Below are 55,792 nucleotides of genomic sequence, written 5' to 3'. Positions count from 1 at the left end.
ATTCATGCTTCTTACCCGTATCTCATGGAAAACTTTGTCCAACCTTTTTAGAGTGTCTAATGGATAAATATTTAGGCTCGAACCTCCATCAACCAAGACCCTGGAAATGAACTTGTCTTAAAATTGCACCATAATATGCAATCCTCGATTGTGATTCAGCCCCTCAGGTAGTAGCTCACCCTCATGGAAGATGATCTTATGACTTTCTAGTACTTGCCCAACCATGTTGGCCATTTCACCGCTAGTGATGTTATTGGGTGCATAAGCCTCGCCTAACACTTTCATTAAAGCGTTTTTGTGTGCCTCTAAATTCTGCAATAGTGACAGGGTAGATATCTGAGTAGGGACTTTGTTCAGATGGTCAACAACAGAGTACTCCTTCACCTGCACTTTCCTCCACAGGTCATCTGATCCGGTCTCAATGATAGGCTGCCTAGTAGTGGCCTCCTTACTTGAACCTCCCAGGTGTTCAGGTGTATAGACTCTTCCGGTTCTAGTCATTCCTTGTGCAATGTCAGATTCCACTACCTTGGTTTTCCCTTTCCACTGAGCCTCGGCAACATAATCTCATGGTATTGCTTTTGAGTTGAATGGGGGTATGGTTGATACTGTCATAGTGAAAGGTGTGACCACTTCTACTTCAAATATAGCAGGGGTGGCTGAGGGCAGAGCGTTCCACCTCAAATGGAACTGATGCAGTTACCTCAACCTCGATTGGTGCCTGAGTCTGAACCACAATAGGAGTAAGTGTGACTGCAACCTTAATGTCATTGCCTTCTCGAATAAGCCTGATCGAATCCTCGGGGTCCCATTCTTCATTTGTCTATATCACATGTACACCATCACCTCTATGATCAGGGAATGGATTGTTGCGGACATTAGGTGCGGGTTCCTTTGCTTGTATGACCTTGTTGTCAATTAGCATCTGGATCCTATCCTTTAGTGTTCGGCACTCAGCAGTGGTGTGCCCTTTCATACCGAAATGGTACGCACAAGTTTTGTTTGGATTGACCCATTGGGATGGATTTTCTAATGCCACAGCGGGAACATAAGTGACGTAACCTGCAAATTTCAACCTTTCATACAGTTGGTCGACGGGTTCAGCAATGGCGGTGTATTTTCTGGGTGTCTTGCGGTCGAAGTTGGGTCTTGGTCTTGGATAATTTTGGCGAGCTGGTGGTGATTGGAAGTGGGATGGTTGGGTGTTATAGGTGTGATGGACAGTGGCTGATTGGGAATATCTGGGAGATGAAGGTTGATATGTAGGCGGTGATTCTTGGTATGTGGGTGGAAGTGTTTGATATGTGGGTGGAGGTGTTTGATACGTAAGTGGAGATTTTGGGCCCTGGGCCACCATTACTGCCCTAACATCTCCGTTTTTCGATATGCCACCTGAATGTAGTGCCTTATTCATGGCTTGCAGTGCCTCGAAGTTTCTTACCATCCCGCTCTTGATTCCTTATTCGATTCTTTCTCTAAGTTTGATGATGTTAGAGAATTTGTGATTTTTGATAACCATCAACCTCTCATAATATTGTGGATCCTGTGCCCTGACGAAGAATTTATTTATCAGTTCTTCGTCCAAAGAGGGCCTGACCTTGGTCGCTTCCGACCTCCAACAAGTATCGTATTCACAGAAAGTCTTAGTAGGTTTCTTTTTAAAATTCTGAATGTAGAAGATATCCGGTGTATTCTCTGTGTTAAACCTGAACCGGTCCATGAAATCTGACGCCATGCTTACCCAATTAGACCATTTCTTAGGATTCTGGTTGATATACCAAGACAAAGCGTCCCCAGTAAGGCTCCTCATAAAGAGCTTCATCTGGATCATTTCATCTTTCCCGACCCTGACAAGCTTGTCACAATAGGTCATTAGATGAGCCCTGGGATCACTTGTACCATTGAATATTTCAAACTTGGGAGGTTTATACCCCTCTTGCAGTTCGACATCCGGCTCTATGCACAGATCTTCATAGTTCAAAGCTTCTATTCCTCTGTCGCCCTCAATACCTTGAACTCGGCTTGTTAACTTCTTAAGTTCTTCAACCATGTTTTTAATGAGCAAGTCCTTCTCGGAAGATTCTGATGTACAAGATATTAGTTGGGTAGAATGAGGTATAGTTTCCACATATATAGGGTTGCTTTGATGGGTGCCAGGAACTTGGGTGTAATGATGGTCATTGGTGGAGTTTTGGGGATTGGGAATGGGTTGTGGTGTGTTTTGGGGAGTGTGGTAAGTAGTGGTTGGTGGGTACTAAATTGGTTGATGATGATGTTGCGGTGGAGTTGGTATCGGCAGTGGATTGATATTTTGGGGTGGAGTTATGTATTGATTTGGTGCGGTAGGATTTTGTGGTTGTTGGCTTTGTGTGTTCTGAGGAGGTGCTGGGTTCTTTGTGTTTTGTTGGTGGATGTCGGGGACATTGAGGGTGAGTGACATGTTTGCCAAGTTGCGAACCTACTCAAGTTCTCCTTGCAATTCCAGTATCATTTGTTCCAGTCTCAGGACTAGATCATTTGGGGAAAGAGTACTACAACCATCTGAGGTTTCTACGTTCTCGATATTCTCCTTTCGAATCCCACTTAAGTCGTCCATTTGTGCTTTTCCTCTTCCTTTTGTGTTGTTTGGATGAGGAGGAGGTGGATGGCCTCTAGATCTGGTGTGGTATGCTGACGAGGCCAGTATGAGTGAACCAACCTAAAGGGATGGGAATAACAATAAAAAATAAGCAAAAACAAAAAGGTAACAAGTTAGTGAGGATCCTGAAATGTTTGTAGTATTTAAACATATATTGCGGAAATGTAAATTCACGTCCTACTTTGGGAACCTCGGTGTGACCGAGGTGGACCTAGCGACAAATAAACTTGGAGAAATTTTAATGCCAATAAATGCTTCATTTCATAATATAAAAATAGACGAATCTCAAAATGACACTAAGATAATAAAATAAGTCACTACTGGCACTTGGCCTTATTACATTTTAGGAAAAGCAAGTAAATCTAGCCTATTCAGTCCCAGAAGGACCTTCTCCAGATTCGATCTTCCGAACTCCATCATATAGATCCCCCAACTCATGCAGCCCCAGGAGCAAGTAGGCTCTGGCCAAATGTCCTCCTTCAGTTCCTTTAGCATTCTGGCAATTTTCAGTCCTCTTTATGACTTTACCTTCCAGATCCACTATTCCTCGCTCCAGATATTCCAGTTTCCTGTTGGAAGTGACTGCCATCTCTTTCCACTCCTCGATCAACCTCACATTACTCTCATGTATTTCCCAGTGCTCATTCTCAGAGTCATGGACCCTCTTACGGAACCTGTTGTACTTGACTTGAGCTTCAGTTTCCTCATCTATGATTCTGTTCCCTCTACCGGCCCCTGGTGCCACCATTCCTTTTAGATTGTCCTCCAACCATGCCGAGTAGAGAGGCTCACACCGTGCATGATACCTGTCTAGCTCAACAGTGTTCTTCTCCATAATGATTTTGTAGTGCCACATATGCTGAGCTTGGCAGTTGTTAGGGACATCGTCATCTTGAAAGTCTGCCCTAAAATGACTTATCTTAACATCCCTTTGTACAACCTATTTCCTGCCTGCTTGCCTCATAACTCGCATAGGGACATATGGGTATATCCTCTCAATCCGATTAGCACCAAGTGAGGAGCATCCCTGGACCTGATAATACATTTGTCTGTTGGGAACCATTCAAACATCCACTGCACTTGTTCCTCGGTCAGATTGTCGAAAAACTCTACCCATTCTTTAGTGGTTTTCGGCTGAGCAAATCTGTCTGGAATGTAAGTCATCTACTTAGGGTGATGGAAGGCAATATAGTCATTCTAAGCCCTTCGTGGAAATTCTTGGTGATAGAGACTCTTTTGGAAATGTTCTAACAACCATAATTGTAGCAACAAATTACAACCCTCGAAATGCTTGGCCCCTCTTTGACAACGCTCCAGAGCCCTGTAGATGTCGGCTATGATCATAGGGACTATGGTATATGTCTGTCCATTAATCCCTTCCATCAAAGTTTTGGCGACCATGGCCAACCTAGTGTGGATTCTTCCCTTTTTCATTGGGAACACTATCAGGCCTACGAAGCACACAGTGAATACAAACACTCTGCGGTGGATGTGACCCAGAGAAGTGAGAGAGATCTCATCATGGTAAATACGGAAAGACTTGCTATGGCTATACTTCTCGTACAGGTATTTGAAAGGTATGTAAGATTCTTTTAAGCACACTAGGTCGACATTCTTCTTCAGCCCCATCATCTTCAAAAATCCCCTGCCCGTACGGTTTTCTGGTACCAATAGCCCGGGACTGTACCAAGTCAACCCCGCAAGCCCTCTAATTTCCTCGAGAAGCGGTGTCATTTTTATGTCGCCGAAACAAAACACAGCCCTTTCACTATCCCAGAATAAAGTGGCAGCTTCAATCAATTTGCTGTTTGGCTCAATATCTAGCAAGGAAGATAGGTTACCCAGGTACTTTCTCACATGTTTCTTGTCACTTGAGGAAAGGTCCTCCCACCAATCTAGTAGCAATGGTGGGATGTTTCTAACCATATCGAATCTGAGGACCTCGTGCCTCACTTTCTGCAAAACAAAAGGGTTAGACCTTACCCCCACCGGACTCGACTATTTATACATTTATGATCAATATATCAGCATTTAGTTTTCTAAATCAATGCAAAGAACGTGGTTGTGTCCGTTGGGATTATGGAAAACCTGATGGACTTTGGATAAGGCTTATCTTAAAGGATCATTATGTGGACAACATAACTGATCCAACTAGGTTTGACCATGATGCATGCACAATTTTAACCAGAGTAAGGTTTCTATGGGGTTTTAGATTGGTACCCTCAAGAGGACAACTCGAGGGGGAAGGCACGGAACCGTCGACTGCACCACTGATAGACTGGTTTTACCGCAAATAAGCCTTTCCGAATTTAAGGGTAGTAAATAGAAATAACGTAACCACTCATTAAAGCGTTGCTATAGGATTTGATATGCACGAGTGGAATATGATACGGAGCATTATTTATGCAGTAATTAATAACATGTAGTCAAGTATTTGCACGTAGGAAAAATAAATACAACATTTAAATAATTGAAAGATAGTTACAGGAAAAAAGAAAACAAAGAGACAAGTCAGTTTCAGGGATAAGGAACCATAAACGCTTAAAAAAATAGACAGTTAAATTCAAATAAGGGAGATGGGTACGGGATAAAACATGCTTGGACTAATTTGTAAAAGATAAGTTAGTTATGGTAAGAGCCTAAAAATCTCCCCAACAGTGTCGCCATGCTGTCATGCCCCCTTTTTACCTCCGCGGAGAGAGTCCGAGTTTCGACATTCATGGGGGTAATAACTCATTTCCTTTTGGGAATTAGGTATTTGAAGAGTAGCCACCTAACGGGTTATGGTGCGCTAGGGCACCTAGATCGATTAACTCTTGGATTGGTTTGCATTACCAGATATTAGGGTAAGGGCTCGAAACAACCTTGAGGGGAGGTGTTAGGCACCCCTCTCGGTCCACAATGGTGGGTCCCGATCAAACTTATACTTATGAATTAGTCCATTAACAAATAAATAGTTGAATCAAATAGTTTGCAAGTAAAGCACGTTGGACGTTGTATAACTCAATTAACAAGGCAAAGATCTTGAAAAAGTTGTATACATATAAAACAAAGTTTAAACAAAAGGAATTTTGAAAAGGGGGAGTCCTAGATTGGTTAGCCTATATGATCACCCCACACAATATCCGGTAAACACTCCTCAATGAGGGGATACACATGACATTAGCGCGTAGTCATCATATCCCATATCTACCCTTCCCACCCCCTTAGTGGTTATTAAAGCGAGTGTTGGTCAGCGATCTCTATTGCGTGCTATTACCCGTCCCTTCTTAATGGTCTTGGAGGAAATTTAGGACCTCTACCCATAGGTAGTTCTAGACAAACCCCTAAGGTTTAAAGGAAAAATACTAAGGCGACAAGCAATAACACGTATGACTCTTAGCAAATAAGAACATGAAGGAGAAAATAAAATGCTTAGTTTACCTCCACAGATAAGGCATGTAAACAGCACGACTCGAACACAGATAAGGGCAACAGTATCCTAAGACATGATGTCTAGGTGAGTATCAGAACACAGTAGATATGCATGTTCATTTTATAACTCAGAAGCAGGGGCCCTAATCAGTTTGTCTACTAATATTAAGTCTGTTAATCATTATGCAGTGCACACAAAGGGGCAGTTTCCAATTTTATAAGAAATTAGATTACCTAAGGCTTGCCTAGGCGTAGGATAATGCACAATTGTTACCAGAACCATTGGAACAACGGAGGAGTTATTTTACCTAAATCATACTGTTCTAAGTGTTATAAAATGTAGGGATTATTACCAGTTTATTTTAAACAGGATAACCGAATGTGAAACTATTTTTACATCTTTCATAATCAGTGGTTTACACTAGGTATGACTGAGTAAGTACGAATGATATCCGAAAGCATGGTATCTAAGATGTATGTATAAAGTTCATAGTGGATTATATGCAGAATTCCTAAAGCAGGATTTCTAAATGCACAACAGGTTACAATATGATTTCAAAATGCATAGGTGACAGTTTATTTTTAATGTTGTTTATCCTAGAAACAGGATTTCTAAGTGATAATAGAGATGTCAAAATGAAATGCTAAAGGCAGTAGACATGAAACCTAAGAGCATGGTTTATAATACATGATATGCTTTGCATGTATTGGTCCTAAACATGTGTTCTAATGCATATACAAGAGGATATAAACCTAAAGCATGTTTTCTACCCATTGATATTGATAACATGTATAGCTAACCACCCATTTTCACTATCTAACCCCCATATTCGTTTACAAATTATTACAGGCCAATATCGAATGAATTACATAAGTATATAAGAAAAATAAGAAGTTACTCTATAGGGAGCCTACCAATAGGCTCAAATTTCCAAAAGTTCCAATGCCAGATTGCCTCATAGCCTTTCATATAATCCGGGTGTGTCAGTGTTCCTTAAGGACCTCAAGGGATCTTGGGCAGTGCTCACACCCAGATTTCATAGTCATAGTTGAGTAAGTGCAGTGTGGAAGGGCCAACTCTAATGTATCAGAGTTCAGAGGGATATCATAGGGATCCCTAAGTAGTCACACATTAGAGGGGCAGAACTTAAAACCTAAGAGTAAATGTGAGAGTGCTTGAAAAGATTTAAGCAGAGAAACAGTTTGAAAAAAAGACTTGTTTGAAATAGTTTTGTAAAAGACAACAAAGACAGTTTTGAAAAGAGAGTGGAGTAGTAAACAATAGTCCAAACACATCACCCCCAAAACAGGTTCATACACGGCCAGAGATCATAAAACCAAGGCTGGTTTAGCAACCACAAACAGGGGTCAAGGGATTAGGGGACACATTGGTCATGTAGGTAAACACATAGTTACAGGAGCATAGCAATCCTTGTGAGGGTTTATGGGATTAGAGAATAGCTAGTGATATCAACACAGTATGGATTTCAGAAACAATCATAGAATCAGATATCTAAAGTGATAGTCAGTTTGCAAAGTAAGTGCATGTCAAAACTGGACAACAAGTAGACAAGTATTCAAAGCAGGATAGGGTCATATTGAAACAAACTACCAGAGGAGTAGAACTAGCATGCTAGATGAAGCCATAATGCAAGCATGTCAATTACACATTGAACAATAAAACCATAGATAGAAACAAATCAAAAATATGATAACCTGAAGCAGTAAATGAAATATATTGGTTTTGGAACTTGAATTGAAATCAGGACATACCAGTAAAGTGACAACAAACAAAAAGTGAAGAATAGGAGAGCACAAAAGTTAGCCTTGGCTTGCAGCCGGCTAACTTAGAATAGTAGCAAGTGATCACAAAAGAGGACATGGAGCTTTTAGTATGAGAGAGAGAGAGTTTTGAACCAAATGTGTTCGTGTGTGTAATGAAAAGAGAAGAGAGTATATATAATAGTTTAAAAGCTAGGTAAAATAAGGCAAGAATCAATTGTTCAGCAATTATAGAACTACAAAATCAATTAAGAACGAAAATCAGCCAAGTATCCCTTAATTAAGGGAGTAATTTACCAACAGTAGAAAGTAGGTAATAGATAAGGAAAGAATTCAAACAACATAAGTACATAATATGTAAATTAGGGATAGATACATAAGGGTCTAATTAAGGAAATAATAGTATAAATCAATTAATAATATAGTCAACCACATAATAAGGTAAAAAATAAATTTAAGGGATAGGAAAAATAGCCGAAAATATGTATAAGAGTATCAACACAGTAAATCAGGGATTCAAGAATCGAAAAATAGTACTAATATTAAGGAAAATAGTATAGACTTCAATGAATAAACCAATAAATGGAGTACAAATAGGAAGAACCAAATCAGAAACCTTAACAAGATACTACTAGGATAAAAACCATAAAAACTCTAATTAATCGCAGCATATTCATGAGAATCAAACATAAAGGCAAATCGAATGAACAAACAGTAAAGACGAACTCAAAATCCGAGACTAAAGCCAAAAAATTAGGGGTTTTCAACATGATGAATCAGATAAAAAAAAACTTAAATAAACCGTTTAAACATAGTAAATATTATAGAATAATACTGAAAATTAGAGGAAAAATCATAAAAAAGGGTTAAGAAACCCTAGTTTTGAAGACGAAGAGGCATTTTGAAAAATCGGAGAGTTTTTCATGGAAAATAGCAGAAATAACTCAAAATATACTCAGATCTATGGTAGATCGGAAGAGTCAAGAGATGAGTTAGGGTTTCAAAGAGAGATAACCCAGAGATGGAGAGATTCCGGCTTAGAAGCCATAGATATAGCCGGAAAATAGAAATATCTTACTCGGACGGGCCAAGGTGGCCTGAGAACGGTGAGCATAGACCATAGGTGTGAGTTGAATAGCCACCGGTCCCTTGAGGACCTTCGTGATGACAAGAATCCGGTGTGTGTGTGTGGGGGGGGGGGACCATGGAGGCTAGGGGCGGTAGTGGAACCACCATTGATACCGGCGAGCCAACGACCGGCGAGTAGAAGCTTAGGTTTAGCAGAACGCTTGAGAGAGAATGAGAGGGTGAGACGACGGAGAGTGATGAGAGAATGAGAGAAATGAGGGTTTGGGGGGGATAGTCTTTTAGGTTAATTAAGGAAGGGATTAATCTGGACCGTTGATCAGAAATGATCAACGACCATGATTTGGACGAAATTGGGTCGGGTAGGATTAGGTTTGGGCTTGGGTCTTGGGCTGATTTGATTGGGGCTGCTTTAATTGGGTCAAAATTGAAATAAAATGAGGCTATTTGTTAAATACCCAATTAAATTGAATAAAATAATTTATAAAATAACTGATAATTGTAGAAAATGAATTTTATGCATAGAAAATAGTTAAAAATGATTACTAGTATTTAAAAATACAAATGATTAATTTCAGGTCAAAAAATAGTATGAAATCATAGGATTGGGCTATAATTGCAAAGTTATTGCAATTATAGCCAAAAGATGCCAATTGGCCAATTATGAAATAATTTGATTCAAATAAGACCATAAATAATAAGTTAAATCAAGAGATGCTTCTGAAATCATTTGTAATGCCATTTTGTAATTATTTATTGGGAATAAAATGCTGGATAAATTAATGAAAATATAGGAAAATTATAGAAAAATACCAATTACTATTAATGCCTGATTTTGAAGGTATATATGCAATTTTAAAATATTTTGGGAAAAAATTGGGTATCAACAATGCCCAATTGACAGACATGTCCATTCTTGCGAGAACAACCCTTCGACAATTTTGAAGATGTTCTAAGGCTATTCCGACAAAAACGGTTGGGGACTAACCAAAGCTGGGTCTGCTTATTTGTTTTTGATTTAAAAAAAATAGAAAAGACACATTTCTTTTTCTTTTTTTTTAAAGTTATTTTTGTAAAAATGGGCTGAACCCTATGGAGGTTGCCTACGTATCTCACGTCCGGTGAAAATCAGATCCGCGTAGTTCATAAATGTTTCAGGAATAGGATGATACCTTTTTTAAAAAAAAAATTAGGCTTATTTTGTAATAATCTTTTTGTGGTAAATATCGATATTTTCCGAAAACTGGGTAAATTTTCTCTCTCCTATATCAATGAGAAAATATTTGAACGGTCATAGAGTAAGAAGCTAGAATTGATGATGGTTGATTATGTTTTGAAATAATTGCAGGATGTGGACATTATGAACGAAAATCGGAGTGAGGATTGCTCCTGTTTGAAGAATGGTTACTTCCTGGCTTGCAAAACTTAAAACACGATGCATGCAAATATATATGGGTTATTGCAAGAATTTAAACATGATACAAATTCCCTTTGGACTATGAAGGTTGTCTTTGGACGGTGAGAATGACGTCCTTAGACCATGATGTCCTGGGCCATGTATCATGTGATAGGGGATTCACAGGCTATGAAACGATGTCCTCGAGCCATGAGGATGGTGCCTCTAGACTATGACACCTTTGAATAATGATGTACGATATTGAGAGATCCTCAAGCCATGACATGGTGTCTTCAGGCTATGAGGATGATGCCTTCGGACTATGATTCCTTTGAACAAAATGACGATATTTTAGCCTATGAGATGCAAAGACATGATACTTGGTCATATAAGAAACGAAACAAGATAGATCTTAGTCTTGCATAAGAAGGGGGCAGAGCTTAGCCCCGGGGAAGCAAAAAAAAATAGTGCTAGATTTCGAGTAGCATAGCATTCGGTATTATGCAAGGAAAGGCAGAGCTTAGCCTTATGTAGTTGAGGAGTCAAGGCTTAACCTTATGCAATTAGGGAGGCAATGCTTAGCCTTATGCAGTTTGAGGAGGCAGAGCTTAGCCTCATGCAATTAGGGAGGAAATGCTTAGCCTTATGCAGTTTGAGGAGGCAAGGCTTAGCCTTATGCAATTGGGGAGGCAATGCTTAGCCTCATGCAAGAAAGAGAGATAATGCTTAGTCTCATGCAATTAGGAGACAAGGCTTAGTCTTATGCAAGAAAAGGCAATGCTTAGACTTATGCAGTTTGAGTAGGCATGACTTAGCCTCATGCAAAGTGGTAGACAGTGCTTAGTCTCATACAATTAGGAGACATGACTTAGTCTCATGCAATGGAAAAGAAATACTTAGCCTTATGCAGTTTGAGGAGGCGGGGCTTACCTCATGCAAAGTGGGAGGCAATGCTTAGCCTCATGCAAAATAGGAGACAAGGCTTAGTCTCATGCAATGGAAAGGCAGTGCTTATCCTTATGCGATTAGGGAGACAATGCTTAGCCTCATATAAGAGACAAATGGAAAAGTAAATTATTTCTCAGCTGAAGATGTTCGTGCTGGATAATTTGTTGTCTCGAAGGCGGTGTCTTGATGTACCTGCGAATATAGTTGTCTTATTATTCCTGCATTTGAAGAAAAATTGTGAGCTCTGTGGGGGAAGGTTGGTTCATGCTTTTGTCTTCTGCCTTGCCTGTGCTTCCTGTCTTGCGATTCTGTTGAAGTTACCCTGGGTAACGTCTGGCTATCATAGAAATAAAGTTTTCGAAAAATATGCATGCATTTGATAAATATAGTTGTTTGAAAAATATAGTAGTGTGTGATATCAAGTAAGTTAGATGAACTAATGACTGTGACATATTTTAGAGACATTGAAACCTTCTTGTTTTAGAATTTTGAGGGTCTTCCTCAAAATTCTGCCCCAGTTTGAAAACAATTCTTTGACTGTTCTTCGTATGACAAAATCGGCTGGACTTGCTTCAGAATTTTAAGGGTCCTCCACAAAATTCTGCCCCAGTTTCTGACCATAGCAAAATGAAGATTTTATTAAGATATGACGGAACCCATAGGGCTGCCTACGCATCCCCTCTTAAACGGGAATCAGGTCAAGCGTAGTTCAGTTACATCAGATGAAAAAATGCAAACAATCCTAAATATAGTATCTCTTAGCTGCGTCTGAATTGATAGGTTTTGGCCAAATATCTCCGTCCATTTCTACAAGTATGAGTGCTGTTAGTACTCTGTGAACTATGTAGGTCCCTTGCCAATTGGGTGAAAATTTTCCTTTCGCTTCATCTTGATGTGGGAAGATCCGCTTCAATACCAGATGCCCCGGTGTGAACTGTCTAGGTCTGACCCTTTTGTTGAAAGCTCTGGACATTCTGTTCTGATAAAGTTGACCATGGCATACCGCATTCATTCTTTTCCCGTCAATAAGATCCAATTGTTCATAGCGACTCCATATCCATCTCCATCACTGAGTTCTGCTTCTTGTATAATTCTCAAAGAAGGAATTTTGACTTCGGCGGGAATGACAACTTCAATACCATATACCAGCAAGTAGGGGGTTGCACCAGTTGATGTGCGGACTGTGGTACGGTACCCCAATAAGGCAAATGGTAATTTCTCGTGCCATTGCTTGTGGTTGTCTACCATCTTTCTCAATATTTTCTTGATATTCTTGTTTGTGGATTCTACGGCTCCATTCATTTGAGGCTTGTATGCTATGGAATTCTTATGCTTGATTTTGAAGGTCTCACACATGGCTTTCATTAAGTCAGTATTGAGGTTGGCGGCATTATCGGTGATGATGGATTCTGGTACCCCGAATCGGCAAACAATATAATCCCTGACAAAATCTGTGATGACTTTCTTGGTTACAACATTATAATATGCATCCTCAACCTATTTTGTGAACCTGTGCCCGTAAGAAGTGGCAGGCTCGATCGGACCGATGACATCCATTCCCTAAGCGGCAAAAGGCCAAGGTGCAACTTGTTGTATTGAGTTCATTTGGTGGTACCCGTATTATATTTGCATGTATTTGACACTGGTGACACCTTTGGACATACCTGATGCAGTCTGTTTCCATAGTCATCCAAAAATATTTTGTTCTCAATATTTTCTTGGCTAAAACGAAACCGTTCATGTCGGGTCCGCAAGTTCCGGCATGTATCTCTTCGACTAGTGATGGTCTTAAGGTCTTTTAATCTATGTTTTGATAATCTAACAAACTTTCTATATAGAACCAGATAAAGGACATGAAGCATGCCTGGTACAATCATTCAAGTTAATCAACTCAAGATAATCTAAGCAATATGCCTTCAGATTCACAAGAACCAGATTAGGGACCTGATCCCTTGGTGTTCCCCTGACAGAAGTATAAATAAACTATACAAGTGGAAAGCAACTACAGAAAGTGACTTCCTGCCACTGTACACGCAAAAGTGCAGCAGACAGTACAACAGTCACTTTCCATTGGGAAAAGGCATGTACTAACCAAGATTTGACATCACCATTGTGATGTATTTTGTAGTATAACAACCTGGTGCAAGGCACAAAAAAGACTTGAGCATTTTCAGTGATATTCTTTCAAGTGCTAGAAATACCTCTCTCAAGAACAAAGTTGTTGCAACCTTAAGGACCAGATCCAAAGATTGAAGATATCTTAAGTCCTTAGGTTTGTTGAGTCTTTGTTATTTGTTCTTCATTGTAACTCCTATCTTGCTTTATTAGAAGCTTTGTTTTAGGAAACTCAAAATCATAAACCATTTGAGTTTGTGTCTTAGCTAGAGTTAGTCGAGTTGTGAAGTCTTTGTAATAGAGTTATTACAAAGTGGCTTGTAATAGAGTTATTACAAGTTAGAATGATTAAAGTCATTGCAACTAGAGAGTGGCAAAGAGGCTTGTGGTTAGAGCATCACAAGTTAGTTAAAGTCTTTGTAACTAGAAGAGTGACAAAGTGGCTTGTGGTGAGAGTACCACAAATTAGTTGAGTTGAATTCTTTGTAATGGAGTCATTACAAAGTGGCTTGTAATAGGTGTTTATAAGTTAGTTAAGTTGAAATCCTACCAGTGTAGGTCGTGGTTTTTTGTCCCCTTGAGTTGGGATTTTTTCACGTAAAAATCATGTGTCTCATTTACATACCGGTTCAGTAGTTAGCACTGTGGGAACTGATATAGGACCAGATCTTTATACAGTTTGGTTCATTAGTATTTTCAATAGAAACTCATAGAGGGCCAGGTACTCTATACTATTTGGTGGACTCATACAAACTAACAATTAGTATCAGAGCGTGTTCTTTCTAAAAGGTTAACACCTAGAAAGGATCTCAATGGTTGCTCGACCTAACTTTGAGGTAGGACAATCAACCTATAGACCTCTTGGATTCAATGGTCAGTATTACGACTGGTCGAAGACTTGTATGCATGATTTCATAATGGTAGAAGATTCAGAACTGTGGGACATCATTTGTGATGGTCCACATGTTCTTATGAAGAAGCTTGGAGAAACTAGAAAAATGGTGCCGAAAAATAGAAAAGAATACAGTGATATTGACAAAAAAGCTGTAGAAAAGAACTTTCGTGCCAAGAAAATCTTGGTATGTGGTATAGGACCTGATGAGTACAATAGAATCTAAGCATGTGATTCTGCCAAGGAAATATGGGAAGCATTGCAAACGGCACATGAAGGAACTACTCAGATTAAACAGTCCAAGATTGACATGCTCACCACCGAGTATGAACTCGTCAGGTTAAAGGATGATGAGTCTATACAAGATATGCACACTAGATTCACGTCTATCATAAATGAGCTTCATTCACTTAGAGAAGTTATTCCCAGAAACAAGCTTGTAAGGAAAGTTCTCAGTGTTCTACGTGGCTCTTGGGAGAGTAAGGTGAATGTTATCACCGAAGCTAAAGATTTACAAACTCTAACCATGGATGAGCTGATTGGAAATCTAAAGACATACGAGATGAAAAGACAGAGAGACAATGAAAGAAGAGAGCCAAAGAAAGAGAAGAACCTGATGCTCAAGGCTAAAAACAATTACTCAAGTGAAGAAGATAGTGATATGGCCTATCTCATCAAAAGATTTCAAAAGATGGTTCGAAGAAATGGTGGTATACCTAAGAGAGGTAGTACAAGCAAACCAAGAATCTATGATCTCTGTCACAACTGCGGAAAGCCAGGGCATTTCATCAAAGACTACCCACTTCTGAGATAGGAGCATTACAAACACAACTCTGATACAACAGCAAAACGGAACCTGGTTCCTGACAAATGTTTCAGCCGAAAAAGTGCAGCTGATAATATTGTGAAGCAAGCTCTTACTACATGGGGAGACTCGTCCAGTGAATCAGAAGGGGAACTATATGCAGAAAACAGTTCCATGATGGCAGTGGAAAATGAAGCAAAGGAATATGATTCACTGTTTGCATTGATAGCTTAGTCTGATGACGATAAAGAGGATGAAAGTGATGAGGTAAATTTTAGGGATGTTCAGAGAAATCTGAAATCCTACTCTTCTAAGAAATTGATATCTCTATCAAATGTTTTAATTGATGTATATTATAGTCTTGATAATGATAAGGAAGCCCTGACCATAGAGCTGGAGATGCTAAACAATCGAGAGATGATCAGGTGGTCTGTATGGTGGATTTAAATGAGACCATAGCTAATCTTGAAAAAGAAAAGGAAGCTCTAAGTGAAAAAATAAATAGTGTAGAAAATTAGAGAGATGACTTGATGGTAGTGGTTGTTGACTTGAGGAAACCATAGAAAGCCTAAGCAAAGAAAAAAATGCCCTAGAAGAGAAAATTGCTGATGTTGAGCAAGCAAGAGATGACTTTTTGGTGGTTATCACAGATCTAGAGGAAACCATTAAGGGACTCAAATCTGAACATAGGCATGTAAGTATTGAAAAAGGGAAGGGAGTAGCTAGTGAGACACATATCAAACTTGAAAAAGAATTAAATGATATGAGAACTAGTATATGTGGTGAACTCGAGAAAAATAGGCAGCTTCAAGCTGAATTGAAGAAAGTAAAAATTGATCTTGAGAAATCTTTCAAGTGTACCTGGTCCTCAGATGCTGTCACTGCCGTGTACTTCAACACTAGTGGAAACAGGTAGGGAACTGGGTTCCAAAAGGAGAAAATTCCTTACAACCCTCACAGCAAGTACGTCACAGTTCTTGATAACTGGCTTTGTTCCCACTGTGGAAACACTGGGCACTTCTAAGAAAATTTCTAGGCCAGGGTTCTATCTATACAGAAAAATAAAGTGTTTGCTGAAAAAGTGACTACTGAAGAGGGACCAGGTACCACTCGCAAAAAATGAATGCTGCCTGCATGTACTAGAAAAGCTCTTATTCATCCCTTTTCTCATTACAAGGGACCCAAACTAGTTTGGGTTCCTAAATCTAACCCATAATTTATATGTGCAGGGAACAGTGAGAAGAAGCAAACTGCAATGGATTAAGGACAGTGGATGCTCAAAGCACATGACTGGAAATACCATGGATTTTCTCTCACTGAAGGCCCTACAGGGAGGGAATGTATCCTTTGGAAATTAAGAAAAAGGGTACATTCTCGGTGTCGTAAAGGTTAAAAAGTCTCTTTCACACTCAATTGAGAACGTGTACTATGTGGATGGCCTGAAGTACAGTCTCTTGAGTGTCTCTCAAATTTGTGATAAAGGGAACAAAGTAGAGTTCTTGTCTAAAGTGTGCACAGTTGCTAATCTGGTAACTGGCGAAGTGGTCCTAGTAGCTAAAAGATACAAGAACATCTATGTTGCTAACTTTGAATATCTACAAGCTGGTGATATGAGATGCTTGAAGTCAGTTGATGATGACGCGGAACTTTGGCATAGAAGATCGGGGCATGCAAGCTTCTCACTTCTGAATAAATTGATTCAGAGGGACCTGGTTCGTGGTCTGTCAAATTCAAGATTCACCTGGACACTGTTTCTTAGAACAAAGGATGAGACTTTCGAGGTATTTGTGGCCTTTGTCAAGAAGATCCAAGTGAAGATAGAATTGAAGGTAGCATGCATTATATATGACCACGGGATAGAATTTGACAACGCCAAATTTGATAAAGTTTTGTAAAAAAAATGGGATCACTCACAACTTCTCAGACCAAGGACTCTACAGCAAAATGGTATTGTTGAAAGAAAGAACAAAACTCTAGAAGACGTGGCACGGACAATGCTCATTGATAGTGGAATCGCCAAAAATTTCTAGGCAGAAGCAATAAACACTGCATGCTACTTGGTGAATAGGTGTATGATCAGGTCCCTCCTAAACAAAACCCCCTATGAGCTGCTCAATGGAAGAAAACCAAACATAACTCATATGAGAATCTTTAGATGCAAATGCTATGTTCTCAACAATAGGAAGGACCAGCTTGGGAAGTTTGATGCAAAAAGCGATGTAGGAATCCTTCTGGGATACTCTCCTTAAAGCAAAGCCCACAAAGTCTACAACAAAAGGGCACACTGTGTGGAAAGAAGTGTTCATGTGCTATTCAACGAGACACCCTCCTCTAACAAAGGAGGAAACAGTGATGATCAACATAATGAACCACTTTTGGTCCCTGGGAAATATCTGATGTTTCAAATGGGAAGGCTGATATGATGAGTCAGATGAAGGAGACAGGTGAATACAATGCAACATCCTCTTCCACTTCTCAAGAGGAACTTGGTACTTCAATTACTACCACTAAAGCTGAAGAAAGAGTTGGAGATGCAGTGCAAGGCACTTCACAAGTAGCAGAACAAGGAATGCAGGGAAATCCATTGCAATGCAAGAGGAACTACATCAATTTGAAAGAAACAAGGTATGTCACCTGGTACCTAGACCCTCAGACAGAATCATTATAGGGACCGGGTGGGTATTCAGGAATAAACTGGATGAACATGGAAATACTATAAGGAACAAAGCAAGACTTGCTGTCCAAGGATACAATCAGGAGGAAGGGATATTATGATAAGACTTTTACCCCAATAGCTTGCATGGAAGCTACTAGGATCCTCATTGCCTTTGCTTCACATATGTAATTCACACTATTCCAAATGGATGTGAAAAGTGCCTTCTTGAATGGTTTTCTCAAGGAAGAAGTCTATATCAAGCTACCTCCAGGTTTTGAACTTCATGTACATCCTGAACAGATATTCAAATTGGATAAGGCATTGTACGGATTGACACAGGCCCCTAGAGCCTGGTACGAGAGACTATTCAAGTTTTTCTTTGGAAATGGCTTCATAAGAGGAAAAATTGACAATACATTGTCTTTGAAGAAACGGGGAAGGAACCTGCTCATTGATCAGATTTATGTGGATGACATAATATTTGGAGCTACAGTTGACTCACTATGTGAAGAATTTGCTAAACTCATGGGAAGTGAGTTTGAAATGAGTATGATGGGGGAACTGAATGTCTTCCTAGGTCTTCAAATGAAGCAGTCCATAGAGGGAACGTGTATCAGTCAGCAGAAATATATCAAAGAACTCTTGAAAAGGTTTGATATGGAAGCATCAAAGGCCAGACATTGTACTTAGTATGGGATTATATGCAAGGTTCCAATCAAATTCTAAGGAATCTCATATGAAAGCTTTTAAGAGAATTCTGAGATATTTTAAGGGCACACAGAACCTGGTTCTGTTCTATTCTTCAGGGGACAATTTCAACTTTATTGGCTATGCTGACGGTGATTATGCAGGTTATCTGGTGGACAGGAAAAGCATATCTAGAATGGCTCATTTCCTTGGATCATGTTTTATCTCATGGGGTACAAGGAAACAAAACTCAGTAACTCTCTCAACAATTGAAGCAGAATATGTTGCAGCTGCCTCGTGTTGTGCTTATTCATTGTGGATCAAACAACAATTGGAAGATTTTGGTGTATACATTGATTGTGTAACACTTCTATGTGACAATACCAATGCTCTCAACATGGCAAAGAACCCGGTTCAACACAAAAGAACCAAGCACATTGATGTCAGACACCATTTCTTAGGGACAATATGGAAAAGAGTCTTATTTGTATAAGATTTTGTTGCACATAAGATGAAATTGCAGATATCTTCACCAAAGCTCTGAGCAGGGAATACTTTGAGAAACAGGATGGCACTGGGGTTACTTAAACCTAATTGAGAACCTGGTTCTACTGACATGACTATGATAGTCACACTAAGGTAAAATAGGCTAAAGTATTTTCTAATTCGGTCTAACTCACTTTTGTACCATTGCAGGTAAACAAGCATGATGATCATAGAAGCTAAAGGTATAGTGTTGAACTTCGGAGGAGGGCTGCAATATCCTTTTACAAAAAAATAGGTCAGGAACCTGGTTCCTGTACCACAGGTTAGTAGTAATGTGTTTTCGCATGCTTATTCAAAAGGATAGCAAAATTAATTCAGCCGCCACATCATCTGACTTTTCAGAGTTTGCATAACACGTCTTGTCTCTCAAATCCTTTCACTTCCTCTGCACGTTACATATTCCCACAAACCAACCGTCATTTCAAAACTCTTCAGAACCTGTTCCTCTTCCTTCTCTCTTTCTTCCATACAACCCTCACACTCCCAGCAGTTCTGAACAATTATCTCCCTTTGCATCTCTTTAATTTTTCCTTCAAAACTCTCTACCACTTCTCTCACCATGGCCAACGAACAATCGTCTCCTTCTCCTGCCATCAACACCACTCCCACATCTCCACCTCCTTAACACCACCACAAGAAACCCACTGCTATTGTACCCATACATGGTTCCTCTTCATCTCAAGTCACCTCTACTCCTCCGTCAAACCCTGTCTCACTTCCATGTGTTGCAAACCCTACTTCTCTTCCTTCTTCTAAACAAACCAAAAGTGCTACTCCTCAGGCGTCAGTGGTATTTGAGGAAGATCCCGATCAGTACTTGAACTCCTCTATTCTAGGCTCAGTGGCTCCTACGGAGTCACCAAAAAAGGAAGTGGCACTAAATATCATGGCTATCACTACTAAGAGTTTTATGAATGAAGAAGCCTCCCCTTTACCTGAATCTTAGGGGAAGAAACTCCATTCTTAGGGGTTGAAAGGACTTTGATGAAAAACCTGTTGAAGAACCTGATTCTCTGTCAGCTGAAACAAACTAAGAGGTTGCAGAAGAAAGAGGCTTCTGAGTCTGCCTTGCAGAAAAGTAAGCAGAGTATTAAGAAAAAGAAGTAGAGGTTGATGAAATAAGGGGAAGTTGTGGCTGACAAACACATTCTAGTGGTTGAGGTTGATAAAGATGTTGTGGCAGAACCTAGTTCCCTAGTGAAAAGATCTACAAAAGTCCAAAAGTTTGTGGTTGAGAAAGATTTGTTTGAAGGTGACATAGTGTGGCTGTTGCACGCAGGAATGGGAAGTTTGTTGAAATGTCTAGAAAACAAAAGTGGAAAACTGTGGGAAGACCTAGTTTAATGAAGACCATTCCAAGTGATAGTGGCCTTGGGCAGGAGAGTTTGAGAACTCAGAAAAGTCTTGCGAGGTCGAACGTTTGACCCAGCAATCTTGGAGATGGCAGGTATGAGGCAAGTTCTGGACTTAGGTAACAAGTGGAGAACCTGCGGGAGAAACTGCTTGACTAACAGTTGTCTGCAAATGGCCGCATGGACCTGGTTCTCAAAACCATTGTTGCTTCCTCTTCCAAGCCTCCCTCTTTTAGTTCCCCCTAGGATCTTCTCAGTGGCTAGTTATCTTTTGCTATGATGTTTTATGGCTATTGTTTTCTTTTTGTTTATCTTTTTATGATGGCATGTTGGATTTCACTGTTGCTGCTCTTGTTGAAATAGTCTACTTTCTTATCAATGAAACAACTCTTCTTTTGCTTGTACAATGCTTGTTTTCCTTTTTGCTTCTCCTTTATATCATGTTGTGTGCACATATGTGGCATGAGTTAGCTTTGTTAGACTTCTTTATGCCGTTTTGTCTGACTGTGTCTTTTTGTTAATGCCAAAAGGGGGGAAGAATCGATTAAAGGGTAATTGTAGCAAGTAATTAAGGGGGAAGCATAGAGTTAGGGGGAACATATGCGGTTCCTAGTACCTTATCTGGTTAAGTCAAATAGTCATCAATGTTAAAAGTTTGTCATCATCAAAAAAGGGGAAATTGATGGGCTTAAGGTCTTTTAATCTATGTTTTGATGATCTAACAAACTTTCTATATAGAACTAGATAAAGGACCTGAAGCATGCATGGTACAATCATTCAAGTTAATCAACTCAAGATAATCTGAGCAGTGTGCCTTCAGATTCACAAGAACCAGATTAGGGACTTGATCCCTTGGTGTACCCCTGACAGAAGTATAAGTCAACTATACAGGTGGAAAGCAACTGCAGAAAGTGACTTCCTGCCACTGTACACGCGAAAGTGCAGCAGACAGTGCAGCAGTCACTTTCCATTAGGCAAAGGCATGTACTAACCAAGATTTGACATCACCATTGTGATGTATTTTGTAGTATAACAACCTGGTGCAAGGCACAAAAAAGACTTGAGCATTTTCAGTGATATTCTTTCCAGTGCTAGAAACACCTCTCTCAAGAACAAAGCTGTTGCAACCTCAAGGACCAGATCCAAAGATTGAAGATATCTTAAGTCCTTAGGTTTGTTGAGTCTTTGTTATTTGTTCTTCATTGTAACTCCTATATTGATTTATTAGAAGCTTTATTTTAGGAAACTCAAAATCATAAACCATATGAGTTTGTGTCTTGGCTAGAGTTAGTCAAGTTGTGAATTCTTTGTAATACAATTATTACAAAGTGGCTTGTAATAGAGTTGTTACAAGTTAGAGTGATTAAAGTCTTTGCAACTAGAGAGTGGCAAAGTGGCTTGTGGTAACAGCATCACAAGTTAGTTAAAGTCTTTGTAACTAGAAGAGTGACAAAGTGGCTTGTGGTGAGAGTACCACAAGTTAGTTGAGTTAAATTCTTTGTAATGGAGTCATTACAAAGTGGCTTGTAATAGGTGCTTGCAAGTTAGTGAAGTTGAAATCCTACCAGTGTAGGTCATGATTTTTTGTCCCCTTGAGTTGGGATTTTTCCAAGTAAAAATCTTGTGTCTCATTTACATACTGGTTCAGTAATTAGTATTGTGGGAACTGATATAGGACCATATCTCTATATAGTTTGCTTCATTAGTATTTTCAATGGAAACTCATAGAGGACTAGGTACTCTATACTATTTGGTGGACTCATACAAACTAACAAGCAGTTTGGAAGCTTCCTTGGCATCAACGCACCATAATAATCCTAATTCTGGAGTCCTTCTATTCAAAATTCCTCCACTTTGGAAGAAATGGTTGGATAATCTTCGGAGTGTGCATTTTTGAGTATGATTTGCATGCTCGGGGTATTCTCCTTTTTCCAAGTATTCCTTGATATCATGCAACCTCGGATTCCCATCCATTTCTTCTTCAACATGAGCACAATAAGCTGGATGATTATGGATTCTTATTGGAACAGGGTCGATGAAATTCTTGTCCGAGTGGTGTATCATGGAGGACAAAGTGGCTAATACATATGCGAACTCATTCTGGATTCTCGGATCATGTTTGAACTCTATCTTTGTGAACCTCTTCATCAACTCTTACACATGATATAGATATGGTAATATTTTGGTATTCTTTATAGCCCACTCTCCTAGAACCTGATGTGCAAGAAGGTCTGAATCACCAATTACCAGCAATTCTTGGATATTCATGTCAATGGCCAAATTGATCCCCAAGATGCAAGCCTCATATTCTGCCATATTGTTGGTGCACGAAAACTTGAGTTTTGTAGATATCAGGTAATGTTGACCTGTCTCTGACACCAAAACGGCTCCAATACCCACTCCTTTGAAGTTCGCGGCCCCATCAAAGAACATTCTCCAATTGTCGTAAGTTTCAGTGATATCTTCTCCTACAAATGATACTTCTTCATCGGGAAAATATGTTTTTAGTGGTTCGTATTCTCCTCCTATAGGATTTTCTGTAAGATGATCTGCTAATGCTTGTCCCTTGACTGCCTTCTGAGTTACATAGACAATATCAAATTCACTCAATAGTATCTGCCATTTTGTTAGTTTCCCTGTAGGCATGGGTTTCTGGAAATTATATTTCAGAGGATCAATCCTTTATATGAGATATGTAGTGTAGGCACAGAAGTAGTGCCTCAATTTCTGAGGTATCCACGTCAGGGTGCAACAGGTGCATTCCAGTAAAGAATATCATGCTCCATAGGGTGTGAACTTCTTACTCAGATAGTATATGGCATGCTATTTTCTCCCCGTCTCATCGTGTTATCCCAAGACACAACCGAAAGCCCTATCTAGTACGAACAAATAGAGTAGCAGAGGTCTCCTAGGTTCTGGCGGGACCAGGACTGGTGATGTGGATAAATATTACTTGATTTTGTCAAAAGCTTTCTGGCAGTCTTTAGTCCAACTTGTTGCGGCATCCTTCTTTAACATTTAGAAAATTGGCTCACAGATCACGGTCGATTGTGCTATGAAGCAGCTGATATAATTGAGACGCCCCAAGAAACTCGTCATATCATTCTTGATCTTTGGAGGTGGCAAATCCTGGATTGCTTTGACCTTTGACGGGTCTAGATATATTACTCGGCGGCTGACGATGAATCCTAACAACTTCCCGGTAGGGACCCCAAAAACACATTTTGCGGGGTTCAGTTTTAGATTGTACCTTCGAAGCCGATCAAAGAACTTTCTCAAATTCGCTATATGATTTGTACCCTTCTTGGATTTGATTATGACATCATCCACGTACACTTTTATCTCCTTGTGTATCATGTCGTGGAAAATGGTTGCCATGGCTCTTATATAAGTGGCCCTAATATTCTTTAGACCAAATGGCATCATTTTATAGCAATACAATCCCTATGGCGTAATAAAGGTTGTCTTCTCGGCATCTTCTTCATCCATCCAGATTTGATAATATCCCGCAAAGCAATCCACAAAGGATTGGAGTTCATGCTTGGCACAATTGTCGATTAGTATGTGTATATTGGGTAACGGGAAATCATCTTTGGGATTTGCTCTGTTTAAATCCTAATAGTCGACACATACTCTGACCTTCCCATCCTTCTTTGAAACTAACATGATGTTAGCCAACCAGGTAGGATATTCGACCACTCTGAGAACCTTAACTTCGATATGCTTGGTGACTTCCTCTTTTATTTTCAGACCCATATCTGGCTTGAACTTTCTGAGCTTCTGCTTTACATGCAGACACATTGGGTTGGTAGGTAGTTTATGAGCCACTATAGACGTGCTCAAACCGGTCATATCATCATAAAACCATGCAAAAATATCTTCATACTCTTTCAGGATACATGTGTACTTTTCTTTCTCTGATAGGGACGGGTGAATGCTTATGTGAGTTTCTTTCACTGTTTCAGAATCTCCCAAATTGACTCTCTCGGTTTTGTCCAGATTAGACTTAGGCTTGTTCTCAAAACTTTCCACTTCTCTGACAATTTCTTCGGGTATTATATCATCTTCTTCTATTTCCTCTGAATCACTATCCTTATGTTGCGTTGTCTCATTACATGCCACAGTTTTTGGTTCATCAGGATAAGTAATAATAATGTTGTAGAGAAATGTAAAGGATAATAGTGAATATTAAAATAACAATGCATTAAATAAATCTTGAAAACATCAAACAAGTGCGGCTCGATGACTCGAGACAAAACAAAATATGTTCAAAACAAAATACTGAAAATTTCTTAAATACTTAAAATTGCTTTTAAAAATAGATCAAGCTAATTGACAGGCTACCTAGGAACTCGACAGGCCCAAGACGATGCAGTAGTCTAGTTTTTTAGAACAACTCATTTTCCCACGGTCTAAATTGTAAGGTCTTCCTCCTCCTCCTCCTCCTCCTCAACTATTGCACTGCAATCCATGTCTTCATCATCCAGAAATAGGTTCCTTAGGCTAGCTAAAGCTTCATCTTCTTCAGATCCCCATATCATGTCAGTTTGTTTTGGAATGTCTGGTGAAAATGAGGTATTGGCTGTTCAAAAGGGTAATAAGGACCATGCCATGGTGGCGATCAATCATTGTACTCCTGCCAGGTGTACTGATATCCAAGTCCAAAAGTCATACCATGGTACTTTAACTGTACCGGCTTGGTAATCCCTTAGAGATTCTTGCCGAGACTCTTGCCGGGTTCATATCTTGTCCATAGCAATATGCTTTCAATCTTGTCGCTCCACCATTTGTCTTTCCCAATTTTATTGATGCGCTCGATGCGATGGTACATTTCTCCACCCAACTTCCTTCTATTCTCGACAACTGGAATAGTTTGATTGGTGTAAATAGGATTACTTCCATCCCCGTGGATGATTACTTCCTGATGATTCCATTCAAACTTCATGGCCTGGTGTAGAGTAGAGGCTAAGACCCTAGCATCATGTATCCACAGTCGTCCCAATAGCAGATTGTATGTGGCGGATATGTCCAATACTTGAAATTCAACATCAAACCAAGTCAGTCTCATCTGCAAACAGAGGTTGGTCTCCCCGATTATGGCCCTTTGGGACCCATAAAATGCTTTCATGTTCATAGTTAATGCTCGTATTTCATGCAAACCTTTACCCAACCTCTTCAAAGTAGTCAATAGACAAATGTTGAGACTCGAACCCCCATCTATCAGGACCCTGGTGATGAATTTGTCCTCAAATTGCACTGTGATATGTAGTGCCCTATTGTGACTCAGTCCTTCCGGTGGCAGCTCGTCTTCGTGAAAAGTGATATTTTAGCTTCCCAACACTTGTCCTACCATGTTGGCCATTTCTCCATTGGTGATGTTATTGGGTACATAAGCTTCGTTCAACACTTTTATCGATGCATTCCTATGCACCTCAAAATTCTGTAAGATATCTGAGCAGGGGTTTTGTTCAGATGATGAACCACAGAATACTCTCTTGCTTGCACCTTTCTCCAAAGATCATCCGAGTCAGTTTCAATGATAGGCTGCTTGGGAGTGGCTTCTTTACTTGTTCCTCCCAAATGCTCGAGTGTGTAAACCCTACCAGTCCTGGTTATACCTTGTGCTGCACCGATTTCTTCCATTTCCCCTTTCCTTTCCTTCTTACTCCTACAGTGTAGTTCCAAGGTATGGCATTGGACTTAAAGGACGGTGTAGGTGCTACTGTCACGGTGAAGGGTGTGGTCACTTCCATCTTAAATGAAGTTAACGTAACTGAGGGCGTTGTTACTGCAACCTCAAATGGGGTTGGTGTAGTTACTTAAGCCTCAATTGGTGACTAAATCTGCACCATAATAGGTGTGAGAATGACTGGAGGTATTTTAGGTTCATCCCCTTCACGAATGAGCCCGATTGATCCTTCCGGATCCCATTCTTCATCAGTTTCGATCATATTTACCCCCTCGCCCTTGTGATCCGGGAGGGGATTGTTGTGGACATTAGGTGCAACCTCTTTTGCTTGTATAACCTTGGTGTCAATCAATGTCTAGATCTTATCCTTCAAAGTGAGACATTCATGGATAGTATGACACTTCATGCCCGAGTGGTAGGCACATGTCTTGTTTGTCATTGTCTGCATTGATGACATATTGATCTGCTCACGTAGTATAGATGAGAACGAGCGGCATTTGAGGTTAGTGCTTCAGACCATGTGAGAATAGAAGCTATATGCTAAGTTCTCTAAGTGCGAGTCCTATTTAGACTCCGTGGCTTTCTTGGGGAATGTTGTATCAGGTGAGAGTATTAAGGTAGATCCAGGAAGGTCAAGGCAGTCCATAGTTGGCCTCGTCTTACCACAACAACTGAGATCAGGAGTTTTATGGCATTAGTAGGTTATTATCATCGGTTCGTAGAGGGATTCTCATCTATTGCAGAACCTTTGACTAGATTGACCCAGATGGGTGCATTGTTCCGATGGTCCGATGATTGTGAGGCGAGCTTTCAGAAACTCAAGACCGCATTTACTATAGTGAAGGTGTTAGCTTTTCGATTCAGGGATGTATACTGTATATTACGACTCTTTATGAATTGGCATGAGTGGTGTGTTGATGCACGAGGGGCAAGTTATTGAATATGGTTCACGTCAACTGAAGCCCCACGAGAAGAATTACGCCATGCATGATTTGGACGCGATAGTTCATGCTTTCAAGATGTGGAGGCATTATCTTTATGGGGTGTCCCCCACGATTTACACCAATCATCGCAGCTTGCAGCATTTTTTTAAGCAGAGGGATCTTAATTTGAGGTAGCGCATGTGGCTTGAGTTACTGAAGGACTATGATATTACAATCCTTTATCATCCGAGCACGACAAATGTGGTTGCGGATGCTTTGAGCAGAAAGTCCAAGAGTATGGGTAGTTTGAAATTCATTTAAGCAAAGAGAGGCCCTTGTCTTTGTACATTCAATCCTTAGCTAACAAAATTGTGAGGCTGGATATTTTAGAACCCAATTGAGTTCTTGCATGTGTTGTGGCTCAGTCTTCATTATTTAAGTGGATCAAGGCTAGTCAGCACGATGATTCGCACTTTCTTGTTTTTATAGAGACGGTGCTACAGGGTGGTGCCAAGGAGATTACTATTAGTGAGGATGGTGTTCTGCGACTCTAGGGTTGCCTATGTGTCTCCAATATTGATGGCTTAAGGGAGAAGATTCTAGAGGAGGTACACAGTTCTCGGTATTCTATTCATCCAGCTGCTACCAAGATATTTCGCGACTTGAGGCAACATTATTGGTGGCGGTGGATGAATAAAGACATAGTTGAGTATGTACCGAGATGCCTAAACTGCCAGCAGGTTACGAATCAGCACCAGAGGCTAGGAGGCCTAATTCAGCAGATGATTATACTGGAGTGGAAAGGGAGAGCATCACTATGGACTTCGTAGTTAGGTTGCCGCGAACGTTGAGGAAGTTTGATGACATTTGGGTCATTGTCGACAGGCTGACCAAGTTGGCACACTTTATTCTAGTGATGCCTATGTACTCATTAGAGAGATTGGCCCAGGTTTACATTTAGAAGATTGTCTGGTTGCATGGTGTGCCTGTTTTCATCATTTCAGATAGAGGCCCTCAGTTCACTTCGCTTTTTTGGAGACCAGTACAGAGTGAGTTGGGTACCCGGGTAGAGCTTAGCATAACCTTTCATCTACAGACCGACAGGCAGTCAGAGCGGAGAGTTCAGATCTTGGAGGATATGCTCAGAGCATGAAGGGAGGATATGCTCAAAACCCAAGGCATGAATCTCCTCAAGGGTTTCCCTCTAAGACAACCACTTTACGTAGTCGGTCGTCGTTCTTAAACGGGCCTCGACTATCTCCACATTGATTTTATACTGGGCCAGAATTCCTTCAACCTCGGAGGAATAAATCAAGGTTGCCTCTAATTTGGACTTCAACCCAGTGTATTCCCGACCAAGATCATCTCGTTCCGCGACGGATAAACCCAGTTGTGCCCCGAGTTTGCCTTTTAGCCGAAACCACTTGTCGGCCTTGTCCTTTGCCACCCGAAGCTGGTCCTTGATCGATGCTAGATCCTCTTTTGTAACCTCCTTTCCGAGGCCAACATGTCCATCCTACTCCTCAATGCCTCGGCCGTAGTCTTGACCTCGTTCATCTCGTCCCAGAGCTGGCCAATCAAGTCTATTTTCTTTTGGACCTGCAAGGTTGCGTCGTTAGTCACTATGTGTAACGTCTCATTTTTAGCCTCAAATATCTTTATCTTCTCGATCAGTTTGGCATACTCCTTTTTGACGGACAATGCCTCCTTCTGTGCTTTTTCCAGCACGGCTCGAAGAATTGGGAGGTCTTTGAGGGCTTCGTCTTTTTGTTCATTGAGAACCCTATAGATGTCCTTCTACCGAACATGCTCTTTGAACTCGAACTCGAGCTGGCTAACTTCCATTCGAGATCGAAGGAAGCTTTCATGGTGGAGCACCGAAGCCTGAAAAACAAAACGATAAGATCATTAAAGCATGCTGAAACTAAGCAAGACTCGCAAAGTGAACAAGGGATAAGAAACTTACTCGGTACAATGCCTATTGTGCCTCGTTGAAGAGGCTTGACGTGCCTACTTTGTTCATCTTCGTCGGGTCCTCCTCGGTCACCGAGCAACAAAGATAGCCGACCACACCCACCGAAGCAAATAGCAACCGGGTGTCTGCCAGGAGAGTCAACACAACCGTTGTTATACGAACGAGGTCCACACTCAGAGCAGGGAGCTACCTCACCAGCTTCAGAATTGAGTTTGGCTCGCCTGCTCCCGATGGCGCATCCTTTTTTGGGAACTCTAGGTGACCAAGCCTGAAATAATCCTCTAACACGCCCATGTCCATGCCATCGAAAACATGTTGAGGGCCTCATCTGCGCCCCGTGCCATCTAATTTGATTTCTCCTTGTCGGCCTAAGCCTAGTCGAACATAGACTCTGTGTGAGACGGTGACTCCACGATGTCTATGACACCGGCTATTTCCTTCGAGGCAAAAATAGCTTCTCGGGAGGCCGTAGATTCTGATTTCCCTTCTGGCTCCCGAGCTAAAGAAGGGTTGGCCTCTCGGCCACTTTCCCCGGTAGCCACCTACTCTCATTCTTCAATGTTCGACCTATGAGGGATGAACTCTAGATCATCGTCTTCAGGGTAATCCATAAGCTGGAAGAGGGAGTCAAGGTCCGGTACCCTGGGTACTCTTCTTGTTGCTTTTCCGGACACGGACAGTTACCCTCTTCTTTTTCACCTCGGCGTCCGGGGAGAGGATTTCATCTTTTTCTTTTTTTTCTTCTTCTTCTTCTCCTACCATGCAACAACTCTTGGCTATCCCGAAGCGGAAGGTTCAGCAAGTGAGGATGGAGCCTCGTCCTCAACCAGTGGCCGAAGCTCAGTGGTCTTGGGAAAATGTGAAAAAAGGAAAAAGACTTAGTAAAAACAAAGGTTAAGTATGAAAGTAGAATTGGTCTGGAGGAGGAATCACCATGGGAACAAGCCTCCCGATTGCCCTTTGAAAGCTTGCGCCACTCGCGCTCAAAAGTACTACATTTATTTGCAGATCCCCTTGATCCACTCCTTGAAGTAGGGGACTGCATTAGAAACTTGGGCAAGCGCTGAACAACGATAGGCACAAGCAATTAGAAAAAGAACAAAAAAAGAACTAAGATACTCAGAAAGCAAAGAAAACTTACAAGCTGAGTTCCATTTTTCAAGGAACAGTAAAAATTCGGGGGGAATGAGATCTTCAGTCTTCACCCGAATGAACCTCCCCTGCCAACCCCGATCTTGATCTTCATCAATGCTCGAGAATGAAGCTTTGCTTGCTCGATGGACGAGCTTGATCAACCCCCCTCGGAAAACTCGGGGACTATAGAGATGAAGCATGTGGTAACGGGCAAGCTGAGGTGCTTCGGTGTTGTTGACGAAGTGGCGGAGGAGGATTACGATCCTCCTAAAGGACAAGTGAATCTTCCCAAGGTAGACCTTGTACATTTTACAGAAGTTAAGGATTATAGGGTCCATCGGGGTAAGCGTGAAAGGGTAAGTATAAACACTTAGATACCCTTCCACGTGGGTAGTAATGTCCTCATTGGGCATGGGGACGACCACTTCCTTTCCCTCCCAGTTGTAGTCCACCCGAACTGTAGGGAGTGTGTTTTCAGTAACAGAGCATTTGTACCTCCCCCTCGCCTCGGTCTTGTTGACTAGAGGATTTTTCGACTTTAAAATCGTTCTCAATGGAGAACCCCCCGAGAATGAAGCTCTTCAAAGGAGGTTCCGGGGCCACCTCAAAAATGGTCACCTCAACATCCGTGGATGGGTTGGAAGTTGAAGGGACGGTCTGCTGAGGTACGGATTTGGAGGTTCTTGCCATCGGATTCGGGAAAAATATGAAAATTTGAAGGTGGGGATGAAGGTTTGAAGATAAGGATAAATGTATGACGGTCAGACTTGAAGATTTGAAGATGAAAGTATGAAGATCTGAAAACCAATGTGTGAAGGCTTGAAGGGGTTGGAATTAAGTAAGGATATCGAGGGTACATCAAGGAGCTATGGAAACGGAAAGTAAAAAAGTGAAAAGGGGTCGGCGATTTTATAGAGAAAGGGTAATCAATACATGACGTTTTGCATTCGGGGACGGTCAATCGGCGGTTGACACGTGTTCGAAGTCAGACGACGTGACTGATGGGACGTTTCGCTAACCCGTCAACTCGGTTGTAGCGTACGAAAGAAGGAACCGAGGTTAACTTATCGCTTTCTGACGCTTCGATAAATCTACTCTCCAAAAAATGATGGGACTATCTCTGTACGGGTAAAATCAGGAGGAGGAGGGTACAAAGTTTTCCTCGATTAGGAAACAAAGGGGAAGCATGACTCGACGTGATCAAAATCGAGGCCCTGGAACTTCTCATATCGAAACCTGGGAGGAGTGAACAACGTATCTGAGATCAGGCACGACAGGATAATGAACCCAGACCAAGTTTAGCTTCTGGACCTCGGGAAACACGGAGAACGGTTATGCATGACGAGTAGGGGGGTGTAATGTTCGGCCTCAACCGGATATTAAGGGCCGAATCCCATCCAATATCAACTATGGATCGAGATTTACCAAAAAAAGAAGATTTTTACCTTATTTAGACTTATATTAGGATTGAAATTCCCCTACTATATAAAGTGGAATGTTTTCTTTATTTTGACACATTGTGACACGCAAATCAAAGCAATAAAAGTTTATTTTTGTCTTCTAACTATTGTTCAAAGTGTTCTTTATTTTGTTCTCTGATTTATTCACGACTGAGCTTGTATCGAGGGTCTGATCGAGGAAAAAGTCCATTGTTCAATCTAAGATCAAGATGGACCATCACGTTGCGATTGATTTGATCATTTATGTTATCTCTAACTCATTTATCTAATATTCTTAATCATTCGTATTGAATTAAATCACATATCGGCTTTTAAATCGCATACAAATTTAATTGTTACTTATTTTATGGGTAAACACTTGTATCTATCACTTTAGAATGGACTGATAGATCTTAAATTTAGTTTGATGCTAAAAGAAATTTTACGCTATTGTCATTTAGAATATGAATTAAATTTCAGAGAAGTTCTCATCATGGTACATTAGTTGTAAAACGAGTTACATGGGATAAGACGTATTGCAAACACATCTGTCGGGACCAACGATTATTGTGATGGAGTGATAGATACTCTTTTATTCTTAATCAAAGGTTTAGGTTCGAGCTTTTGGTTTAAAGTCTCCTTTATTTGAATTTAACCGGACGTCAATACAAATACAGGATGCATAGCAAACTAAACAAAGAAAAAGAACATCTGCTGTGCAGTTCCTTCTGTTTTTAGCAAGGAGTAATTGGTGGATAAAATCTGATAGGAGACTCTGTCTACCATATATAGTATATATTTGTGTCATGACTTTGTGTCGTAAGTCTAGCAATTTCCATTTAATTAACGGCAGCCACTTATTTTCAGCTCTATTTCCCAACCCCCTCTTCCCTACCTGTAAAGTCGTAATATAATGGAGTCAACGTACCTTTTCTTCCCACTTCATACATAATTAAGCAGGGTGAACTCTATAAAATAAAGAAACAAGGAGCGGAAGATAAAGATGGTAAAAACCATTGTCATCTCGTATATTACTGATGAAAACTTCAGTAATGTATAAAAAGAAAAATAAAAGAATAGTATTGACCTTCCTTTTTTATTAAAAAAAATTGCTAATAAACACATTCCTTTTAATCTCTTGCTATGTTGGATTTTGGTCCAGATATGGAGCCAGAGTATTCTGATTCTGTTGCAATTTTGTTGTACCAACGTAACCTCGGACCCAAGGAATAACATCCTCGTTGATCTTGATCATGATGAAGAAGATGACTCGGTAGATGATTATCATGGAGAAGATGACACTTAGATCCACCCATTTTGATCTGTTCACATCAATTTGGAATATTTGTTTTAGTGCGTATTCACCTCTGATCTTGGAAAGATCAAGACTCTGGTTATCAAATGTCAGCCCCTTCAAGTCGTTTTTGTATTGCCCCTACAAAATTGAGTTTTCATTCTAACAGACAAAAATGTTACCCCTATTTTGTCGGGTCATGGAACCTATCTACAACAATACTTTTGTTTGATGTGCATGTGGAACTTATATACTGTAAAACTAAAATCTTAGTATTTTGGATTATTAAATATAACTTATTTTTAGCTGCATTAATGATGTAAAAATTTAACATGCGTCAATTTTTACCTGTATAGCCCAATAGTCAAAAGTGATGTAAGACACTGGATAACGCCAAACAGGTTTTGGGATGTCATGAGGGAGTCTGAAGAACCCACAGACCATCATAAATATTCCCTGAGACACGCAATTGTTACGTGTAGAAAGCAAAATTTATTTATAATAAAAGCAAAACAGTTATATATTACCTGAATGCCAGCTCCTATGATGATACCCATGAGGAAATTAGGGACAACACTGGCTATGACCATCATCAGGCTCTCAACCACTGTAATACAGGCATATAGGGCGAGTACGAAGAACAAATAGTGGGAGAAACCTGGATGCAAATGGACCATGAAGTAGCAGATAGTACCAGAAAGAAATGCAATCAATATAAGGAATGGCATTGCGGATAATGTGTTGCTTATGACAAATGCAGTGACACCATAATGTCCATTCATCCTCTCCCTTTGAAAAACCTGTTTTGATTGCAAAAAGAGTTGAGATTATTAGAATCGTTTCGCAATGTATCATCATCTATAGTTAGATAACTTGTTCCATACAAAAATACGAACTTTCATATCCTCCACAAATGAAGGGAAACCTCCAATCGACATGAATGTCATAAATCCAAAGATGAAAGCTGCACATGCACCTCTTGCCTGCATTAAGAATCTCTTAACTGTGATCAGTGTATTTGTTTTTAATTTCCAATTAAGGAGAAATAATTACCTGGATGGAAGTATAGATGGTTCCCACATTAAAATAGATGGTTCCGACGCAGATGGAGTCCACTAAGTAGATAACAAGTCTCAGCCAGTAATATCCAAAATCTCTTGACATATTAACAAATGAACGTTTGGTTAAGATGTAGGATTGCATAAAGAAACTAGCCTGGCTACCATTAGAATCAGGCACTGCTCTTTCCTGTTACTCCAAAAGAATAAACAACAATCACATGATTTCGTGAGAAAACAAACGGCAGGTGATGAAATCAATCATGATCAATATATATACTTGGACATTAACACTTACTGTTGAAGTTTGGCAAAATGCCAAAGTCCCACATTGGTTGGGAGTTAAGTTTGGGGGGATTTTTCCCCTATAAAAGAAGGCCTAATGTTTAGGATTGAAACACACCTCTCATTTGCCTTCTCATCTGTTTAAGGCATTTGTATCTTCTCTCTTTAGTATTATTTCACTTGTATTTTTGGAGTGGAATAAAATATTTGGTTGTGTCCGAGGAGTAGGCAAAATTAGCCGAACCTCGTAAATTCTGGTGTTCCCTTTATTATTGCTTTATTGTCTTATTTATTATTTGGTGGTTGTCATAATTTTTGGTATAGTAGTTGTGACTTATTCACACTCTATACATTTGGCTTCCGCAACAATTGGTATCAGAGCCAAGGTACTGTCTAAGTATGCTCTGTGGTTGCAGCATAGTCTGATCTTCCACATCAGAAAAGATTTATCTTGGTAACTGAGTCAAGGTTCTGTCTGAGTATGCTCTGTGGTTGCAGCTTAGTCTGATCTTCCACACCAGAAAGGAAATAATCTTGATTTGTGTCGTCAGCTATTAAATAATATTTGTGTCAAAGATGGGAGACAATAAACAAGAAGAATCTACATCAAGTGTCAACAATACGTCATCATTGGCATCTTCGCTTATGACAAGAATTGTGTCAAATGCGAAATTTGCGGTCGAAATATTTGACGGGTCCGGACATTTTGGGATGTGGCAAGGCGAGGTTCTAGATGTCCTTTTTCAACAAGGGCTAGATCTGGCCATTGAAGAAAAGAAACCAGATGTTATTGGAGAAGAAGATTGGAGAATTATCAACCGTGTTGCTTGCGGTACCATTCGATCCTACCTTGCTAGAGAGCAGAAATATCCATACACAAAGGAAACTTCTGCAAGTAAATTATGGAAAGCACTGGAGGATAAATTTTTGAAGAAAAACAGTCAAAATAAATTGTACATGAAGAAGAGACTGTTTCACTTCACCTATGTTCCTGGTACCACGATGAATGAACATATCACCAGTTTCAATAAGTTGGTTACAGATTTGCAAAATATGGATACAACTTATGATGATGGTGACTTGGCCTTGATGTTGTTGGCGTCACTTCCTGATGAGTACGAGCACCTTGAAACTACTCTACTCCATGGAAATGACGAAGTTTCTCTCAGAGAAGTTTGTTCGGCTTTGTACAGCTATGAACAAAGAAAGCGAGAAAAACAGAAGGGCGGAGAAGGAGAAGCACTATTTGTGAGGGGTCGTCCTCAAAATCAAACGAGGACAAAGAAGGGAAGATCCAAGTCAAGATCCAGACCCAGCAAAGATGAATGTGCCTTTTGTCGAGAAAAAGGGCACTGGAAGAAAGACTGTCCGAAGTTGAAGAATAAGGCCAAACATAACAATGGAAAGGCCATTATGGATTCAAATGTAGCTGATTGTGATGATTCAGACTTCTCATTAGTTACAACAGAGTCATCAACATCATCAGACATATGGTTGATGGACTCGGCTTGTAGCTATCATATGTGTCCCAACAGGGACTGGTTCATGGAATTTCAAGAAGGAGAATATGGAGTCATCCACACAGCGGATAACAGCCCTCTTACCTCATATGGCATTGGTTCAATACGATTAAGGAACCATGATGGAATGATCAGAACATTGATAGATGTTCGATATGTACCGGATTTGAAGAAGAATCTCATCTCTGTGGGAGCCCTAGAATCAAAAGGGTTCAAAATCATTGCAGAAAATGGAGTGATGAGAGTATGCTCCGGTGCACTAGTGGTAATGAAGGCTAATCGGAAGAATAATAATATGTACCGCTATCGTGGCAGTACAGTTATTGGGACAGCGACAGTAACATCCAGTGACGACAAAGAGGCAGAAGCAACCAAGCTATGGCACATGCGCTTGGGACATGCTGGAGGAAAATCCTTGAAAACTCTATCAGATCAAGGATTGTTAAAAGGAGTAAAGGCTTGCAACTTGGAGTTTTGTGAGCATTGTGTCAAAGGGAAACAGACAAGGGTTAAATTTGGTACAGCGATCCATAATACTAAAGGCATTTTGGATTATGTACACTCTGATGTTTGGGGTCCTTCCAAAACACCTTCATTGGGTGGGAAGCACTATTTTGTAACCTTTGTTGATGATTTTTCTCGAAGAGTGTGGGTGTATACAATGAAAAACAAAGATGAAGTGCTGGGAATTTTTCTCAAATGGAAGACGATGGTGGAGAATCAAACAGGCAGGAGGATCAAGTGTATTCGCACAGACAATGGAGGTGAATACAAAAATGATCATTTCAATAAGGTCTGTGAAAATGATGGCATCGTCCGACACTTCACTGTTAGACATACACCACAACAGAATGGAGTGGCAGAACGTATGAACCGGACCTTGCTGGAGAAGGTACGGTGTATGTTGTCCAATGCTGGCTTGGGCAAAGAATTTTGGGCTGAGGCAATTACATATGCATGTCACCTCATTAATCGTCTACCATCTGCTGCTATTGATGGCAAAACACCATTTGAAAAATGGTATGGAAAACCTGCTGTAGATTATAACTCTTTGCACGTGTTTGGCTCAACTGCATATTATCATGTGACGGAGTCAAAATTGGATCCAAGGGCAAAGAAGGCTATTTTTATGGGAATTACTTCTGGAGTCAAAGGATATCGCTTATGGTGCCCTATGACAAAGAAAGTAATATTCAGCAGAGATGTTACCTTTGATGAATTTGCTATGGTAAATAAGGTAACAGAAGATACCAAACAAAATGAAGGTGCTTCTAAGCAGGTGGAGTTTGAGGGAAAATTTATTTTTCCTACACAAGAAGCAGAGGAGGAAACAAATGAAGATTACCCTCTGGAAGGAGAGCCAGTAGAGGAGATTCCAACTCAGGAATCTCAACAACAACTTGAATCAATAGCAACCAGCAGGCCAAAAAGAACAATAACGAAACCTGTTCGTCTCATAGAGACGGTTGCTTGTGCAACCTCAATTGTAGCTGATGATGTTCCTACTACTTATAAAGACGCTGTCCAAAGTTCAGAAGAAGATAAGTGGAGGATTGCCATGAATGATGAAATACAGTCCCTTCATCAGAATCATACATGGAGATTGGCCAATCTCCCGAAGGGAAAGAAAGCAATTGGGTGCAAATGGGTATTTGCAAAGAAGGAAGGATTTCCTAACCAAGTAGATGTTCGCTACAAAGCAAGATTGGTGGCCAAAGGATATGCTCAAAAGGAGGGAATTGATTACAATGAAGTGTTTTCTCCAGTTGTAAAGCATTCCTCCATTAGAATTATGTTGGCTTTGGTAGCACAATTGGATTTGGAACTAGTTCAGATGGATGTAAAAACTGCGTTTTTACATGGAAACTTGGAGGAGGAAATCTACATGACTCAGCCAGAAGGATTCAAAGTTGCTGGAAAAGAAAATATGGTGTGCAAACTTGAAAAATCGTTGTACGGATTGAAACAATCTTCTAGACAATGGTACAAGCGATTTGACGAGTTTATGTTGCGGCAAGGGTACAAGAGAAGCAAATACGATCATTGTGTGTATTTGCACAAGCTTAAAGATGGTTCCTTTGTATATCTTCTCCTATATGTTGATGATATGTTGATAGCTTCCAAGAATTCGGAAGAAATTGATAAGTTGAAGATTCAACTGAAGAAGGAGTTCGAGATGAAGGATTTGGGTGAGGCAAAGAAAATTCTTGGCATGGAGATAATTAGAGATAGACGTTCAAAGAAACTCTGTTTATCTCAAAAGGAATATTTGAAGAGAGTACTTCAACGTTTTGGCATAGATGACAAGACTAAGCCAGTTAGTACTCCACTTGCTTCCCATTTTAAGCTAAGTACTACTATGTCGCCAATGGATGAAGCTGAACGAGAGTATATGTCAAAGGTACCATACGCAAATGTTGTTGGTAGCTTGATGTATGCAATGGTTTGCACAAGGCCTGACATTTCACAAGCTGTTGGAGTTATTAGCAGATATATGCACAATCCAGGGAAGGAGCATTGGCAAGCTGTGAAGTGGATTCTACGGTATATTCATAATACTGTAGATGTCGGGTTAGTTTTTGAGCAGGAAGACAATCAGTTTGTAGTTGGATATTGTGACTCAGATTTTGCGGGTGATATGGACAAACGAAGATCAACTACTGGTTATGTGTTTACTTTTGCAAAGGCACCAGTTAGTTGGAAGTCTACTTTGCAGTCAACAGTTGCTTTGTCTACAACAGAGGCAGAGTACATGGCTATTACAGATGCTGTGAAAGAGGCAATTTGGCTTCAAGGATTGCTAAAGGAGCTTGGTGTTGAACAAAAAGGTATCACAATTTTTTGTGATAGTCAAAGTGCTATTCAATTAGCGAAGAACCAAGTTTATCATGCAAGGACGAAGCACATTGATGTTCGGTATCATTTCGTACGAGAAATCATAGAAGAAGGTGGAGTCACGGTGAAGAAAATTCATACTACAGAGAATCCTGCTGATATGCTGACAAAGGTGGTGACTGCGGTCAAGTTTCAACATTGTTTGGATTTGATCAACATTGTTGAACACTGAAGATTGAAGATGAAGACACAACCAAAATTTGTTATTGAGAGAGAATTGAAAATGTGGAATTTTGCCAAGGTGGAGATTTGTTGAAGTTTGGCAAAATGCCAAAGTCCCACATTGGTTGGGAGTTAAGTTTGGGGGGATTTTTCCCCTATAAAAGAAGGCCTAATGTTTAGGATTGAAACACACCTCTCATTTGCCTTCTCATCTGTTTAAGGCATTTGTATCTTCTCTCTTTAGTATTATTTCACTTGTATTTTTGGAGTGGAATAAAATATTTGGTTGTGTCCGAGGAGTAGGCAAAATTAGCCGAACCTCGTAAATTCTGGTGTTCCCTTTATTATTGCTTTATTGTCTTATTTATTATTTGGTGGTTGTCATAATTTTTGGTATAGTAGTTGTGACTTATTCACACTCTATACATTTGGCTTCCGCAACACTTACAACTTTGGACATTTCGTCTACTCGTTCATTTGTTGAGTAACAGTACTGAGAACGACCATACAAGTCAGTTAGTCTTTCAATTGCTTCTGCTGTTGTCATCTTGTTTAGAGGATCGTCATTGCACTGCTCAAAGAATATATTAAATATTTGGAGTTTGATTAGTAACAGGATGATCTCAAAAGATATACCTGGATTGACTCTCTTAGAGTTGCCTTAACTTTGTCGAAATCAGAGTTAACACACCGGAGGAAATGATCTAATGGGTTTCTGAGAGAAGGACAAGGAAACCCAGCTTCTGCAAACAACTGCAAGAAAAAAGAGAAAGGCAGGGATCAGTGGTGAATTTAAAATTTAAAGTAAGCTTGTTCTTTTTTATGTGTGTCGAATTCGTTAACATATATATTGTTCAAACTAAACGCAGTGGGTTCTCTGAAAAGGGGGGGATATATTGCCTTGTATGCTTCAGAAGCCTGACCAAAGTAAACGGTAATGCCTCCGGAAAGCAAGTATAATCTGTCAAACAGCTCAAATACTTCACTACTTGGCTGGTGAATTGAGGCTATCACTGTCCGTCCATCTCAGGACAGACAATGTGTCACGAAGAAAACTGAGGCACTGTCACGAAATCCAGAAATTAAGCAGATTCCAGATATTGTCCATTAATGTCGTGCAATTAATAAGTGATCTATTCTTAAGCGCATTACCTGTCCAGTCCACTTGTTGGTTCGTTGAGAAAGAGTAATGTAGGCCTCATTAGAATCTCAATGGCAACACTAACCCTTCTCTTTTCTCCCCCACTAATACCGCGCAAGTGCCAATTCCCAATAAACGTATCAGCACAATCTTGTAAGCCCATTTCAGTGATGGTGCTCTCAACCAGTGTACGTTTCTCCGACAATTGCATCTTATCAGGGAGACGCAATTGAGCCGAATAGGAAATCGTCTCTCGAACTGTTAGCGTTCCAATCAATGATCATCTTGTGTTACATATGCCTGTGTGTGGAGAAGACATCATTTTGACTGTAATTTTTTTTTTATACAGCTATTTCAGAAAAAAAAAAAAAAAAAGACTGGAGTAATTAATATATAGAACTACTTACTGCTGTCCCGAAAGACAGCTTAGTTTTGCGACCATTGAGGAGAACTTTTCCAGAGAGGACTGCATTAGCATTTAGCAGCAAGACGTCCAGAGAGGGCGTCGAGAAGTGTAGATTTTCCAGAACCAGAAGGGCCCATTAAAGCAGTGAAGGTTCCAGGCTCGGCATAACCAATAAGACCTTGTAACACACTTCGGCTCTCTCCATTTTTGAGAGCCACAATTACATTTAGATCCTTCCAAGCCAGATGAGCTGAAACATCTCCTCGGACTAATTCAGTGTTTATTTGGCCTTGTGATTCTTCAATACTCTCCACCATCACATCATTCGACCATGTAATTTCCAATGTTGATGACGAGTTCCTCATCTATATACAACCAATTGCTCTCTTCTTCTTCTGGCATATTTCTTCTACTAATAATCCTTTTAAACATATGGAAAAAGAACAGCTAGCAACCAGGTAAATATTGACTTTAAAAAAGGGTCAGCTCTATCTATATTATATTAAAAGCACGACGGCCTTTAGCGAAATGTCGTTCGCCTTTTTTATCCTTTAAAATTAGAAATATTACTGGACAAAATAGTCATTTAATAATTTTTCTTAATATTTAGGATATTAAAAGCAATTAAAATTGTGATTACTAAATTTTTCCTTATTTGAACTAGGTAAAAATTCCTAAATTTAGCACTTTAAAATCAAATAAGATTTTACTTTATGAGAATTCCCTTTTTATTTGAAGTATGTTATAACAAACTATATTTACGGCTAATCATCCTATTAGGGTTTTGGAGTCAATTATCATATTAGTGAACAGAAACTTTGTCGATAGTATGGTTTTATTTTACTAAGCATTCTTAGACAGGAACTATGACATATTTGTGTTTATTAACTTGGATTTTAGTTATGCTTAATGATTTTATTATATTTTTAAGAGTCAATTTTCTTATCTTTTACTTTGTGGTGCATTCATAATTCATGGTTGATTATTGCTTCAATTTGAATAAAAGTCTTGTTTTGGATTTTTTTTTTTGTTCTCTTTACTTTGCCATACCAATATCTTGATACGTTTGTTTGCTTATTAGTATTTTTTACTTTTGTTTTTCATCTCTTTTTATATTCTTAACTTGGTATAGTCTAATTCTTGTGCTTTCTTTCTTCCAATTTTAAGTTGCAGTATCATATTTTAGAAGCTTTTGGACCTGAAACAATAAAGTATATACACAACAATGAGTAAAATTTTGTTTTGGTAAATTATTTATTTATTTAAATTGTGCGAAATAGCTATAACTCTTTATTCTATTTTCTGCGCAAAGACGAAAAATTTAAATATTTAATTCAATCTACTATTTATCATGATTTAGTTATTTGAATTATTGATGTTATTATGAAAAGATTTTAAAAACAAGTTTTATTAAGTAAAAATATATTATTATTTTTAGCTGGTTAAAATTTATTTATTTTCGTCAGTCGGATAAGAAAAGACAATTGCACTACCGAATCTTCATAAACTGGTCCACGAAACAAAAGGAGAAAGATAGGAGTAAAGCTTAAGCGAGCACTGAAAGTCTTGAATTATTTTTCACGTGCTAAAGAGCACTTGAAGAAGACCCGATTTGGTGCCCCTCGTATTCATTCTTTCTCCTCTTTTATTCAACATACTTTTTTTTCTGTAAGCATACGTGATATATATATATATATATATATATATATATATATATATATATATATATATATATATATATATATATATATATATATTATTTCTTCATGGCTTTAACCATTATTGGATATGTTATATAATATTCCCAAGAATTTTTCTTTATACTCTTTTACTAATTGCTGCCACACTAATTCTACCTTAAACAAATAATTTAATGTCATCGAACTAAAATTAAGGTAAAGATCAATAAATAATAGTTTAACTGAAATACCAGCTAGCCCCGCCGAAAGATATAGAAATCGATGAAAATATGTTTTAATATTTAATGCCATAAAAATTATGAAAATATTTTATTTTAAAGACTTAAAGTTGTGCCTCTAAACTGTCGAGCTCAAAAAAATTGAAATTGAATAATTATCTATTCTAAACATATATTTGCAAGTAAAAATATTGTTTTTATTTGTAAAAATAAAAAACAAGCAATAACAATCATAATACGAAGAATTGCATGAATCTATTCTTAAATGTCTTCCTGATGCAATTTTTTTTAAAAAATATTTTGTCTCTGAATTCCAATATGAATTTAATTTTGGTTACATTGTATGATAAAGATGACATTATGATATAGAGAAAAATTATATTGAATGCCACAAATATAAAATGAAGTTTATAGCTGAAAATCACCGTTCATCATTTTTATAAATTGATATTTTTTATTTTCTTATTTTATAACTCAAGCACATTATTATTTATGTGTTTCTTTAAAATTTTATACTTATTAGTATAGGATACACGCGCAATGCACGAAATATAATAATATTAAATATAATAATATTATTGATGTTATATCCATATTTTAAGTGTTCTTATCATAACTTTAAGAACTTTCTAATCTCAAGTTTAAATAGTTTTTTCTTTTTATTTTTAATATATTTTTTAAATTTTTAATTATTTTTCTTATTTCTGCTATAATGTTATCTAATATGTAATATTATCACATTTCATGTAATTTGTCTACTATATTAAAAGCACGAGGCCACTATTGAAATGTCATTCACCTTTGTTACCCTTTAAAAGTTAATTTCACACTAGACAAAATAGTCATTTAATTATTTTCTAATATTTAGAACTTCAAATTCAACTAAAATTTTACTTAAGAATATCCTAATATTTCGGACTTCAAATTCAATCAAAATTTACCTTATTAAATTTTTTCCCTTATTTCACCAGTTTTTATAAATATCCTTTTAGAGTTTAGTACGTGACCCCTATTTTTTTTTTTTTAATTCTTAGCCTATGATGTATGTAATAGTATTTTTTTCTCCAAATTACCAATAATTGATTACTTAAAAATATGAAGCATCGTAATGCATGTTAGCTTTTTTCTTGTTAACTTCTTAAGAGTTTTGATTTAATTTTAACTTTAATTTCCTAGAAGTCTGAACTAATATGGTGTTAATTTAGAAATAAATTATGCTACGGCCATACTATGTGAAATTATAACTACAGTTAATTTTTTAATCTTACGGTAAACTAATGTATTTGGAACTTTTCGAATAACTATAAATTTGTCATTTTCCTCCCTATAGTTTTGAAAAATTGACCTCAACATTGTGAACTCTTGAATTTCAAAGTATTTATTAGCAAAGTACCTTCAGAATGAGTTAAGAATAGTATTAACTTTTATGTGGCATTGGATGAACTTGCAAAGAAGGGAATTTAGACCTAATCAATAAGAATCCAGGCAACGTTTTTACACACGAAGAGGTTTATTTGGCTTGTCTATAATTTTGATTAACTTTGAATGAACAATTATTTTTTTTTATAATGACATTATGAACGTAAAGTTTACAAAGAGTTGCAAGATGAGATACAACAAACGGAGAATGATATTTATAATTATAAATTCTATAAAACTAATTACACTAAATTCATTCAGAAAATATTGAATTCAACCATATATTGTACGAATTTACTAATATATATTTTCATCATTAAACATATATTGAGTTTAGTTTAACCTCCATTGCTAATTTTTCAATAATTTGTGTATATGTTTTATATTGATTAATGTAATGCACACGTGCAACGCACGTACACTAAAACTAGTACAAATAAAAGGACGAAGGATAAAATAATTAAGCGATGATAAAATAATGGATATCTTGCCTCATTCTGCAGGGAGAGAAGGATATTGTTAGTGATATTTAGAGATACACAAAATCAACAGAGATCAAGCATTGTTCATCAGAATTTGTCAAATACAGCAACTAAGTCACATTAGTTAGTAATTGTAATTCTCAAAATATCTTGATTGTAGGAATTGTATAAGATCTTCCGTTGATTGCACATGTATATTATCCACAATAAAGAAAAATAGAATTTCTCTATTCACACATATCAAATCTCTTACTTATATAGTATATCAAAGTCAGCCTTTGTTTCACAGCAACTCGACCAATTCTTTTCATTCCGTCCCCACCATGGCTAGTGTCACAGGGGTGATTTGTGCCACTCGAAAACAGTCCGAGGTTCACCTCCGTGCGGCAGTCAAGCCCAGCCTTGACTTCAGCCTTTCCAACACTTAGCTTCGTTTTTAGGGACGTTTGAACTTGAAATGATAATAGGCAGCAAAATCTGTAAATAAAGGCACACGATATACAGGAATTTCTTCCCAACTTGTATTAATGAGTGAATACAAGAACACAAAAGCCAACCCTATGGCCAAGACAAAGAATTCCCCAATTCCCTGCCCAAAATAGTTTTCCTACCCTTAGGAAAATGACTTAGACGATTTTTGGCTAACAATGCCTTAGACTAAGTTTCTGCCCCGTTTTGGACAGCCTAGGCAAATATTTAAAGGCAACAAATCAGTTGACAAAGCCCCAACTGATGGGCAACAAGTTAAGACATTGGACAAAAACGTGGGCACACTTTTAGGCCATGATCAGCATGTCTTAGAAGAGGTTGCAACCGCCAACTGCTTCCCATGTGCTTGGCACATGTTTTTCCAATTGCTGCTTGTGCACAGCTTGGTCCGATTTCGCCCAGCTGCTTTGTGCCAAGGCTGGCATTGCGCCCAACCTTGTCTTTGACACTGCTCCGCGCCAATGTCATTGTCACAGCTCGCCATCCACTGACTTAGCCGCACACGTTCATTGTCAAAGCTGCCCGCCCATGTCAAGTCGCCCCCGACTTGATCAAATCTGTCCGTATCATTTGCCTTTGCTTGTCCCGCCTTGCCTTGCCTTGTCTTTGCCCCTGCTTGACATGGCATTGCCTTGCCTTGCCATGTCTTTGCCCCTGCTTGACATGGCATTGCCTTGCCATTGTTTTGCCAACCCGCACATCTAAGTAAAATGCCCCTTGCTTCCGTTCAAGGTGCGTTTGTCCAACCCCGCATTGTCCGTCATGCCGAGCAGCCCTTCATGATGTTGCCCCATTTTTCAGGTTGTGTGCCAAGGCCATCATGAAAATCCTTGCCACAACCCACACCTGCCGAGGACCTTTGTCAGGGGGTTAACAGCTAGCTACTCTCGAAACACCCAAAAGTTCATTTCGTGCATGCCACATTCACGTCCAAGACTCCCAAAATAACATCCAACTCAGTTGAGGTGTTTGTATGCGTCAATGTCGCAGCACAAGCACAACTAATGTTGAAAAAAATTTAAGTTATATGCAATGACGGTATAAATTTTTTAACACAATCATATCATTTAGAAGGTATTTGCGTGTAACACTATTTAATAGTAACATGGCCAAACATATAGACAGCCCCTTAAAGTTGATACCGGTTTTCATTTTGACACTCTGTCTTAGAGATTTCCAATTGAACACTCTAACACCTGTTAAAATGGTTCAATTAAAGACTTACTGCTGACATGTCTTCCATTCTTCACCTCTAATACCATTTTGACTCCCATTTTCCATTATCAGATTTCCCCCCTTAAAATACCTTTTCCATTTCACTAATTTTCAACTATTATTATATCATGCATAGACCACTATAGCACTGATCTTTTACCACCGCATCTCGGCGACATTTTCTCCACCAAACATTATTGCAAAAAATAAAAATCCCACTTCACCCTTTCTCAGTTATCATAGTTCTTTTTGGATTAAGATTTTGTTAGACCTTGGGGCTATTGAAACAACAGTGCAAACTTCCCTTCTTCACAGCATGAACAATTCCCCACTTTTAACTTTTTTTTCGGTCACTGAATTAATCATAAAAGTCAGATCAGATGATCATATTAATAAAACAAAGCAACAATTCATGACGATAATTCGGCTATGAGTCACCAAGTCATTGTAATTGGATGACATCTCTTCTATACACTAGAGTAAGGAAGTGAAAACAAAAAAAAAAAAAATATATATATATAGAATAATAGCTTGAATAACAATTTTTTCATTCTCTTAGCATTATCAATATCATCCAGCGGCAGATCGTAACCCATTATTTGTTTCAAATCTTTCAGATTCTGACGGTGAAAATAAAATGATGTTCAAGTCTTCAAAATCAAACATTTAGCTTCCGCATTCAACTTCCCCATTTTCTTCTTCGGGATTTTTGGCTTCATATATACATTTGGCAAAAATTCTTAAAGTAGTATGTGGGTGGGGGAGAGAAACCAGAAGAACAGTGGAGAGTCCGGGAATGAGGATGATGCCGGATAGGTGGGAGACGGGGGGTAGGGGGGGACGAGCGGTCTGAGAACAATCTAACAAAAAAGTTTTTCTTCTCTTTTCGTTTTCCCAAAAATTTCTTTGTGGGATTAATTGTCAAACGCCACGTGTTATTTTTTAATTGGCTGTTTTTGCCAGATCATTGTGCGTGAAGTCTACGCACTCCATGTTACGTACAGGTTAGTTGTGAGTGGCTTAACTGGTACACTTTAATAGTAGAAGTTAAAGTGTTCAAAGGGAACATGTTTAAGATACAGTATTAAAATGAAAATAGGTGTCAACTTTAAGGGTTATGTGTTTGGTCTAGTAACATTGTTGGTGATCTCTATTTGACATGAGTTGTCCCAAGTCTGATGTAATCATTAACGGGTGCACCAAGTAAGATCAAGAATTTCATTTTCTTGTCATCTTGCTTTTTTATTAAGTACTTTGTCCTTTGTTTTTCTTTCTTTATTTAGTTTAGTTTAAATAAGGGATAAGGGAACTAAATTCTTATCCTAGTATAACTTTTGTTTATTTATCATACCAAACGATCACTCGGAGGATGGATTTTGTGTGATGTTTCGATTATTGAGGTATTAAGGTGGCATATAGTGTAACACGTGAAATTAAGTAAATTTGCATGTTTTTCAACAGAAATATATGAGAATATTTTTCTCCCATTTTTCAATGCTTTTCCCACGTTTAAGATTCATAAACTTGGTTTCACAAAAGATTGAAAGTTCTAGCACTTTAATATAACCATGAATTTTTTTGTTCCATCAAAGAGTGGAAATGAATATTTGACAAAAAGTTGAGTATTTTGATACTGTTTTCATACATTCTCGGGAAAAAATTAATACCTTATATTTTGACACATGGTTAAATATTTGGTCTAGATATACAAAAAAATTAATTTTTAAAACAAGTTTCCTTCTTTCTAACTTTGTACCTCTAGTGTACCTTCATGTTTTATCTATTCACATGCATTTCATCTCATACAAAGATGCATTGACATTTCAAACACTAAAATTAGCTTTATAGTTACTCCCTCCGGTCCACAATAAGTAATCAATTTGTTTTTTTATTTTAATCCAAAATAAGTGTCCATTTATATAATCGAGAAAGAATTCAATTTGCTTTTACAAAATTACCCTTATGTACATATCCTTAAAAAGTTTTCTTACTCCTCACATTAAATATTTAATTAAGGGTAGTTTAGTCATACTAGGTATTTTTGTATAGAATTTAGTATTTGTTTTAATAGGCGTGCCAAAAACAAATTAGTCACTTATTTTTAAAATCCCCAAGTCTATCGAATTACCTGTTCTCCTGGAAACAGCCTCTCTGCCCCTCAGGGTAGGGGTAAGATCTGCGTACACATTACCCTCCCCAAACCCCACTAATAAGATTACACTGGGCCGTTGTTGTGGTTCTATCGAATTCCCAGTTCTCCTTATGTAATGTAACAAAATTTTATATAATTAAACAAAATGTCTTATATTAAAACTAGTAGCAATTGAGGATGTAGTATAGAGTCAATTAACAGGTTTGGCTAACAAATTTTCGACATGGAATACAGATATATCAAGAAAATATCTAAAAAAAATTAAACTTATAATTTCAATAGTGTAATGGTTTCAATAAGCTAAAGGTTGAACATCATATTTAAGTCCTAAATCCATCTATTTATCATAGTGCACCCATCCTCTTAAAATCTTGAATCCGTCTCTGCTCTCCTCTGACTATTTCCATTTCACTGAAATTGAAAGATGACACTGCCTATGTTTTGAGAGGCTTTTGGCCTTCATGGTTTTTTACAGTGTTGAATTTAAGAAAATGTATTTTTAAGATCTCTTATGTATAAAAGTAAATCTCTCGTGCGTAAAAAATGAAATGGGATCATAAAACTAAATACAAGTTTGTAATGGGCCACAAAACCAATTGACCCCACACTGCCACTGTTTTTAGAGGTTTTCGGCCTTCATGGCTTTGTTTGACGTCAATTCCTTAATGTCAGTTGGTTGGCTCCTTACAATATCCTCACTCAGCCTGATATTTATATCGTGTAAACAAAAGTCAATAAAACAATGGCTTTAGGCCCCAATTTTAGGGGCATAGGGTACAAATAACACATTTTAGGGTTTATTTTTTATATTAGCTAGTTTTAATGTACGTGTGTTGCCTATGCACACAACATCAATTAATAAATATTGAAAAAAATAAATTTTTGTTAAACAACATTGACACTAAAAGGAATATCACGTTTCTATTAGATGATGAAAATAAATATAAATAAAATTGATTAAAATCACCTAATAGATCATCAATATCCGGTATATCTTGCATAATTAGTTATTTAAACAAAAATTTAAAAAATCTTAACTGTTGGATATAAATATTTTAACTATTTTTTTGGGTGCGGACCTTCCCTGAATTTAGAGTGAATGCGGGATATTTTGTGCACCAGATTACCCTTTTTAAAAAAATATTAAATGAAACATTTGTAGAAAAGTCTCTTCGGTTAAGATAGCATGCGGAAAATGTTATCTTATGGAATAACATACATACACAATTATATATTAATACGAATTTTTGAAACCATAAGAACTACAAAATTACACATTATAAAACCAATGTAAGGCTCAAAGGCATTGAACTTTGAAGGATAAAAGAAATTATTGTGCTTTGGTGTTAGAAGACTTTTGCATTAAAAAGTATAATCCGGTATTAGTTATTATTTTTAATATTTATATAAGGTAAAATTATAGTTGATTTTAAAGTTCTAAAATTTAGGAAAGTTACTTAAATTTTAATTTTGTCCGGTATAAAATATCTTTTGAAAGGTAAAATAAGTAAACCACATTTTGCTAAGGGCCTTCGTGATTTTAATATTGTATAGATAATACGTTAATTCTAGGTAATATTTTTCAAAATATATTGAATATTTATGATTAAAAAAAAGTATTAGTGTTTAACCTAAAAAATGGACAATTAAATTTATATGTGATTTTAAGGATATGAGGATTAATTCAATACAAATGATAAATTGTGTTAGAATAAATAGATAAAGAACGTAATAAATTGTCAAACCAATTAAGGGGAGTAATCCCGGATTCAAGAACAACTTTAACGAAATGTCTGTGTATACGGTCAAAATCAAGGAGCCCGATTTCAAAGTCTTAAATTGGGCTATGAGTCCGAATCCGGGCGACTCGAAGTGAGGGTCGTACCCGGGTGAAAGACACCCACCTCGAGGAAGTAGATCGAAGGCTGGCACGACCTACATCGGGGGCAGCACAATCTCGAAGACACTTAAGAAAGAGCAGGAATTTCTCAAGGACATGTGGATCAGAGCATAAATTAAAGGATAAATTTGTACGAAACGGTACAGGTCCGTACTAGGCTGTTATACACCTGTACCATAGAATTCTTTACCACAATTAGGAATGTACTCTATTGGGGTTTTCTCCTCCTATATAAAGGGAACCCAATCATTTGTAAAGGGACATGATTCACTACAATAGAATATTCTACTCTGCTTTTCTTGTTTACCGTATTCAACAAGTGTTCTTCAGTTTTATTATTTTTACTTTATTATTCACACCTCATTGCTCTTAGCTGGCTTCGAGGCCCCCAAGAAAGTCGAGCTCGAGGTCCTTATTGTTCTAGCAACACTAGTTTGGTTCATTAATTCTTCTTACTTAAACTTAATATTATTTGCATATTCACTAGTATTGGAATAAATCACATATCTTTAAAATCACAAATCACATTTAATTGTTACTCCCATTTTTCGAGGTAAACAGTTTGGCGTCCACGTGGGGCTAAAGATAATAATGATTATTTTAGTGCCAGTTTTCTGATAACACACGTTATTCTTCACACTTTTTCTTGTCAAAGATTATTTGATTTCAGGCATAAACATGTCTAGCACACAGAATGTACCTATTCACGAGGACGAAGGTTTTGGAGAAAACAGCGGTATAGGGGTCGTGTACCACCCATAAGCCCTGAGGGAGGCCAAATATGGAGCCAATTGATATCAGTTCACATAACGCTCTAAACACGGACGCAGGCACAGACCCCGTAAGAAATGCACACAGGGAAGGCCAGCCCACCGACCAAAGAACATGAGGAATGGAAGAGGGAAGAGTTAGCCTCCAGGTGATATTCGAAATATTGCAAGCCTAGCAAGTCGCCATCGCTCAACTTCAGAGTCAGAATAGAACTCCAAATACAGCTAAACCAGTGAACACGCGGCGTGCTGAACCAGTGCTAGAGAGGCCCGATGAAAGTGGCTTGGGGAATGACCCCACAATTATGAAAATGCTCGAAGAGCTCGCCAAAAGGATTGAGACCGGAGAAAAGAAGATTGAAGAAAATGACAAAAAGCTAGAGACATATAATTTAAGGGTCGATCAAATACCGGGAGCACCTCCAATGTTGAAAGGACTAGACTCGAAGAAGTTCGTGCAAAAACCATTCCCCCAGAGTGTAGCTCCGAAGCCCATCCCGAAGAAGTTTCGGATGTCAGATATCCCGAAATACAACGGAACCACTGATCGTAACGAGCACATCATCACATACACTTGTGGCATAAAAGGGAATGATTTGGAAGATGATGAGATTGAATCTGTTTTGCTAAAAACAATTTAGGGAAACTCTGTCTAAATGTGCCATGATTTGGTACCATAACCTACCCCCGAACTCATTCGATTCGTTTGCCATATTGGCAGACTCATTTGTGAAGGCACATGCGGTGCCATAAAAGTTGCAACAAGGAAGTTCGATGTATTCAAAATAAAGCAAAGGGAGAACGAGATGCTGAGGGAGTTCGTATCCCGTTTTCAATCAGAACAAATGGAGTTACCACCAGTCTTTGATGACTAGGCCGTACAAGCCTTCACTCAGAGGCTAAATGAACGAAGTTCGATAACTTCAAAGCAGCTGAAGCAGAACTTGGTCGAGTATACCGTTGTGACTTGGGCGGATGTTCATAACAGGTACCAATCAAAAATTAGGGTCGAGGATGACCAGTTGGGAGCCCCCTCGGGCTTAGTTTATCCAAGCAAGTTACCAGCAAGAGAGTCAGGAAATTCAGACATGGGGTCAAGATCGAATAAGGAAAGGTATCAGCCATACGTCGAGGATCAAAGGAACATTTCAAGGTGTAACATACTTTAGAATGATTAAAGAATGGATCAAGGTCAAAGTTCCCGAGGACTCATGAGCAAAACCGAGTTATATAAATATTTGGGACCGGTAGAGGCACCCCAATTATCGAAATACAGCTTCAGCGTCGATGCCTCGGGGATCGTCTTAGCTATTGGCAAAATTAGAGAAACTAGATGGCCCAAGCCCATACAGACCGATCCTTCTTAGAGGAACCCATAATTGATATGCAAATATCATGGTACTCATGGGTATAAGACCGAAGATTGCAGGCAGCTTAGAGAAGAGGTAGCCCGATTGTTCAACGAAGGGCATCTTCGTGAATTTCTCAGCGATTGGGCCAAGAACCATTTCTGAGAAAGAGATACAAATAGGAAGAATGAACCGGAAGAGCCTCAGGATGTCATTCACATGATCATCGGTGGAGTTGACGTCCCACGAGGACCTATATTCAAACGTACCAAAGTTTCCATCACAAGGGAGAAGCAGACTCGAGACTGCGTGCCCGAGGACACACTCACATTCAGCGAAGAAGACATTGAGACCTTATCTCAGCCTTACAATAATTCACTGGTAATTTCTATCCTTTTAAATAAAATTCAAGTTAAACGTGTTCTCATGGATCCAGGTAGCTCGATAAATATAATCAGATCAAGGGTCGTGGAGCAGCTGGGCTGCTTGACCAAATCATATCTGCCTCTCGAGTCTTGAATGGATTCAACATGGCAAGCGAAACGACAAAAGGGGAAATCATCCTCCTAGTCAACGTGGTCAGAACTATACAAGAAACCAAGTTTCATGTCATCGAAGGAGATATGAGGTATAATTATTTACTTGGAAGGCCATGGATCCATAGCATGAGGGCAGTGCCATCTACCCTTCATCAAATGATGAAGTTCCTAACAAAGGATGGCGTTAAAATAGTATATGGAGAGCATCATACAACTAAGGATATGTTTGTAGTACACGACCTGGCACCGGTATCGACATCATATATATTGGAGAAGTCAAAGGACAAACAGGCCACCAAATAGCAATCACAGCCCATGCCCTCGGTTGAGCCCGAGGGACAGGTGATCGACGAACAGGTGGTCAATGACGAAGAAGAATATTTTCTCGCTCCCCGAGCCTTCGTTGCCCCCGAGAAATCGGACGCGACAAAGTCCACGATCGAAGAACTCAGGAAGGTTATATTGATCGAGCATCCTCTAAAACGAAAGGTATACCTGGGGACGGGGTTAACCCCCAAACTTAGGAAAAAATTCATTCAATTTCTTATCGATAACATTGACTGCTTTGCCTGGTCCCACTTAGACATGATAGGGATCCCACCGGAGATAACTACCCATCAACTAAGTGTCGATCCCAGATTTAAGCCGGTGAAGCAAAAGAGGAGACCTCAGTCCGAGGTAAAGCATGCATTCATCAAAGAAGATGTTACGCCCTGCAATATTGCGTCGATATTATATCCCGCTATATTATATTATGATGATGTTACGTCCTGCAGTATTATATTACAATGATATTACGCCTTGCAGTATTACATTACGATGATGTTACGCTTCGCAGTATTAAATTACGATGATGTTGCACCCTGTAGTATCGTACGCTTAATTTGTCGTAAGGTAATCGACATTAGTCCAAGGAAAAGATTATTTGGAGATTATAAGGATTATGCAATTTCAAACAAGTGATGAGTAAATTCGTGAAGGTGAAAGGGAGAGCAAGTAAAAAAAATAAATTTTCGTCGAAGTTTGACATTTTGAGATAAAATGCGGCCCGAGTTAAAATACCCGGTATTTATGGACTAGTGTCATATAAGATACCACATGACCATGATAGTAAGGTGTATACGGTGTGTTAAAAGTGAGTAGTATTTTAAGTAATTTGAGATAATTCTTAATTATGTGGATAATTGGTTAATTATTGGTTAGTGGGAGATTAACAAGTTAATTAAGAAATTAAGTGGATAATTTTTGGATAAGGATTAAACCTTATGGTGGCAGCCCAATGTTGTCTTGATCAAGATAAGAAATGACTCTTAAGTCATGTAAAAAGGTGGCACATTTTAAGAAGAATTTTGTGACTAAGTCATCTAAGCGGGGCCCACTCTATTTGATAAAGACTCCAACATAATAATTAAAATACATATGTTACATTTGCAATTCTAAGAAAATTGCAATTCTATACGAATTGAAGGCAACAATACGGATTTGCAATTCTAAGAAGTTTGCAACGAAGTTATGCTGTGTAATCGCAACGGGATTTTTGCAATTCTAAGAGAACACGGTACAATCTTTCTCAAGAATATCAAAAGGATTTTCCCCTACTTCGATTCGTCGTTATGTTTTTGTTGCAATTGACGTATGTTAGAGGGATTATCAAGAGAATTGGTCAGGTATGTTAAGGCTATCCCTTCCTTCTTTTTGGCATGATCTATACGATACGAACGAAACGAGCAAATGCACAACATCCATAAATGACTCTATTCATAGAAATACTAGAGATGCTCATGTTCTTGATTTCTCATGTGTCATATTATTCTATCATCTGTTCATGAGTCTCAGAAAATACGTAAGTTGATAAAGTTTGTTTCATGATATTAATCAGAGGCATGATGGTCTTATGACGTACTGAGAGATTTTCATTAACGTATTTCACATGCATTTCATGCATTTATACATGCACAATGACCCATGATCAGATGGCGTTATATACGCGTATTTATATATATATATATAGAGAGAGAGAGAGGGGAAAGGTCATGGCATTATATACGCACCACCACCTGATCAGCTGGTATACATTGATGATTTTACCCAAGTGGCCGAGATGATATGATGGGATGCCCTCAGAGGCTTGATGATGTTATGAACACATGTACCTATGCACGATATGGCATTCATATGCATATGCATGACACTATAATTATTTCATGAATTACAGAGTTATCCAGACTTATAGGTTGGGTCATTTACTCTATATTTCTTCCATGTCGGTTATATACTTATTTATGTGCCTTACATACTCGGTACATTATTCGTATTGACATCCTTTTTTGCCTGGGGACACTGTATTTCATGCCCGCAGGTCCCGATAGACAGGTCGAGAGCCCTCCAAATAGGCTACTTGCTCAGCGGAAGATATTGGTGCGCTCCATTTGCTTCGGAGTTGCTTGTTTTGTTAGTATGACTTAGACGTGTATTGTTTAGTATGGCAGGACTTTGTCCTGACCTTTATAAAAATTATGTATTCTTAGAGACTTGTAGACAGATGTCATGTATGTAAAAGATTGTATGGCCTTGTCGGCCTATGTTTAGTGTACACGTGATTATTTTGTCCTTATAGGCTCATATGTCTTATGTATAAGTTGGTATCACATGTTGTATTCTACTTATCTCACGGAAACCTTCCGGCTCAGTTATCTATGATAGTATGACATGAAAAGATATGTTATGTTGGTACTCGTTTGAGTAAGGTACCGGGTGCCCGTCATGGCCCATCGGTTTGGGTCATGATAAAAGTGGTATCAGAACAGTTTTGTTCTAGGGAGTCTACAAGCCGTGTCTAGTAGAGTCTTGTATATGGGTGGGTCTTGCACCATACTTATAAGCATGAGGCTATAGGACATTTAGGACTGTCACTCTTTCTTCTTACTCTAGATCGTGTGGTAGAGTGTCACGATCCTAAAACCGACCCAGTCGTGATGGCACCTATCGTGAAACTAGGCCAGCCGACACAACTCCCGAATTAACCATTTAACCAATAATAACCATTTTAAGCCTTTAATTAATCAGATATCTCATAATGTAAGTCTAAATGAATAGTGCGGAACAAATACACAAGCCTGACATCGGGGTATCACAAGTCACGAGCATCTACTAAGGTCTAAATATAACAAGAGTCTAAAAATGTACTAAATACAGTCTAAGGAAGACAAGAGGGAGAAAAGCAGTGCTGCGAACGTCGGGCAGCTACCTTGCTAACTCCAATGACTCTGCCACTAAGCAATCAACACCCGCTACCTGGTTCAGAACTACCTGAATCTGCAC

The 55,792-nt window shown here is 38.8% G+C and overlaps 1 protein-coding gene and 1 pseudogene across 1 annotated transcript; one reads left to right on the top strand and one right to left on the bottom strand.

The window, feature by feature from the left end:
• Window positions 1-14,191: 14,191 nt before the first annotated feature.
• Window positions 14,192-17,851, top strand: LOC138870840 (uncharacterized). Its single transcript, XM_070148680.1, has 10 exons — window positions 14,192-14,458; window positions 14,516-15,051; window positions 15,151-15,291; window positions 15,436-15,501; window positions 15,644-15,988; window positions 16,118-16,157; window positions 16,306-16,416; window positions 16,465-16,905; window positions 17,490-17,701; window positions 17,797-17,851. Exons 1-10 carry the CDS (start codon window positions 14,192-14,194, stop codon window positions 17,849-17,851), a joined length of 2,214 nt encoding a protein of 737 aa, XP_070004781.1.
• Window positions 17,852-32,574: 14,723 nt separating this feature from the next.
• LOC104229478 (ABC transporter G family member 11-like) lies at window positions 32,575-45,861 on the bottom strand (annotated as a pseudogene).
• Between the last annotated feature and the right edge of the window lie 9,931 nt (window positions 45,862-55,792).

The sequence above is a fragment of the Nicotiana sylvestris genome, chromosome 6 (genome assembly GCF_000393655.2).
Source record: "Nicotiana sylvestris chromosome 6, ASM39365v2, whole genome shotgun sequence".
Classification (NCBI taxonomy): Eukaryota; Viridiplantae; Streptophyta; class Magnoliopsida; order Solanales; family Solanaceae; genus Nicotiana; species Nicotiana sylvestris.
Note: the sequence above shows the minus strand (reverse complement) of the source record. Positions and strands in the feature narration are given on the sequence as shown.

Excerpts from the sequence above, each read along its gene's own strand:
- LOC138870840 (XM_070148680.1), top strand. The coding sequence starts at position 14,192 with ATGGTTGCTCGACCTAACTTTGAGGTAGGACAATCAACCTATAGACCT. Across the intron at positions 16,417-16,464 it reads AGGCCCTACAGGGAGGGAAT|GTTAAAAAGTCTCTTTCACA; the intron begins GTATCCTTTGGA and ends GGTGTCGTAAAG. Across the intron at positions 16,906-17,489 it reads AAGTGAAGATAGAATTGAAG|GCTGATATGATGAGTCAGAT; the intron begins GTAGCATGCATT and ends TCAAATGGGAAG.